Genomic DNA, 72089 nt, shown 5'->3' with positions numbered 1-72089 from the left:
GCTGTGTAGTTTGCTTCTCTAAGGATGTGTTTACAGCTGAAAGTTTGGAATTGGTTGATGATGTTGTTTAAATTGTCCAGCAGCTCTTTTATTGACCAAGGAGGTTTTGCTTCTTGTTGTAACCACCTGATTAGGAGTTGAGAATCTACCTCTAACTCTACCTGTAAATAACCAAGATGAATACACCAAGATAGACCAAAGATAGCAGCCCTGATTTCTGCTTGGTTGTTAGTTCCTTCCCCCAATGGAACTGCATAGGCAAAGATAAGGTCACTATGAGTATTTCTAAGTATTCCTCCTCCACCATTGTTGTCTGGGTTGTTAAGGGCACTACCATCTATATTTAGCTTTACCATGTGATCAGCTGGTTTGATCCAGTATACAGGGGTAATTTTGGTGTCATGGTAGCATTGTTCCACTGAAATGACTAGGTCCTTCCAGTTATTTGGCCATTCAATATAAGGAAAAGCTGTGATGAGCAGGTTAGAGATGCCTTTGTAGATAGAAAATTTGACTCTTGAAAGGTTAGATTTCTTCCCACCATATTTGGAAGCACATCTATTCTTCCATAAGTTCCAATAAATGAAGATAGGGATTGCTTGTAACAGGAGTTTATGTGCTGCATTCTTGTATTTAGATGTCCACCATCTCATAAGCATATTTCTAAGAGGTGTGTAATCCTTTTTTATGCCCAAAGAATCAGCAAACACCCTCCAAGTATTCTTGGCAAAGGTTCCTGCAACAAAGGTGTGATCAATGGTGTCTTGGCCAGGTCTATCACAACAATGGCACTGAGAGGGGGCTTTGCCAAAGTTGGTTATTTTCTCATTGGTAGGTAATTTCCTTCTAAGAGCTCTCCAAACAAGAAATGAGCATTTGAAAGGTATTAGCTGGTGCCAAGTACATGCATTCAGCATAGTATTTGTCCTCTTGTCTCTAATGAGCTCCCAGGCAGAAGAACAACTGAACTCCCCATTGGTATTAGGAATCCAGCATGGATGGTCCTGTTTGAGGGGATGGTAGCTGAATTGAGTTGCTAAAATGTTAGGAACAAACTGAGGAGGGGCTTTTTGGATAATGAGATCAACATTCCATTGGCCATTAGTTAGAAAAGCTGAAACTTGGGTGTGGTTAAACCTACAACTGTTAGCAGAAAAATGAGCTAAAGGGTCAACACCTAGCCAGTTATCCCACCAAAAAAGGCAAGAGCCAGACTTAATTTGCCACTGAATGTGAGGCTCAATATTGTGTTTGTTGTTCATGAGGTGCTTCCAAATTAAGGACTGACTAGTGTCCCACTTTTTTGTAATAATATTGGCCCTCTGACAGTATTTGGATTTAAGGAATTCTCCCCACAAGGTGTTCTTGGTTCTAAGGGTCCACCACTGCTTGTATTGAAAAGATTTGACCACATCAGTGATTTGTCTAAACCCTATGCCCCCTTCATCATAAGGATAGCTAAGGTTCTTCCATGAGGACCAGTGGTACTTTCTCTTGTCATTTTTCCATCCCCAGAAGAAGTTAGCAGTGATGCTCTGAATCTGCTTAATGATGGTTGAGGGAGGGATGCTGGCTGAAAGCAAATGTATTGGCATGGCTTGAATAACATGCTTCACAAGAATAACTCTACCCCCATAGCTCAGGATTTTAGCATGCCAACCAGTTATCCTGCTTACAACTTTTGCAATAAGATCAGAGTAGTAAATAACTCTTTGCCTACCAATATAAATAGGACATCCCAAGTATGTTATAGGACTACTCTTTTGGTTGAAACCAGTGATACTCTTGATTCTCAGTACAGTAGACTTGAAAGCATTGGAGGGAACCATGAAATGACTTTTTTGCTTGTTAATCAATTGTCCAGAAACTCTTTCATAGGTAGTTAATGTTCCCATAATGAGAGCTAAGGTGTGCCTTCTTCCAAAAGTAAAGATGATGATATCATCTGCAAAACTCAGATGATTGATCTGAGGTCTCTTTTTTGCCATAAAGAAACCATGGAATTGGGGATGCTGATGAAGATTATTCAGTAGTCTGGACAGCACTTCAGCACCTAGGACAAATAAAGCAGGGGAGAGAGTATCACCTTGTTTGAGACCCCTTGTGGAGTGAAAGAAACCATGTCTTGAACCATTGACTATAACAGAGTACCAGTTATCAGCCATGATTCTCCAAACCATGTCAATGAAAGTTTCTTTAAACTCCATTCTTCTCATCACAAGACAAGTGTAATTCCAAGAGACCCTATCATAAGCCTTGGTCATGTCAAGTTTTATCACAACATTGCCTCCAATATTTGGTTTTTTGATCTGGTGGATTATTTCCTGGGTAAGCATTATATTTTCAGAGATGTTTCTATTCTTGACAAAGCCAGATTAGTTCAAGGAAATGAGGTTGGGGAGAATAGGAGCAAGTCTTAGGTAGAGGAGTTTGGAAATGATTTTGTTAGTGAAGTTGCTAAGGCTTATGGGTCTGAACTCAGAGATTTTTGTAGGATGGTTTACTTTTGGGAGTAGAACCAAACAAGTATGGGTGAAATATTTAGGCATAGTTTGTCCACAAAAGAAGGATGTGATCACTTTAAGGAGGTCTTCTTTGATGATGTCCCAGCACACCTGAAAGAAAGTTCCATTCATCCCATCAGGGCCAGCAGCAGAGTGAGGATTCATAGTAAAAACAGCAGTTTTCACTTCTTCCATAGTAGGCATGGCTTGTAGATCATCATTGTCTTTGTCAGTCACCATTGTAGGGATGCAATTGAGTGTCTGCTGTTGGATGTGCTCCTCTTTTCCAGTAAAAATTTGTTGGAAATATTCACAAGCAGCATCAGCTATCTCTTTATCACCTTGCACCCAAGAGCCTTCTTCATTTTGGATTCTGTGGATGTAAAGCTTTCTTCTACTGCCTCTGATGAGAGCATGAAAGTAGCTAGAGTTCCTGTCACCTTCTTTGAACTAGTGAAGTTAAGACTTTTGTCTGAGGATAGAATCCTCCATCTTCATGTATCTAATGTACTCAGCATTGATAGCATGCAGTTGAGACCTATTTTCATTGGTGTTTATACTGATCAGATTCTTTTAAGCTTGTCTAGCCTTCTCCTCATATTCTTTGACTTTAGCATAGATGTCTCCAAATTGATTTCTTGACCAGCTGCTAAGAGTAGCAGTAAGTCTTTTTATTTTCTAATGAAAACTCCACATTGGATTTCCATTAGAAGGTCTGCTCCAGCAATTCTTGACAGTATCCATGAAAGAAGGTTGCTCATGCTAGCAGTTCAGAAATTTGAAATACTTGATGGGGTCGTGTTGTTGGTCAATCATTTCTAAGAGCAAGAGGCAGTGATCAGAACCCACAGAAGGAAGATGAGTAATGCTGGTATGGGGCATGGTTTCTAGCCAGTTATCATTAACCATCCCTCTATCAAGTCTCTTTCAAATTCTAAAGTTGATACCCCTCAGGTTGGACCAGGTGTATTTCTGACCTGAGAAACCAAGGTCTTGAAGACCTGAAGCCTCAATAATGCTAATGAACTCAAAACTCTTTCTCATATTATAGGGGACACCCCCTAATTTTTCTTCAGGGTCTATAATAACATTAAAGTCTCCTATAGTGCACCATGGATTGGATGTAGTAGACTGCTGTAGAAGGCTATCCCATAAAGGTCTTTTGAGATGATCTTTACATTTAGCATAGACAAAGGTAGTGATGAATTGATTTGGGATCAAGGCATGATTGAGTTCACAAGTGATTAGTTGCTCATCATTCTCCAAAATCTTGCAATTCACATCTTTGGTCCAGAAAATCCAAATCTTACCATTGGGATTGTGGATGGCATGGTCCATATTGAGCTGGTTTCTGAAGTATTATAACTGAGAGTTATCAGAAAAAGGTTCTATTAGAGCTATAAGAGAAATTTGATGGATATTTTTGAGAAGTTTTATTCTATCCATGGCTCCTTGGGTATTTATACCCCTTACATTCCAGCTAAGGGTACTAATCATTGAGAAATTCTTAAAGTATGGGACCTGGTACTTGGTCTGCCTATGGGGGCAGTTTTTGTAGAAATTTTTGCCTTGTTGCTAAATCTGGTCCTATGTATCCCTCTAGGAGATAGACCCTGTGAACTAGCCACCTGTTGGATATCTTCCTCATATATATTCTCAGAAGAGGGGTTGATGTTTTTGATTAAATGCTCACTTATAATATCATCTTCCTCCTGATCATGCAAGGGCTGATAATTATTATCTTCTTCATTTTCTGAATCACATACAACATACTCATCAATAGGGTCCTGTATATTGGTGTTAAAGGTGAAGTGATCTGTAGCTACCTCTGGAGTTTGAAAAAGGGTGATATCTATACCCACCTGGTCATCATCAAGTACAAATTATTGATATCCCTGTTCACTTTGCTGCATTGCAACACTGTCAGTTAAAGGAGTTTGGTATTTCTCAGAAAGGTTTGTTTTCTTTTTGATGGCCTCTCTCCTTTTCTTGCTTAACTTGTTCTTTTTAGCATTAGAGTCTTTGCCACTACTGCTTGCAAAGGATCCCAAATCCTTGGCCATAGAGCCTAAGATGTTTTGCATGGTAGAATCATCAGTAGGGGGATCTCTTCTGATGGATTCAGTATTTGGTATGTCATTTTGAGCCTTGTGTGCAGGGGTAGCAAGGGTTGTAAGGGCACTCCTAAGGTCAGTGATATTCTCATGCAAAACATGAGACAAAATCCCTCCCCTTTTGGGTGCCCCATCCTGCAGATTAGTGGGGTTCTCCATTACTCCTCCAACCCTTCCTCCATCAACTACACAGCCAACAGCAGCAGAGATATGATGTGGGGGTGTAAGGGGTATGGGGAGTAATAAGTCAATACCTTCATTCCTTGGTACATTGCTCCCTTGAGTAGTACCTTGTTGTTGAATTATGGTGTTTTCCTGCATTTTTGCTGAATTCTTCAAAGTGGAATTCCTTTGGTTACTTGGTTCTCCTGCATCTTGGTTATTGGTTTGATCCTGGGTAACAAGATCAATATAATTATTGGAAGTATAAATAGGATTAGAGGACTTACCTGGACCTATGATGTTTTGCTGAGGTTTATCAACTCCCCTGTTCTGCTGTGGCTGAATAGAGCTGATCACATTTGTTTGTTGGGGCTTGTTTTGTCCCTTAGATTGTTTCTTTCTCTGAACTTGCCACAACAGTTCTTTTGCATTGTCAAGTGTTTGTTGTGGCTGAGCAGGAGAATCTTTTACAGATGTATTGATATTTGTGTCATCATGATCCTTGGTTAGCATGCCCTCCTTGTTTTTGTTCATTTTTGCTGTTTCTTCTTCTTTTTTTTTTTTTGTTCTTCATCCCTTCTTTGAATATTACAAACATGTATCAAGTGACCCTGATATTTGCAGTACATGCAGTAATCAGGTACATTTTCATATAAAATAGCTTGCCACCTCCCTAGAGTTTTATCAGTTTTGTCATATCCCAGCCAAACATGGGGAGGTCTTTTATTGGTGAGGTTCACTTGAAGTCTCACCTTGGCTATGCTTCCCCTTGTTTTTTGTATGGAAGCAGTGTCTAGATAAAGTACCTTCCCTACAGAGGCTAGCAGGGCAGTGGTGAACTTCATGTTATAGCAATGCCAAGATAGTTCTTGTAAGGCTACCCAGATTGGCACTATTGGGGTTTCTTCATCCAGTTTAAAAGTAGGTGTCCATGTCTGAATCCTCATGAGTTGTCCCTCTATTGTCATTCTCTGTTTGGTACAGACAGTATTGTAATCCAACTCATTGTCCAAGTCAATGTAGACATGTCTAGCATTGAAATGAGCAATTTTTACACCTCTTGAGAGCTGAGTTTGAATGATAAAGCTCCTTCTTATCAACTCTATCTTTGGCATAGTGTGGGTAAATTTGCCAACCAAGGTGTATTTGCATCTTTGAGCTAGTTTGTGCATAAAGTCTTCTTTTTCAAAAAACACAGCAGACAGGCCCTGTTATGGAGTCTATTCATGTGGTTAAGGAGTTTGTTGATATATTTACTACTGATCTTTCTGGTGTTCCTCCGGATAGGGATATTGACTTTGCTATTGGGTTGGAGCTGGGCATTAAGCCCATTTTTATTCATCCATATCACATGACTCCGGCCGAGTTAAAGGAGTAAAAAGAACAATTGCAAGATTTTTGAGTAAGGGGTTTATTCACCCTAGTGTGTCACCTTGGGGTACACCAGTTCTATTTGTAAAGAAGAAAGATGGGTCCATGAGGATGTGCAGTTGAATAAGGTTACTATCAAGAACAAGTATCCTCTTCCTCGCATTGATGATTTATTTGATCAGCTTTAAAGAGAGCCTTTTTTCTCTAAGATCAATTTGAGGTCTGTTATCATCATCTGAGGATTAGGGCTTCGGATATTCTTAAGACAGCTTTTGGACCCATTATGCCATTATGAGTTCTTGGTTATGCCATTTGGGCAGACTAACGCCCCAACAACCTTCATAGAGTTGATAAATGGGGTGTTTTGCCCATATTTGGGATCCTTTGTTATTGTTCTCATTAATGATGTCTTGGTGTATTCCAAGACTGAGGAGGATCAGTCTTGTCATTTGAGGTCGGTGCTTCAGAAATTAAGAGACAAAAAGTTATATGCAAAGTTCTCAAGTGTGAGTTTTGGCTCGATTCTGTGGTATTTCTAGGACACATGGTATCTAAGGAGGGTATTCGAGTGGATCCAACCAAGATTGAGGTAGTTAGAGGCCTTACTAGGCCTACTTCCTCTACCGAGATTTAGAGTTTTATAGGGTTGGCTGGTTATTCTAGATGCTTCATTCAGAGATTCTCCATTATTACGGCTTCTTTGACTAGACTGACTCAGAAAGTAGTAGATTTTCATTGGTCTTATGAGTGTGAGTCGAGCTTTCAAAAGCTCAAGCCTTTATTGACTTCATCTCCTATTTTGACTTTACCCAAGAGGGTTTAGACTTCACCATGTATTGTGATCTTTCAAAGTTGGTTTAGGTAGAGTGTTGATGCAGAAAGGGAAGGTGGTTGCTTATGCTTCTAGACAGTTGAAGGCTGATGAGAAAATGACCTACTCACAATTTGGAGTTAGCAGCGGTGGTGTTTGTGTTGAAGCTATGGCATCATTACTTGTATGGTATGTATTGTGAGATATTCACCAATTATCGGAGTCTTCTGTACATTTTCAATTAGAGAAATCGAAACTTGAGACAATGTAAATGGCTTGAGTTACTTAAGGACTATGACAGGACTATTTTATATCATTTGGGGAAGGCCAATGTGGTCGCTGATGCTTTGAGTAGGAAGGCTTCTAGTATGGGGACTCTCGCCGCGATTAGTGTTGACAAGAGGCCTCTAGCTAGGGATGTTCAGAGGTTAGCCAACAGCTTCATCTGTTTGCAGGTTTCTAAGGAAAGTAGAGGTTTTATTGCTTTCATTGAGGCTTGCTCTTCCTTAGTTGAGCAGATTCGGGAGTGACAATTTGATGATGAGAAAGTATGTCTCATTTGAGACAGGGTGTTGAGGGGTGAAGCCAAAGAGGCTAGACTTGATTCAGATGGTGTTTTGAGGATCCAGGGAAAGATTTGCGTGCCCAAGGTGGGTGACTTGATTAGACTGATTCTAGAGGAGGCTCATTGTTCTCGATATTCTATTCACCTAGGTCGTAATACCCCAAAGATATACAAAGCTAAAATCCGAGCCATTATTCATATATATAGGCCCAAACCTGATAATTTTAATTGTATATATATGTTAGGATCATTTCCTAAGCATTTAAATTATATTAGATGTGGTTTAGGGTCATAAAGGATCTCTAACACCAAGCCTAGTCAAAAGAATTTCTATCGACTAAGTTTTCACATGAGTTCATATAAGGTTCAGCTTCAAATAACCATATCTCTCAATATATAAAAAGTTAGTGGCTTATAACCTAACAAATTAAATTTCTACAAGTCTTCTTTCTAACTCTACCAAGATTGCATCAATTGGAGTTCAGAGTAAAAAGTTATGACTATTTTACTAGAGACGCTCCAACCTGGCAGAGGTCTGCGATGGCTCCGTGACGCGGAGAGTATATAGACTTCACTGCCTAAGCTGAACATCATCGTTTTTATTTTTTGAGGGTATTTTTGTCCTATAAACCTTTGGGGAGTTATTTTAATATCCCTAAGTATGTAGAAAATATAATTTTTCATGATTAAAAATCCTCTTGTTCACTCTCCTAAAATTGAACGCTCAAAGATTTCCAAGAACACATCAAGTTTGGGTTCTCTTTCAAGATTCTTCATTAAGGTAAGCTATTCTTCATAGATTTTAAGCTTCCCAACAAAAATTTCTTCGTCTATTTATGAGTCTCTAAGAGAAATCTTAAATCTTTACCGTAGCGTTTATAAGAAAAGGAATCCAAAAATTTCAAGAAAGGGTCTCTTGATTATTCTTCTTCAAGTTAGGATTCTTCATCAAAGATTTGTGGATATTTTAAGGTATGTAAAGCTAATTATAGTGATGGATTGAGTTCATCCTCACACCTTTACATCTATCTATACTCAGTAAAAGAGTAATATAGGGCTTTGTCCTTAGTTTTGAGTATTCTTGGGATGAGTAGTGTCATCGAGTTCTAAATTTCTATCCCTAATTATTGAGTTGCTATGTATCGTGCATTTGAGATTCTTAAGTTGATTGTTCATGTCTATTTGCAGTATGAACCCTGTTATTTGAGTATTCATTGAGTTTTTATCGAGAAATCTTTTTTCAAGCAAATGTTGTCTTTGAATTGATTTATGAGGAGAGAAAAATATGAGTTTGAGAAAGAGTTTTTAAATATGAATTGAGCAAGAGTATAAGGGAACAAAGTATTCCCAAATGTGTCACTTTTTACATTGAGAAAATAAAAACTTTGATTTATAAATAGTTTATGAGTTTAAAGATACTTCAGAGCTAAACCTCTTTTAAGAGGATCTTCTGAGTAATTACCTCAATTGAGAAAGAGAATGTTTTTATACAATAAGCATAAGTATATACTTATTGGGAGTAGTATTGAACACCGATATAAGGATGAGTTTAGATAACTCATAGTCCTTAAAAATCATGTAGCCAACATGGGTAAAGGATTCATACTTTTTAGATGATTTCCTTAGTGCCTTAGGGAAAAGCTTAGTGGATCCACTTAGTTGAGAGGCCTTATACCCTATCAAGGTATAAGACGGTTTTGACAGCGTGGGCAAGATCATGTATCATAACGTAGCTCATAGTGATGGTGTTAGGTTAGAGAATCTCCCAAATAGAGTTAAAGAATATTTTTACTATATTACTTTATATTGTTGAGTTCAAAGATGAGTAAGTATTTTGTAAATATAAATGATTTTATTTTTTTATTTTCTTACATTCAGTTGAGTATATTCTATACATTGTAGTCTTTTCTTTCGGTTATTTTTGCTTCGGCTATATTACATGCCCGTACATTTCATGTACTGATATCATTCGACACTGCATCATTTTATGATGTAGGTTCAGGCACTCTTGATCTCAGACACTTTAGTAAGATCTCTTTCCATCAGTAGTTGGTGAGACCTCCTTGCTTTCAGAGGGCTCCAATATAGTTAGTTTAGTTTTATTTAATTTATAGTGAAGTAGCCATGTGCCTTGTCTTGGAACCTATGTTCAGTTAGTAGAGGATTCATAGACAGTCAAAGTTAGTGAGTTAGATCAATTTATTTATTCAGATGTTTTAAACATTATCATATTTATATTAAGAGCTATTTTCAAACATTACATAAATTGAGATAGAGTTATTTTGTGTTTTGACTTAAATATTTTTATTAAAGGTTGACTTTTTAAAGATTTTGCATGTATGATTAATCTTCATTTCAGTAGTCAACCAGGCCAAGGGTTCACCTTGGGACCATCAATAGTTTCCAAGTGTCAACCACGCCTAAGGTGTAGACTCGAGGCTTGACATAAGTGCGATGAAGATGTATCGTGATTTGAGCTAGAACTACTGGTGGTGTAGGATGAAGAGGGACATCGCAGAGTTTGTGTCCAAGTGTTTGACCTGTCAATAGTTCAACTATGAGCATTAGCAGCCTAGGGGTATGACTTAGAGGATGCTCATTCCTACTTGGAAATGAGAGCGGATCATCATGGACTTTGTTGTGGCTTTACCTACCACTGTGGGTTCTTATGACTCTATTTTGGTAGTTGTTGACAAATTGATCAAGTCTGCTCATTTTATCCCAGTTTGGGTGTAGTATACGATAGAGAATCTAGCCAGCTGTTCATCAGCCAGATCGTTCGACTTCATGGGGTACCTATATCTATTGTTTTCAATTGTGGTTCATTGTTTATGTCGCACTTTTGGAGGGCATTACAACAGGGTTTGGGTACTAGGCTTGATATAAGTACAAGTTTTACCCAAAGATCGATGGCTAGTCCTAGCGGGCAATTCAGGTGTTGGAGGATATGCTTCGAGCCTGTGTAATTGATTTTGGTGCTAGGTGGGATTAATATTTTCCCTTAGCAGAGTTTTCATACAACAACAGTTATCAATCCAATATCTAGATGGCCCCATTCAAGTCATTGTATGGCAGGTGATGTCGATCTCCAATTGAGTGGTTTGATTCAGCTGAGATGAACTCCTTAGACATGGACTTACTTAGAGATGTTGTGGAACAGGTTCGTATGATTCAAGGTAGACTCTTGACAGCCTAGAGTAGGCGGAAGAGTTATGCAGAACAAAGAGTTCGACCTTTGGATTTCATGGAGGGTGATCATGTTTGGCTTTGAGTGTCGCCCATGAAGGGCGTAATGCGGTTCAGAAAAAAGTACAAGCTTAGCCCTCGGTTCATTAGCCCAGTTGAGATTTTGGGCTGAGTGGGGGAGGTGGATTATAGATTGGCCTTGCCACCTAGCTTATCAGCGATACATCATGTTTTCTATGTTTCCATACTCTGGAAGTATGTTCTGGATGAGTCCCATGTGATCTTCCTTGATTTGGTAGAGTTGGGTCCAGATTTGACATTTGAGAAGGAGCCTATAATCATTCTGGATAGACAGGTCCGTAGGCTTAGGATCAAGGAGATAGATTCAGTGAAGGTGCATTGGAGATACCGTTCAGTCAGAGTGGCGACTTGGGAGTTGGAGCATGACATGCATGCTCGATATCACTAGCTTTTCAAAGATTCAGGTACTTTCTTTTACTTTATGTTTGAGAACGAACATGGTTTTTAGTGGTGGATGATGTAATGATCCTAAAGGCCATTTTTGGTAATTTTCATAAAGTAACTATTTTATCCCTCTCGATAGTTGGCCCGAGTCATGTTTGATCAGTATTCGAAGTTAGTTTTGTGAAATCCCTTGAAAGTTAAGGTTTTTGGAATGTTTTAAGTTTTGAAGGCTTATGTTGTCAGATTGTGGTATTCTGTGCCATCCAGAGTTTTGAGTCTTAGAATGAAATTTTTGTCGATTTCATTAGCTCTTAAATATTAAATTTGGTCTAGGAAAGTTGACAGAATTAGATTCAGAGTAATATCGTGGATTTGAGGTCCTAAGTTGAAAATTATTGAGTTTTTTATTCTAGAATTGACTTTGATCAACATTCGGAATTCAAATGTCCGGAATAGAATTTCGATGATTCAATTAGATTCGGGAGATGATTTTAGGCGTATAGAGAGTTCCTATGTATATTTTGGATGCTCCGAGGGGAATTTTGATCTTTTTGAGTCCTAAACTAGCTTAGTTACGACTAAATGAATTTTGGGTAAAAGAGACCTCAAATTCGAATTTTGATAGTACCATTGAGTCCAAAGCATCGAATTTAGTATGGTAGCATATAAGGTTTGTGTGCACGGGATTCCGAACGAATTTCTATGTTCAATTCGGAAACTTTGTAACTTATGTATATTTGCTGGCTTTGCTATGTCTGGTGCCTTCGCTTTTGTGAAAGGGATGTCGCTTTCGTGACCTTTGCTTTAGATAAAGGAGTAACTTTTGTGGACTTCATAAAAGCGATACTTGAGAGGGATTTCGCCGGAATTTTGTTTCATTTCTCCATTTTTGGAACTTGAGAGTTCGGTTAGGCGAATGTTGAAGTAATTGTTTTTAGGTTAATTGATTGGGTAAGTGTTCCTAATCTATAATCTTTATTATCCATCATTTATATCATGATTTTAACTCCGAATTAAGGACTTTTGACTTCAAATTTTGGGAATTTCTTCGAACTCCAAGTTTCTTAAAATGGTGATTACAGATTATTTTGGACTCCATTTTTGAAATGGTTTTCATTAATGAGTTCCAAATGCCTTGGGATCATTTTCATCCAAAATTTCCATATTTTGAGTCTTTTTGAAATCGATTTCTGAGCCGTGTTGACCCCTTTTCTCAAATTTAGTGATTTTGGTGTCGATAGTTCCTGAATTTGATTGTGAATCATTATTTGAATAGATTGTGGTATTTCAGACTCTATTCGAAAAGGGAAAGCTCAAGTTATTGATTGACCGTGATGTGATTAAGGCAAGTGAACTTCTAAAACCCCATAAATCTTTGTAGAATACTTGAATTTTCTATCGTATGTGTGCTGGGGAGTAATGGAACAAGGTTTGGAGCTTTAATTGCGTGAATTGTGATTAATGAAAAAATGGGGTTACTAAAAGGCAATGTGTGGTATAATTGTGATCGGAAACGTGAATTTCTTGATTTGAAATTGATGTTAGATTGATGAAATGCAATGATAACCCCAATGTGATTGTGAACTTGATGAAATGGTCTTTTGCTCGTTGTTGAACATGGTAATTAACTTTAAGTACTTGTTCACCGATTGATTCTAACTAGTGAAAAAAGAATAATGAAATGGAGACTTGATGACTTATAATGATGTAAATGTTGATGTTGATATATTGTTGATAGTGTGGCATAAATTTCATTGATATGAATTATGTTGTGACAGTGAACACTATCATTTTGTCATTATTTGTGTGAATATGCTTATTTGCATTGTTTCTGGAACACCGTGATGAGATCCGATTGATACTTATGCCGATGAAAAATTGTTCTGGCGATTGATACTTATGTCGATGGAAAATGGTTCTGGCGATTAATACTTATGCCGATGGGAAATGGTTCCAGTCATTGATGATTATGTCGGTGTAAAATGATTTCAGCGGATACATAGACCATGTGCGTCTCACTGGGTTTCGTCTGATAGACAACAAATGTGTATTATTAGCACAGACATGCATAACTTTACGTAACATCGTATTACATTGAATTACATCTTATTTGTCATCGTAGAGTTGTATATATACCCCTTGTGTCTCTGTGATTGATATATTTGATATTGATGTGACTTATTCGGTGGTGCTGATGAGCTATTATTGATCTATATGCTATATGAGCTGTGTAGTCTAGATTGGGCTGATTTCTATGCAGGTTGTAGTTGAGGAGGTTCAGTTGAGATGAAAGACATTCTAGTGTTTTATTAGATTAATTTCGTTTTGTTAGTTGGCTTGCTGAGTACCGTATTGTTTGGTACTCACTCCTTGCTATTTATACTTGTGCAGGTTCCTAGTCGGGACCGTGATTCAGTTTTTTCTTTCCTATTCCGAGGCTTTCAAAGAGACTTGAAAGGTAACTGATCGATGCTGATGATCTCTCTTGTCCCTTTGATTATGCTTTGTTCTATTTGAGAAACAAAGACATCGAAACTTGTACTTATCTTCTATTTCTGTTTATCTAGAGGCTTGTATATGTGACAACCAGTTTTTGGGGTTATTGTAGTTGATTAAGACTTCTGCTTATATTTATGTGTGTGTGTGTCTATTTTATTTAAATTGCTTCTGCATTACTTTCCATAGTTGATTAGGTTTAGGATGACTTGTTTCTGTGGGAGTGGATAAGTGCTATCACATTAGAATTCGGATTGTGTCAAATACAAAGTAGAGCTACTATAAAAAAGAAGGGTAAAAAATAAAATAGAATTATTAAATAACAAGTAAAGACAAAATGAGAAAAAAATATTAAAATAATGACACCATCAAACTAAATTGATTGTTACACAAAATGATACTTTTTATTGTTACCTAATGATGAATTAAATGATATAATATAATAAAATTTAAATAACAATTAAAATAAATATGATATTTAAACTAATAATAGAATATACAACCCTCCAAACAACTGTTATTCAATCTGCCAAATGACCCTAAATTCTTACTCCCTATTTCATAACATTGTATGTAGGGAAGCTATATTTAGGAGATCTCTACTTTCCCAGCAAAGATGGAAGCTATATATTTTCTCTCTTTTTCATCCGCCTTTTGTTCTCTTCCTCTTCCTTTTATTCCCCCTAACCCTGGAGCCAGGAGAAGAAAACGTGTAAAACTGAAAAACGCCGTCGTGCCGAAAGTGCCATAATCACCAATTTCAAGCAAAATCTGTTATAAAACACACACAAAACTACCCATTTGACAGTTGCATAGTAATGGACAAAGGAGAAGGGAGTTTGAATTTTGATTTTGAGGGTGACTTAGACACTGGGCCAACACACCCCACTGCATCCGTTCCAGTAATACAATCTTCCGATCACACTGCCGTCGCCGCTCCAAGTGCTAATATTAACCCGCCTACTGTCCCTGCACCTGTCGGTGGCCAAGGCGATGTAGGATTTGTTGGAAATCGTCGGAGTTTCAGGCAGACTGTTTGCCGCCACTGGCTGCGGTCACTGTGTATGAAGGGTGATGCCTGCGGCTTCCTTCACCAATATGATAAATCCCGAATGCCCATTTGTCGCTTCTTTCGACTCTATGGTGAGTGCCGTGAACAGGACTGTGTTTATAAGCACACAATTGAGGATATCAAGGAATGCAACATGTAAGACTTTTTGCCGGTTTGCTGATTTTTAGTTTCTGTTTATGCTCATCTATTGCCGACTAAACTGTCGCTTAATTATTTAAAACACAAACTATCTAAATCAACTTGAAAAAAAAATTATACTAGTAATATGTTACAGTTGCCTGTCAGGTTACCTGCTTAAATCATGTTACCTCTGTCCAAGAGATGGATGTAAGGTTACCTACTGGGATGTATCCAAAATTTAATCTCTTAGGGATTGGTAGGGTTATAAGAATAGTACTGAATAAAGTGTATTAAGAATGCATTTTTAATGAAGTAGTTAGATCGTATTTGTTGTATGGTGTAGAGTGTTGGCCAGTCAATAACTCTCAAATTCAAAAGATGAAAGTTGTGGAAACAAGGATATTGAGATGGATGTATAGGCTTAGTAGGAGAGTTATGGTAAATTATGAAGATATTTGGGGGCCAAGGTAGAAGTGGCCTCTGTAGTGGATAGGATGCGGATAAGATGCAGGATGTTAGATTGAGATGGTTCGGGCATGTCAATAGGAGATGCACACACCCCAGTGGTGTGAGAGGTTGACACTGGAGAGCCTGGAGGGAGGTAGAGTTAGGCAGAAGAAGTATTGTGATATGATAGGTAGAACATGATAAACCTTCAGCTTACTAAGGACAAGACCCCTTGATAGGAGGGTGTGGAGGTTGAGGATTCGGGTCAAAGACTTGTAGTAGTAAATAGTTTCGCATCTGGTCTTTTCGGCTAGTATTAGTATTATTTTTGGTATTTTTATTATTTTACTATTTTGGTATTTCTCCCTCTTAACTTGTGTTTGAACATGCAATATGAAGTCATGATTTCAAATTAGCACTTGCACATGCGATCTGGGATCATGATTTAATCCCAAATTCTCCAAAAAATATGATCTGGGATTCCAAATCATAATCTCAAATCTTTTAAAATATAAAACTTGACCCATAAGTTTATATTTTGTGAAAACATTATTCATCATTTTAAATTTTACAAAAAGACTCTTGCTCGGCGTGAAGAGATTGTCCATATCATGTGAAAGTATTATTTTAAAGAATAGCTAGTTACTGATATTTTGACTAGTGGATCTTTATAAAATTATGTATATTTTAGTTTGTACTTGAAAACATTTATTCATTAAAGGAACATGGATATATGTGATTTATCAATGTGGTGCTTTAGGATATTTCATTATCTTGTTTATGAATTATGGTTTTCTCATTTGTTAAGATTGTATAAGAATTGGAGAAATTTTGATAGCTTTCAACTTGTGTGATTTTCATGTTTGTGAGAAAAAATACAACTTAAAAAATCCAAATTGCACGTTCAAGAAAAACTTTCGACTTCAAATAAATCTGATTTTGAAGCATACTTTCATATCGCATGTCCAGACAAGCCCTTAGTTTTCTACTACTACTTGTCTCGTATGCCTCTATTTTCTTACTTTCCTGCTATTGTTACTGCTTATGTCTTCATAAATGTTATGTTTTGGCTTTTTTTGAGCCAAGGGTCTATCAAAAACAATCTCTCTACCTAACAAGTTAGGGATAAGGTCTACGTACACTCTACCTTTTTAGACCCTACTTCTGGGACTATACTGGGTATGTTGTTGTTTAGTTATGCTGAGATTATTTCTTATGCACTATTTGATTTAGTGTATTAAAAATAACATGCATTTCATGATTTTTTTAAAATTATTTATTTACAAAAATACCATCCACAAATACAGTGACATGAATATGGAAAAGTTTTTGAGAGACAATTGTATCTTTAACCATGCTAATGCATGCATTAAAATCCTTGCATTGCTAATACCATGGTTTGCCATGTATTAGTTATACATAGGATAATACCAAATAAAGTGTACCGAACAAGGTATTAGTAATATACAAAGCTAATGCATGCATCCTACCAAATGACCCATTAGTGTTGCAGGGTTGGGAATCTAACCCACAATTTTGCTGCATGTTTGTACATTACTTTGCTCTTTAGGTTGTATATGATCATTTTTTAAAAATATTTATCATGGACCTCTCACGATGATAGTTCTTTATATACATAGATGCACATACATGCATATATCAACATCATTTATCAGTACAATACAAGAATAACATAACCATTGTAATCCCACAGGTGGGTTCTATGAAGGGTGGTGTGTACGTAGCCTTACCCCTACATTTTGAAGGTAGAGAGGCTATTTCCAATTGACCCTTGTGTCATGACCCGTCACTTCATCCTACCACTTAGGTACACAATTGTCCATATAAGAATCATAAGTATGCTAGCCTTAATGGGAAAATTCTGGAGTTATGGAGAAGTTTTTGAAAAGACTCTAGAATATCCAAAAAGAGTTCTTGGAAGACCTTAGAATACTCTAGGCTTGTAGAGAATTCTAGAAGGAGGGCCTATTTGTAGATATATAGGGACTTGTGTAGCAATTTTCATTTGCATCTTAGCCCCTAAATGTGTAGTATAAATCGAGGGGCATCCATTTGTAACTCAACCAAGCAAAAGCATGCAATCTTCCTAGTAATATAAAAGCCTTCTTAGAAACTCTCTTGTGTCTTTCTTTATTCTCTCTGTCAAATTTGAAAAGGCTTACTTGAGCTTATAAGATCGTTAAAGATTCGTGAGTAAGTTGTCGAGTACTGCACGGAGTGCTTAGTTGAAGACTAAGTCCGTGACAATGTGGTATTAGAGCAAAGGTTGACACTAGGGGAATGAAAAACGAGGGAGACATCAACGTTGCTAATGTCGCCAACGTCAGACAGGATGGTGGAAAGAAGCACCGAAAGGTCTAATTCGTATGTATCTCATAATTATTTTTTCTTATAAATAATTGTGGCTTGATAATTTTTCCTTTTTTGCAATTAGATATCGGTAGAAAAGCTCTTCGGAAATACACTAATTACTTAATTAATAATGATGATATCGTACCTCCTAAGAATCCTAAAATGACGTTGGTCAAAGAAATTCTTCCACACAACATGTGGAAGAACTTATTTATCGAGGTAATATAGCTTTCTGCAGTGTTGAATTTATTATAAAAAAATTTCAATTGGATAAATTCATATTTGTTTAATCATATATAACTAGCACAGGTTCAATAATTATGAGATACACGAATTTGGACCTTTCGGTGCTTCTTTCCACCATCCTGCCTGATGTTGGGGGCATTAGCAGTGTTGATGTCTCTCTCGTTTTCCATTCCCCTAGTGTCAACCTTTGCCCTAATACCACATTGTCAAGGACTTAGTCTTCAACTAAGCATTCTGTGCAATACTCGACAACTTATTCACGAATCTTTCACGATCTTGTAAGCTCAAATAAGCCTTTTCAAATTAGACCGCTAAGAGAATGAAGAAAGACACAAGAGAGTTTCTAAGAAGGCTTTTATATTACTTGAAAGATTGCTTGGTTGAGTTACAACTGAATGCCCCTCTATTTATACTACATATTTAGGGGATATGATGCAAATAAAAATTGCTATACAAGTCCCTACATATTTACAAATAGGCCTTCCTTTTAGAATTCCCTGCAAGCCTAGAGTATTCTAAGGCCTTCCAAGAAATCTTCTTGGATATTCTAGAGTCTTCTCAAAAACCTCTCCATAACTCTAGAATCTTCCCACTAAGGCTAGCATACTTATGCTTCTTATATGGACAATTTTATGCCGAAGTGGTACGATGAAGTAGTGGGTCATGATAAAAGGCTTTGAGGAGCAACTTGACACTACTAAGTTCTACTTGGACAAGGCAACAAAGAAGATGAAGAAATTTGCTGACCGCAAGTGTTGTCCCACATTAATCTAATAGGTGGGGCTTATAAGATCATAGCTAAACTTTTGGCAGAAAGGCTGAAGAAGGTGCTACACAGACTTGTAGACAGATAGCAAATGACATTCATAATAGGTAGACAAATTATGGATGCAGTCCTGATAGCAAATGAATTGTGTAGAATCCAGACAAAGAAGTCAATGCCCTGGAATTATGCAAGCTTGATATTCAGAAGGCCTATGACCACTTAAACTGGAATTTCTTACTACTTATGATGCAAAGGATGAGCTTTGGAGGCAAGTGGATTAGATGGGTGAAATTCTGCATAAGCACAGTCAAGTTCTCTGTTTTAGCCAACAGAACTCCCAGTGGCTTCTTTCCATCTCAGAGGGGACTGAGACAGGGTGACCCCCTATCACCCTTCTTATTCATTCTAGCCATGGAAGGATTGAGTAATCTGATTAAGACAGCAAAGGTGAAGGGTTGGGTAAGGGGCTTCCAGGTGGACAACACTACACAAATGACTTGGAGATCACTCATCTACAATATGCAGATGATACTCTTATTTTTTGTGAAGCAGTGAGAGAGCAAATGGTGATTCTAAGAGTAATATTCATCATCTTTGAAGCAGTTTCTGGATTACACATCAACGGGGGAAAGAGCTTCATTTACCCCATTAATGAAGTGGATAGTTTGGCAGACATCTTGGGTGGTAGAGTAGGGGAGCTACCAACTGTATACCTAGGTATGCCATTGGGGGCAAAGAGCAAATCAAAGGGGATCTGGAATGGGGTGATAGAAAAGTGTGAGAAGAAGTTGACCAATTGGAAGAGCCAATATTTGACTAGGGGAGGTAGACTCACTATGGTTAATAGTGTGCTTGATGCATTACCAGTTTACATGATGTCTGTGTTCCCAGCTCCAGGCAATGTCATAAAGAGGATAGATGCTTTGAGAAGAAACTTCTTATGGCAGGGAAATGAAGATAAAAAGAAGTTCTATTTAGTCAAGTGGGAAGAGGTCATAAAAAACAAGAAAGAAGGGGAATGAGGATCAGGAACATGAAAAGGCAAAACAAAAGCCTTATGTATGACAGAAGAGAATATGCTATGGAAAGATGTGGTCAAGGTAAAATATGAGATGGAGAATAGGTGGATGACAAAGATGGTGACTACACCATATGGATGTGGTATCTGGAGATCAGTAAGAAATCTCTGGCGTTTGCTTCTATCTAGAATCAGATTCCAGGTGGGTAATGGCATGAAGGTGTTATTTTGGGAGGACAAATGGATAACCCAAAGACCCTTGAAACAATTATTTCCAGACTTGTACACACTAAGCCTCCAGCAAAATGCAACAGTCTCTGGAATGTGGACAGGGGTGGAACTTGCATCTTAGGAGGAACTTAAATGACTGGGAGATGGGAAACATAGAGGGGCTTTTCAAGACACAATGGCACAATTTAGCAATCTGGCTAATGGGGAAGATAAGGTTGTCTTGGAAGATTGACACAAAGGGGCTTTCAGTGTCAATTCAGCTTACAAAACCTCAATCTTTCAAACGACAGGATGGAGCACTGGCTATGGCAGATGATCCGGAGAACTAAAATTCCATTCAAGGTAAATTGCTTCACATGTTGCTAGCCAAGGAAGCAGACACAAGAAAATTTGTGGAAGAGAAAGTTCCAACTATGTTCAAGGTGCTACTTATGTGAAGAACAGCCAGAGACAGATAACCATCTCTTTTTGCATTGTAAATGGACAGATCAACTATGGAGAATATTTAGCTGTCTTAGAAAGATCACTCAGGTGAAACCAAGAAACATAGCACAACTTCTAAGTTGCTGGATAAACGTGGGCAACACTACAGTAAAGGAAGAGATATGGAAGATTGTCCCAGATTGCATGTGGTGGACAGTGTGGAAATAAAGGAATCAAAGGTGTTTTGAGAGCAAGAAGAACAAATTACAGGCTTTAAGATGAATTGTTTAGCTCTTTATTATTTTTGGTGTAAACAAGAAGTAATAGTACAGGCAGAAGATCTTTTTGACGTTTTTAGACTGTGACAAAAAGCACAAATAGAGTCTGTTAGGTTGTAATATGTTTTGAAAGGAGGACTACATTTGTCACGTCCCAAAATACCCCCTAGACGTGACTTACACCCGCTATCACTACCTGTCGGGCGAATGAAATATCCATACACTTAACTAAATTATGTAAGCACTGAGATAAAATATGTGCAACTCCAAAACTCATCAATACTCCTCAAAATGAAATAGTTATCAAACCAAAATCGTATATCGATTTATGAATAGGATGGACACTTAAATAATGTATATCTAGCCCAAATTCCACAGTAAAACCATGGAGCATCTAATAGAATTACATGAGTCCAACTGTCGGGCATGCAAACCCCAAGAAAAGAAGATGTAAGCTATAAATAACTAGAGCTGAAACAGTAGCCTCCTCGATCAATACGAAGGCTTACCTCAGCGATAGAATCCACTCAAATGAACTAGTTGGCCACTAGTCTCACCCTCTGCTACAGTATCTGCATAGACATGCAAGTAAGGAGTGAGCTATATATAAATATAACCAGTAAGATCCTCGACTTGCTACTCTAATACCACTGGAACAAGAGTTAGAAAATACATCTATACCATAAACACATAATGATATGCACAAGAATGTATTTCATAATATAAAGCTCAATAAGTCTAACCAAATGTTCCAAAAAGGGTACTATATGTTTCTACTCAATCCACACTCTAAGCTTGTCATAAATGGCAGTGAAGGAGATCAACCCATCACCCTGACAAGTCCACGACAACATATATAATGCCCCAAAGTATACTACGGCAGCATGTACAAAGCTCCTAACATATTACGGCAGCTATGTATGGCCCTAGTAACTATATCACGCTAATGAAGAAAGATATCCAATATCACACCACATATAACTTATAAAAATATTTGATATTCTTCACAAAATAGCCTATCTATGGCTGATCCAAAACTACCAATTCTGCCAAGCACACGCTTGTCCCAACACATGGACTAGGTAGAGAAAATGCATTTTTCAAAGCAAGTATGAAAAGCAAGCACTAAAGCTTAAAGTTTCACTTACCTCGCTAATGACAAATTCCACAACCTTGCACGCGTAGAACACCCACCAAAACAGCCCTCAAATGCCTCAATCTATGCAAAATATTGATTAATAACATCAATTATACTAGTCGGGTAAAGTGTCAATATCCCTAACTTTTAAGCTTAGAGCTAAACCTTAATATTTTACCCTTAAACCATGAATTAAATATATATAAAAAAATTGCAGCAAGCCATAGCAACAACAGTTTTGCTTGCTGCCAAAAAAAAATGGCTTAAATTTCCAATCTCCTTAAAATTCTTAGAACCATAGTTGCCTAAGGATTTTCAATTCATAATAACTATCACAACATTACCTGAAGCGTTGATTTATAATCATTGCTTCAATTATTTTTAAGAGCTATGGTAAAAGTAGAAAGGGTACAGAACTCCAAAGAATCTCCTCTCTGAGTTGTTTGTTTTCTTCTAAAAATAAAGAAACAAATTCTGTCTTAGAATTCTACTCTATAGGACTGTGAGGAGAAAGGAATCTGCAAGGGTAGCCACTCCTTTTAACTGAAAAGGACAGCCACTCCTTTTGGTTCTTTAAATAATAAAAGTTATTGGTTAAATTACCTATTGACACTTCATTTAAATCTGCAGCCCACTTAATTAACCCTTCATTAAATGAAAGGGTTATTACAACATTGATGTAGTATACCTGTGGTTATATAGAGGAAAAAGTTGCCATTATAAAAAAAATAGTGTCGTCCCACAGATTACAAGGTTGGAGACATGATCTTGGTAAAGTTTACTCCAAGGCAGTTCAAGGCACTGCGGCGTACACCCGAATTTGGTACGAAAGTATGAAGGCCCGTTCAGGATCATTGCCAAGGTGGGAAGATCTCATACAAGTTAGAGTTACCACCTTATCTCAAGGTCCACCCCGTCTTTCATGCCAGTGTCCTCAAGCCATACCATGAAGATGTGGATGATCCTAGCTGGAATCAATCAATTCGGGCACCGATTACCATCACTCCCTCACAAAATCGAGAAATTGAGGCTATTATTGACTATCAAGCCAAGCGGAAACAAGGGCAACAAGCCACCACCATGTTTCTTATCCATTGAAGGGACAGTCTCCGGAGGAAGCCACATGGGAACGATATGAAGTCTTGTGGCAATTTAAAGACCAAATTTGGGAGTTCATGTAGTAGCAATGCGCCGGGGTTGTCGGAGCATCAGGTAGGGGAGAGTGTCATGACCCGCCACTTCATACCACTTAGGCATAAAAATTGTCCATATAAGACGCATAAGTATGCTAGCCAGTGGGAAGTTTCTAGAGTTATGGAGAGGTTTTTCAGAAGACTCTAGAATATCCAAGAAGAGTTCTTGGAAGGCTTTAGGATACTCTAGGCTTGTAGAGAATTCTAGAAGGAGGGCCTATTTGTAAATGTATAGGGACTTTTGTAGCAATTTTTATTTGCATCTTAGCCCCTAAATGTGTAGTATAAATAGAGGGACATTCATTTGTTACTCAACCAAGCAAAAACAATCTTCATTTGTTACTCAACCAAGCAAAAACAATCTTCCAAGTAATATAAAAGCCTTTTTAGAAACTCTCTTGTGTCTTTCTTCATTCTCTTAGCAGTCTAATTTGTAAAGGCTTACTTGAGCTTACAAGATCGTGAAAGATTCGTGAGTAAGTTGTCGAGTAAGTCCGTGACACTTGGCTCAAGTAAAACATATCAAAATCAAGTATGGAAAAGAAAGGAGTGAAGACACGATGCTAAAAGACATCTTTTATAAGTCTAGCATTTTATTCACGAAGGAGCACAGGGTGACTGTTGTGTTTCTTTACACTAAACATCTCTAGTAATAATATTGAGGGTGTATTTTGTCACAAGCTACTGTCAACAAATCAAAATCACTTTTAAAGGAGCTCTGGCATTCAAAACGTCCTTCATTAGACACAGCTTAGCATTCAAATCTAGAGAAGCTAGCATATAATAACAATATTTGTGCGTCAATGTGCCACTCCCTGACCCTCCATCGAAGTGTGTCAGATTCCGAGCTTAATTCTCAGAGCCATAAACAGATGGTAACTAATTAGTTCTTTCAATTACCCGATCATTAAAATCCTGTTTATACTTAAAACAGCTATACTCATGGCTTAAGCATGCTGTATTCTGGGCCATAACTTATCCTGATATGAAGCAATTATAGCTCTATTTATTTGCTTTCTATGTTCATTGACTTATTTTGCTGCTAAGTGACAGCTGATAAGGCTATAAGTGCTTTAGATGTTTATGGTAATGGCTGTTAGTTTTGTTGCTTTTAAACTGAGTAATTTGTACTTTTGATAAGCAAAAAATGACTAGTGGTTCCTCAGACAAATATATGGATAGATTAATGACATTTGTTGCTGGTCAAGTTATGACCTTTTTTCTGATGGTTTTCATAATACAGGTACAAATTGGGGTTTTGTCCAAATGGTCCTGATTGTCGATATAGACATGCAAAGATGCCCGGGCCTCCACCTCCAGTGGAAGAAGTCCTTCAGAAAATTCAGCATCTGGCATCCTACAACTATGGTTTCTCAAACAGGTTTAACCAAAATCGAAATGCTAATTATTCAACACTGACAGACAAATCTCAGGCTTCACAAGCACAGAATGGAATGAGTCTTGCTGTGAAATCTACAGCAACTGAGACACCCATTATTCAACAGCACCAGCCGCATCAACAACAAGTTCAGCAACCTCAATTACAGGGTGGCCCAACTCAAGCACAAATTCATCCCAATGGCCAGCAAAATCAAACTGATAGAACTGCAGTAGTCCTGCCTCAAGGAACTTCTAGGTGTGTAGAGTTTCAATGCCTTTAATTAGGTTATGTAATCAGTTCATGTACGTAGATGATTGATAATAATATAAGAGTCCCCTATGTCAGCTGTAATGAGTTCATCCAGAGCCTTGGTATCGTCATAACTGGTTCTACTAATTTCCTGATTGTTGTTTTTCTTATCCACTTGTATACTGGTTTTCCTTTTGTTCAATTTTCTGTTCCTCTTATGCATAGTTTGCGTGTCTGAGGAATTGTTATTGATTATTGTGATCTTAATACATCAGAGTTCTGCAATAAAAGATACATACTTTGATGGGTAATTTGTGTGCCCTGATGCACGGGCAATATTAGGGATCACCACCCTCCAAGAGAGGACAAGGGAATCACATTGGAGGATATGTGGCTACCTGCTTTCTTTGTTCCTTTTTTCTTAGTTGCTCCAGTGGTTTACATATCTATAGCTGCTAGAAGTTTAGGCCTTTGCTTACAGATGCTGAAGTTTATACAACTGTCTCTTTGAAAGGAAAGAGCTTGTTTTTTCTCACCATTACTTCAGTTAGCTGTTATGGTCACTGGGATTTGGTCTTCTAGTTGATTTAACTTTGTCAGAGTGATGTAAACTCCAAATAATAAGTTCAGATTGAAGTCATGGGATAATTTTCATTGTGGGAGGGGTGGGTGAGGTGATGCACCCATTGTAACTTCCTCCAAACTTGTGAAGTGAAGCAGTACTATACCTTGATTCTTAAAATGTCCTTCGAATTGTTCTCTTCTTTCTTTGGCATTCCAGGTGAGGTGATGCACCCATTGTAACTTCCTCCAAACTTGTGAAGTGAAGCAATACTATACCTTGATTCTAAAAATGTTCTTTGAATTGTTCTCTTCTTTCTTTGGCATTTCCTTTAATAGTTATGAGTTTGCTATGCAGCCTGTCAGATATTAGTAAGACCATCTTAGACCTAGTGAGCTCTAAGAGTATCCTCTTACTCTTCATAAATCAAAGGCAAAGGAGCCTATGGTTCCATATGTCAGACAAACCATGTTCTGTGTAATAGTCATGCTTTAGCGACCAGAGGTGGTTACTTTTCTCCTTAGAATTCAAGGAAATGGTGTCTTGGGCCTGTGTGAGATCCTATCATATTTAGTTATTCCTATAGAGACAAGGTGTTCAATAGAGCAGTTGTAGGGAAGTTGATATGAAGATTTGGGGTAGAGGAAAATGCTTTTGGAGGGGGGTGGTTGGGAAAAGTATGGTACTAAAGCAGGGGGATGGAGGACTAGGAATATTATAACTCTGTATGAGAGTGGTTTGTGGAGGAGTATTAGGAAGGGGTGGAAAGATTTGCGAACATATTTCCTTTAATGTAACGAGATGAGGGAAGGCTTCCGTAATATATATTTTGTGTATCCTACCAAAGAGAAGAGAGATGACAATTCAACAAATTCATGGGTCTCACGAGGGGGTTATTCACTGGGACTTAAGATTCAGAATGCATATGCAGGATTGGAAGATGGAAAGAATTTCACAATCTAATTGAGTTTTTTATGGGTTAGCCACTCCTAACAATTTCTTGGATGTATAGAGCTGGAGAGAGAGTGGAGAGTGATTATTCACTGTTAGCTCTTACTATAAAAGGTTACTAGTGAGAGAGGAAGGTACTTTCCCCGTTGACTCTATTTGGATCCCTAGAGCTCTGAGGAAGGCGTGTTTTTTTGTATGTATGGCGGCAAGGGGTGCAATCTTAACAATGGAAAATATGAGGAAGAGGAGGATCACCTATGTTCGTTGGTGCTTTATGTGTTGTGCAAGTGAAATGTAGACATCTCCTATTGCACCGCAAGGTGGCTAATCGGTTATGGATGGTGATCCTCAATTTTCTTAGGATGCAGTGGGCGATTTTGGGCACTGTGAAGGAAGCTTTGCAAAGCTGGACTCTTAGGAGGGGGAAGAGAAGCCCAAGGGCATAGAGTGTTGCCCATTTAGCAATCATGTGGGTCATTTGGAAAGAGAGAAGTAGGAGGACATTTGAAGGGTTGGAATGATTTTGTAAAGTCGCTGAGTCGTGTTTTGTCTCTGGTCTTTTTTGGTGTACTTGTGAGGTCCCTATTTGCATAGAGAATTGGATTTCTGTTGTTGAGAACCACATTTTGATGTAGGTTTCTCTTCCTATGGTAATGGGTTGTACGCGTTTCTTTTGCCCCATTTGTTAATAATTAGAAAAGGGATTTCGTTTGACTAATAACAGATGGGCAGTCTTTTCTAATTTCAGTGCGACAGATGTACTAGAGTATGTATTTAGTCTCGCATATTTTTGCTAAATTTCTGGTGCAAGTTGGGAAATATTTAACTTTTGTCGAATTCTTTTGTGTTTTCGATAATCTGATAAAATTTCTTTCCTTGCTGGAGTAGCGGTCAGAGAAATAGTTCTCCAATAGTCTCTCTCTACAGCTCCATGATACAAACTATATTGTACAGAGAAATAGTTCTCCAAATAGGTTTTCCCTCTTTCGTACCTCTAAAGCTCCATGATTACAAACTATATTGTACAGAGAAATAGTTCTCCAAATAGGTTTGCCCTCTTTAGTACCTCTAAAGCTCCATGATACAAACTATATAGTACACAGTTACAGAAAGAACTCATGGTCTCATTATATAGGTAGAGTTAATACTTACTCCTATTCTCAAAAAAAAGTAAATGCTTCTAAAAAAATAAGTTGATGTGTTTGGTATGATGGAGTTCAATTTTTAGGATAATGTTCCTCTTAAGGAAGTAATATTTTGGTGTTTATTTACTGGAAAATGTTTTTAAAGGAAAACATTTTCAATCAAACAGGGAAAATGATTTTTCACTTACGAGGGAAGTTATTTTCTTTATAACTTCATATTACTTGTGTCAAAACACAGAAATTATTATTAATATTTAGTACTCAAAAATTCATCAAAGCACTCCCTGCTTTGCTAGTATTGTTAATCTTTTGACATGTTTTTTCTGTAAAATATTTTCCTCAGACTTTACCAACCAAACACTGGAAAGCTTATTCTGGAAAAATATTTTCCATGAAAATAACTTCCGTCATACCAAACACACTAACACATGATTTGTAATTTTCATTGTAAGTTGTGAATGACCTTTCAGGTTATGGTATTAGTAATTTGCTTATTGGTAGTAATACTCTTGCTGTTGTTGTTGTTGTTGTAGTAATGATCTTGTGGCAGGATCATCTTCATGTAGTGAAAGTGTTAGTTGTGTGGTTGATAGTGAGATATCTTTTATTGATGTTGAACTTCTTGTTAAAGATCATGTTGCGAATTTGAATATGCTGTAGCTTGAAGATAGATTTTAATGCGTTGACTTTGTTTCCTGAAATTGTAGCAATTTTGAGGATAGTGATCCTCGGGAAGTAATGTTCAGGGCCTATAATGGGAAATTGCTGTGTAATCTGTTTGAAAAATAAAAGGAAATCTTTATTTAGAACTGCAAATAGGAACATTTGATTCTTTTTGATTGTTGCATATATGAACCTTTTTTTTTCATGAGAAACTTTATCTGTCAATTGATCCTTTCACTGGCTTTCGAGTTCAATGTTGTGTTTTAGTTTGTATTATTTGGTTATTTTACTTGGTTTGTGACTCCTTGGATGATGAACTGCACATATGTTGCTATTTATTCATAACTATTGATCCTTGTTAAGGAGTTTTATGTTTGCTTGGACATAGGTGCATGGTGTTTACTTTTGTGGTATGGGATGTGAATAGAGTTTTGGACACAGGTATGAGAAAAAATCTAACAAGGTTATATGTATTGGGATACTTGAATGTCTGTAACATTTTCTTGATCTAATGAAGGAATTATTGTTAAGACTTTTCCAAAAAAAGAAAGATAGATTGTAAGATTTTAGAATTGAGGGTATAATGTTTCACTTAGTCAGCTGAGAGTATGCAACATCTCCAAATAAACAGGGGAGGAGGCTGTTGGGGTGACACATCTTAGAATTTCAACAAATCCTATCAAGGGAATGGCTTTAGAGACTTGGTATTAAGGAGCACTCTCTCTGGAGGGAGGTGGTGGTGGATAAATACTTGTTGAAGCAAAGTGGAGGACTAATTGTATCACATGTAGACTTTAGAGGGATATTATGAAAGGATGGGAAGATTTCATTGGTAACAAAATCTCCAGGTTAGGGGATGGAATATAATTAGCTTTGGGAGTTATAAGTAGGGTGAAAGAGACGTTGAGACGCACATTCATAAACAAATATAGTATCTCGAGAGTTGAGTCAGAGGGAAATGACAGTATGAGGATTCTGGAGACTACAATGGAGGGGTTCATTGGAACATAGGTGTTAGACAGGATCTTCAGGATGCGAAGTTACTGAATTCCAAGCCTGGTTGAAATGCTATACAAGCAAAATACTTCAGACACTAGTCAGGACTCATGGAGGTGGGGTGGAGAGAGGTGAATTGTTTCCAGTACAATCATATTATCATAACCCTTGGTAAGGGAGGAGGCGAATTTTTGACTCTTATAGGTTGGGATCCCTATAGCACGAAAACATGTGCTTTTTTACTCAGCGACGGAAGGAGTAATCTTGAAAGCTTGGAAATTTGAGCAAAAGGCAGATTACATGTCAACCGGTAATTTATGTGCAAATTTTCAGATGAAGATGTGGACTACCACTTATTTTTTCAGGTGGCAACTCGCTTGTGTTGTGAGATGGTGAGATGGTTCAAATTGCAATGTCGATGCCGAGCACACTGAAGGAGGCTCTCTCCAGTTGGACATGTTGAAGAAAGAAGAGAAGTGAGGAGTGTGGGATGTTGCTCAATTAGCACTCATGTAGGTCCTGTTGAAGGGAGGAATATGATGGCTTTTGTAAGGATAGAGAATCATATGACTTTGTAGATTCTCTTTTTGTTGCTGTTTGTATAATGGGGATTTTTCCATTGTAATTTAAGGATTCATTTGTGATTGTTTTATCAGTTTATACGGAAATTTAGAAGTTCTCTTCTTCATGGAACTAAAACTTCTTGGCTGCTATGAGTATAACTGAAGCCAAAAGTATATAAATCGGTTTGACTAGATATCTTACATAATCGCTACTAATTCGCCTGTCTTGTCGTGATGAAGCAGTTATGCCAAGAAAAAGGAAGAGCCATGATGATTGTTTAATTGACTAGTTTCACAAGGAGTAGTTTGCTGTAGATGCAATTTCATTATTCTCTCATAGCAGTCTGTCACATATTTGCTTGCAAGTTTGCCTACAAAAGTATGAGTAAGCTTTATGGATGAAAACTGTCCAGGACTAAACACTACAGGTTTGCTGGTCAGAACTGGTATTCTGTCTTTGAACATTGTGTGTTATTTAAAGACACAAGGTGGTGATTCATTTTGTGCGATGTTGTTTTACTTGCAATATCTTTCATTTGTTACCGGTGAGGTGATGAATTTCCTTTAATTTTTGAATTTCTTATTTTGACACCTGGCACAGCAGTGACTTCCATTTGTTCAATTTATTGATCTTTGTTCATATAGTACTAATGTCCTTCTTCTCTATCCATGTCCCCCTTTATTGTGTTACTGGATAAGATAGGACAGTTGCAGTTCATATCTCTGTTTATGCTAGCACACTTATCCAATTTCTTGCATGGAATTAGGTACTTTATTGTTAAAAGCTGCAACCGTGAGAATCTTGAATTGTCAGTACAACAAGGAGTTTGGGCTACTCAAAGAAGCAACGAGGCTAAACTAAATGAAGCTTTTGACTCTGTGGAAAATGTCATTCTGATATTTTCTGTCAACCGGACTAGACATTTTCAGGTAGGCTGTTATTATCTATCCTTAATGTGCTACAGATGTAAAATTTGTCTATTACTTAATAGCTGAGGAATGTGTTTAGTATTACTTGTATATCATTATTGTAAGTGTGTATAACTTGATTTTGACTTGTCATAGAAGTAATGTGTGAGTTAAGGCTAGTTGATGGTTGTAAAACAAAGCTTTCTTTGGTTGATGCATTTTCACGATGTGGAATTTGTTTACTATTTGTTAGGGTTGTGGAAAGATGACATCTAGAATTGGTGGCGCTGCTAAAGGAGGAAATTGGAAGCATGAACATGGAACTGCTCATTATGGACGTAATTTTTCAGTGAAATGGTTAAAGGTCATTTGTATTTTCTTTCTTCCCCCCACCTGTAATCTTGGTTCCTGTGTATTTGCTTATGCACCTTATCCAGTTGGATGGCCTTGATGTATATCTGTGTATGTAGTACCTTACTAACTTCTATCCCGGGGCTTGGGGGCAAACACAGTGTGGCTTGAAATCGTCTTTCCATTTCTTTTTGGGATATTAGTATTCTTTTCTTCAAGGGAGTGGGAAAAAGTGAGATGAAATTATCAGCAAACCCAAAGGGGATCATCATTTTTGGTTTAGAAGATAATGGAGTATTAGTTTTATCTTTTAAATGTTTTTATATTTATGTAGGAACTTAAATTGGTAATAGTAAGGGCATGTCGAATTTATGACCAGTTATGATGGCAGGCGAGGTTTCTGTAACATTTTTTGACAAAGGTAATGTTGTATTCCCTCAGCATTAAGGCTATGCTGGCAACCTCCAAAAAATGTGCCCAGAATTTACATGGAAGGGTAAAAACACAAGAAGAAAAAAAACTGAATACTTACAAAGCACCTATAAAATCTACGAACTGATCAGCTACTACTACACCTACTTCTTTACACCAAAAGTATAATGTATTGATACAGTTTTCTTTGACTGCCTGAATAGGATTAGTAATATCCTCATGACGTCTATTGTTTCTTTCCTTCCAAATTGACCACCATATACATGATGGTATTATCTTCCACCCTTCCTCCTCTTCTTGTCCAACAGCTTACCAAATCTGCCGTGTGCTCTGGCATTATCCACCTGGTCTATAATTTTGGATTCCAAAATGGAGATGTGTGGGTAATCGAACCTTACCAGATTAAAGTTCAATTCTCTCTTCACCAAAAGTGTCATACTAAAAAATTCCTATTCCTTTTATGGCCCTTCCTATTTCTCTTTAGGACTATGATCATTTTTAACATGTAGTTGATATAACTTAGTGGCTGAGATTTTCTTTCTTTTTGTTTTTTGCATCTCTCTTCTTTTTACCTCCCTTTTAAGTAATTGTTGCATAATTGCTTGCACATCTGAACTAACTCTAAGGTTTAAAATGCAGCTATGTGAACTGTCCTTCCAGAAAACTCACCATTTGAGGAATCCATACAATGAGAATTTACCAGTGAAGGTATAAGCCTAAGTCTTTATCCCTTGATCCTTTTGATCAATTTCAACTAGTTTAATATTTATTGTAACTGCTCTAAGAATGTTGATGTCCAATGATTGATTTAGACTGCATTTACTAACAGGCAAGAATTTGTGTTTGTGTTGAAGATTGCTGTAATTCCCCGAATGTCTTTTCTCATGGATGCCATAATAAACATCCCTAAGATCCTGACTGGCCTTGCAGACCATTGGCTAGTTTCATTTCCCATCCACTCTATCCCCACACCTTTCTTTTTAAGAAACAACCTTGTTTTTGCATTTCAATAAGACCATCTAGTTCCACCGGAAATTCTTTGACTGCTTCTGGTAAGAACCAATAACCTTTCGTCCACAGCAAAGCTTTGAGGATCTTGAGTTTCTCAAAAACAAGATTTGAGTAGCTTGAGTTACTCAAAAAAAAAAAAGATTGGAGTATCTTGAGTTTTGGGTCATCTGAATAAAAGAGATTATTCTCGCTCTCTCCCAAAGCTGATACTCTTTAGTGGGAAAACTTGTATAGTTTGTTTTGGAAAACCGAAATATAATGAAAAGAATTTTTTTAGAGTGAGGGAGTTAACTTAGCCATATTGTCTTGACTTGATAATCAAAAGACCAGTTCCTTCGAATTTCACATCTAATTATGATGTTCGGTAAAGCTTAAAGAAATCACCAAAAAAATTTGGTTATTTAAGCAGTCAGCATTTTCGCTGAACTATATATATAACAGCATATTCTGCAATGCTCACATTGCCAAGGTAGCAAGGTTTTTACCTTTAAGGCAAGGATTTTGGTTCAAGTTACTGCTAAAGTGCATTCCAACATTACCCAAAAAGTGAACAATGGTCACAAGTGAGATAACAGATCTTAGTTTGACCTTAATCACAACCTTCTTTTGAGTTTTTGAAGATAGCAAGCCGTAATTCATGAAATAAACTGTTCTTCTATTTAAAAAATTCCCCACTAAAAGTAGATGAATTAGTAGATTTCTTAGGTGCTTTGTAAAGCTTAGAGTCTAACCTTACTACCTTGTAATGGTTTTGGAGGTGGCCAGCATTCCTTAATACTGAAGAATACAACTGTACTAATTATGAAAATAAATAAATAATCTCCACTAAATTGTGATGTTCTCCTCAACTTGCAATCCGTTTGGATTAAGGTTTGACCAACAGTTAAGACATTGAGGCTGGTTAGCTAAATGGTTTAAATGTTGAGGGTTTCCTTTTTTTTTTGTCACTAAAATATTCTTTGTGTTTGTTGGCAATCAGTGTTGTCAAAGGCTTGCGAGACACAAAACATGTTGAGCGCTTCACTTAGCAGTCGCTTCAGTCTCGCCATCAAGGTTCTAAGACATTCTTTTTCTTGCCAAAGAGTAATTCTGAAGAGGCGACACTAAATAATTGATATTTCGTTTTATCGTAATTATTTTTCACTTCTTTGTCCATATATTTGTTATTCATGCTTATAATTATTAGTCTAGGATGAACATGCAGATTTTTATTTTTTTCCTCCATTTGCGCCTTTCTTCATTAAAGCCTACACTTTATTTGCGATTTGCGTTTAAAGCCCCTACGGACCTTAGAATTGTTTTGCTCTTTTCGCCTTTGATAACACTGTTGGTGAATCAGTACCAATGAAAGTGTACCACAAACTTCCCTTTTGTTACATGCTTTTGTTACTTCCAGTCACCGTTTCAATGTTGTATTTTGCTACTGTTTCAGATAAGCAGAGATTGTCAAGAATTAGAGCCCTCTGTTGGTGAGCAGTTGGCTTCTTTGCTTTATCTTGAACCAGATAGCGAACTTATGGTACTACTTTTACTAAAACTGAATGTTGTCCTCAATAAAGTTTTCATTCTCTAGATAGTAATGTTTCCATTCCTGGAGCTTTCGGAGTGCTTCCGCATGTTACTGGTCTCGGTATAATATGTGCTTAGAACAAATGACTAGTAAAGTTATGACGGTGTTTTTTGCAAGAAAAGATTGCATTAGATATCAATATTGACAATATGCATAAATAGTGGTGGAGCCAGAATTTTGATTTAGGGGATTCAAAATTTGAAGAAGTAGACACATGAACTTGCCGAATGGGTTTCAACATCTACTATGTCTACATAAAAAAATATTTTTACCATGTATAAATACTATAATTTTCCGCTCCGCCACTGTGCATAAAACCGCTGCTGATATATACAATGGAACACTTGTTACTGCTTTCGTGGCTATCTTCTGTGAAAGCACTATTTCTGGAGGTGCATGGTATAGTTTCTGCTTTTGGTTGAAGCTATTAGAAAAATTTCTGGTTTTGGTTGGAAGAGTTTTTGATCCCATATTTTGTGCATTCAATTAGTCAATGCTGATTGACAATATTGAGCCTTGTGATAGTTATATACAAGTATTTTGAAATTTCCCTGTGATAGGTATTATCCAAATACTTTTAATGGGGATTGAAAATTATTGCTCTGGTGTGTTGTCAGTCCTAACTGGCTATCTGCTCATTTAGTTAAAAATTCTTAGATCGTCTCATGTAGGTGTTCAGTGAAGTCGGAATGGTTTGATTAGATAGTTTCTAGTTTTAATGTCTTGAAATTTTAGCATTATTCATTTGGATGATAAACGAGAATAGTTTGGCCTTGGAAGGATTAATTCCTCTCAATTTATAAGGTGTGGTTTCACCTCCTCATCAAATCCATCAAATCGTATCCCCATTTGGGCCCAGCTTTATCATATTCATTTAAACCACACAGAGACCAGGTCCAGTGCTGCAGTTGATTTTCTTTGGTGTATGCACCAACAATGATAACATCATGTTCATTGCAGTTTATTGACTGACAAGGTTGATTGCCGATCATTGATTGTGTCGATACCTCCTACATACTCACAGCTTGTTCGGACGAAACTTGTACTGGAATTTGTTTGGTTTTTGTCTCACTACTAAAGCACTCACCATCCTCACATGGGTTGTCCAAGATTTCATTGGTCATCGTATAGGATGAGCATATGTAATACACCTGTTTCTTCTTTTCTCCCCCAAATTTAAGACAAAGCTCCATTGCTACCAGGTTAAATTTTATTTAGATCATGACATGGCCCAGTTTGGACATGTTTTAACACAGTTTCTATTCTTTCTTTGATTTGTAACGGTGGTGAGTTGTCTACTCTTATTTTTATTGGTTTGGTAATGATTCAGTTCCATCCAATAGATGCCTCAACTTCAGTCCAATGTGTCTGCATCCTCAAACTCAAAATTTTGCTGCAATCCTTCTCTTTCCTTGTAATGTGCTGTTTGTCATTAAGCATCTAATGCTTGAATTATCCTCAACGAGAAAAGGGCATGGTGGTTATAGTAACTCTACAAACTATACCTGTTGCAGTTGGATTTGAGTAGACTGTATACTAATGGGATAAATAACTGCATTTCAGGCAATCTCACATGCAGCAGAATCCAAGTGGCAGGAAGAAAAGGTGAAGGGAGTGAACCCTGACAATGGGAATGATAACCCAGATATTGTACCATTTGAAGACAATGAAGAAGAGGAAGATGAAGAAAGTGAGGACGAGGATGAAAGCTTTGATCAAGGTTTTGGACCAACTGCGCTTGGCAGAGGAAGGGGCAGGGGAATTGTATGACCTCCAATAATGCCTTTCGGACATGGGCCCAGGCCTCCTCCTGGAATGCGGGGCTTCCCTCCGGGCATGATGGGTGATGGGTTTTCTTATGGAGCTATGACACCTGATGGTTTTCCAATGCCTGATCATTTTGGGATGGGTCCCCGACCTTTTGGTCCATATGGTCCACGATTTTCAAGTGATTTGATGTTTCATGTCTGCCCTCCAGCTGGTGGATTTGGGATGATGATGGGTCCCGGAAGGCCCCCTTTCATGGGCGGAATGGGTCTGGGAGCGACAGGCCCACCCAGAGCTGACCGAGCAGTTGGAATGCATCTATCATTTCTTCCACCCTCATCTCAGCCTTCTCAAAATCTTTGTAGGGCTAAAAGAGAACAGAGGGCTCCAGTTAGTGACAGGAATGATAGATTTAGCTCTGGCTCAGATCAAGGTAAAGGTCAGGAAATGGTGGGTTCAGTTGGTGGACCAGATGGAGTACATTATCTGCAAATAGGGAAATCTGAACACGATAATCAGTTTGGTGCTGGAAACAGCTTCAAAAATGATGAAAGCGAAAGTGAGGATGAAGCCCCAAGAAGATCAAGACATGGGGATGGAAAGAGGAAGAGGCGGGATATTGATGAAGATGCTGCAGCTGGCTCGGAAAAATAGGTGTCATTCTAAACCAAATATAGATGTCATCTTGTCTTTACAGCTGTTCGTGACATTCTTCTACGGGGGTAAATGCAACTAGTTTTAATGTAGAAACCCATCCAACATCCTGTTTTTACAGAATTAGAAAGAAAAATTCAACTTACATTCCGGCTGGAAGATATACTCTTATGTCACCATCCTGAGAGTATCCGCCCGACCGAGAAATTAACAAGAGGTTTATAATATATGTCCTGGTGTATACTTTGTGGAACAATTAAATTTTACAGCCTTCTATTAGATAAATTTTGAGGAATATTCCTGTTGGATCAAGTTTTCTTTTGTCATGCTGGCGCATATTCCCTACTTAGTGAAGCATGAAATATTGGTTGAAGCCTTGAAGGTCGTATCATGATGCATTAAAAGTTGATGGACTTACTTTGTGTCTGAATTATTTTAGCTGCTGATATATGGAAAACATGTTTAGCAGGTTTGTACTTTTCCTTCTCAGCCCACTTCCATTCAAGTTACCATGGATTTAGAAGGTGAAAATGATGGAAATGGTTCCTCAAGTTTGTCATTTACTATATTGCTATGCATGACCTACAGATATTTAGCTTATCTAACACAATTTTTGCCGTATTTGATGGCTTAAAAGTTATAATACGTGATTAGTCAGTTATTATGGAGTTGTCTCACCACCACTAAAACATGGAGAGGTTTTGGAGTTAGGAGTTTGAAAGCACAGAATGAAAGCCTTGTCATGAAATGACATTGGAGATTCAACACTCTAGTACTGTCTTCGGAGGAAGATATAATGGTTCTCGAATAGGAAAACACATCTATTAAATGTTGAATTGTTTCTTTCCTTTAGTTCATTTTCAACTTGGAAACGGGATATTAATTACTAATTACATTTGGGGAAGATACATGGAAAGGTTACTTGCCCCACCTCAAAGACCAATGCATATGTCATCGCCAGAAAGAAAAGAGCGACATTTGCATAGGTAAGATCCAAAGTTGGGTTGGATTTCGATTCAGAAGAAACTGCAGTAATTGAGAGTGATAGGGCGGGTTTGTCACATGTTATTAACTTTGACAATGTTACCTTCATTGGTGACATTATTTTGGAAGGGCCATCCAAAATGAATTTTGTAAAGTAAAATCTTGTTTTGCATCCTTCGCATAGTTATTTGCTCCATAGGCCTCAGAAGAGTATTTGGGGAAAAAAACCTCTTAACGTAGAATCTTCATTTGTTTGGTTGTTTTACTAACTCAAATCTTCGGAAAAAGGAAAATCTCTGCAGTAGGTGTTCATTGCGTGAATAACATTTGGAAGCTGCTTTAGAGAAACGTATTAATTGTGGTCCTCCTTCTTGAGAAAACTAATTAATTAATTGTGGTCCAAAATCATAAATGTTCTTGACGCACATGGAAGCTGCTTTTTCAATGATATCGAAGCATTTTTGGGATAAATTATTATACATACAGCAGTAGTTTCAGTACAATAATATAGACAACTAGCATATTTACATGGTTAATAATATGACGATGGCCTTCCGAAATCTCTAATCATCTATCCACATTGACCTCACAACTATATCGTTGAGTGGGGATGTGATTATCCAACATGGATGTATATAGCTATCTTCCCATTTCGTAACCAAGTAGGGCCTTCTAGGTACATTCCTTTCCTAGAAACAAATCAATTCTTTATATTACTAAAGTAGAGATCTTACTACCTATATACTTCGTTCTATCTCAGTGATCCATCTTCCGAGTTCATAAATAGATTATCCATGATGGTAGCTAAGCATTCAAATAGTAAATATGTAATGACCTCCAAGGTCATTTTTTGTGCTTTTGCGTGATTTTTATCGTTTTGCTCCTTTTCGTAGCTTCGTTATAGCCTTTGTGTTTTGTGTGATGTTGGGATGGGTGGCACGCTCCTCGAGGTGGTTGGGTGAGCTTGGTGCAAGTTTTTCCCTTTTAAGAGGTTTAAAGTGAAAAGAGTTGACTTTAGTTAACACCCGGAGATTAGGTCGTCATATGGAAATTTTGACGGTTCCATCAGCTCCGGAAGTCCATTTTGGTTTAGAAGGAAGGTTGGCTCGGGTTTTGGAGTCTTCGTTTTGAGGTTTTGCGATTTGCCGTTTTAACTTTAAAGTTTTGGACAAGTTTGACTTCGGTCAACATTTTGAGTAAATGCGCTCGGATGAAAATTTTATTAGCGCGGTTAGCTCCGGAATGCCTAGTTTGGTCTAGAATGACTTTTGGTTCGGTGCACGAGGTACTCGGAATGAGCTTTTTGGCCATTTGGGAGTTTTATGTGTTTTCCTTTGGTCAACATTTCGATGAGACGACATCTATTGGTCATTTCGTCGATTCCGTTGAGTCCGGAATGCTGTTTTCAGTTGAGTAGCATAATTCGTTTGCGTTGATGGGGTTTCAAATGAATTTTGGACCCCCTGTCGGGGGAAATTTCAAATCTTCAAAGTTCAGCACCAGCTGAACTGCTTGTGCAACAAACTTTGTTCTTCATGTTTGCGAGCCATGGTCCGCGATCACGAAGGACAAGGTCTGTGGCATCGCGATCGCGAGGATGCGCACCGCAATTGTGAAAGGTAATTTGGTCAGTGTTTGCAATCACTGATCTGGACACCGCGATCGCGAAGAGTATTTTTTCCTGGCATCAGTGACCTTTAAGACCCATTTTTGGCTAACTTTTTCTTATTTCCAACATATAGAAACTCAAAATTAGAGAGCAATTCTTGATTATTTTCAATAATTCTTATGCATTGTGTTGGAAATTCTTGCGGAAACGTTCCAAAACCCTTTCTCATCCTAGAAATCTTGTAAGTCGTGCGTAATTTAGTTGAATTCTTCATTTTTGACCATCTTAGGGCTTGAGTATGGTGGGACTAATTTGAGCCCTTTCAGTGCTCGAAATGTGCTCATTTCTGGGGCACAAGTTCATTGAACTATTTGGGACCTTGTGATAGAGTTTTTTTAATTTCGTGTGCGGGTTGCAATATCAAATTTTAACTTGATTTTGATTCCGTTTTTAATTGTGGTAATATGGGTATAGTTGACTTTGTTTTGATGTGTTCTATGATAATTTGGTGGAGTGGCATCGTTTGGAGGTGGCTCGAAAAGAAAAAGCTCCGATTTAGCGATTCTTGTACAGTTTTGGCCTTGAGGTAGGCTATGGTTTCTTCCTTTTAGATTTGACTCAGTTAGAATTGGTATGTTATGAGTAGTATTGCATGATTAGGTTGGTTCTATGTGTTGGTTGTCCTTTTGAGCGAATTAGGAGTTTATGGCCATCGTTAGTAACTAGTTTGGATTTTTAGCCATTGGAGCCTTAGTTTAGGTGCTCTCTTGTCTTGTTGCACCGCTTAGTATTCTTAGAAATTGTTCTTAGGTGACTTGAAATGTAGTTTGCTGCTTGTTTAATTTGGTTGGTTGTATTTGCCCCTTTGTGGTATGATTTTAGATTATTCTTATGCTTGCTTGCTTGTGTCATCGAAATGTTGGGTCTGAGACCGCGCTTTTGGTAAATCGGAATCTCAGATTAGTGAATATATGCTTGTGGTAGGGTTTTCCCCCGGCTTTGAGTGATACATAATTTTTACATGCTACTTGCCTTGGTTGCCACACCAATGATTAAAAATCATTTTGATGGAAAGATAAATGATGGGACTAAGATTTTGGTTAATGAATAAGTACAAGGATTTGGAAAATACTGGTGTTAGCATTGTTTATGGCATTTCATGATTTTGATGAGATCGAGGTATGATTCCTGGCGACCCCTTTTATTAAATTTGGGCTACACTGTATTATTTACTGTTGATAAGCCCGATGTGTGAATTTTGAGCGGCCCATCGATACATATTTCAGGCTATTACCTTGATATTGATGAGCTCGAAGGTTATTCCGAGCGCTCTATAATATTTTTGGGATTATTGTTACATCTTTGCTGTGTTATATATATATATATATACTTGTACTTAATAGCTCCTGCATAGGTGACATCAGGTTTGGGTATTGGTCTAGCGTCAGTTTGTCATGTTTGGTCACTTTCGAGCCTTTTTGTATATTTTGTATCATATTTACATATCTATACCATGGCTCGAACACTTTTGTTATATTATTCCTTCTTCCACATTCTATGCTGTTTTTCATCACTTAAATTGATGTTTGACTTCCGCTTTTGAGTTAGGGTTGGCTTGCCTACTCGGGTGTTATAGTAGGCGCCATCATGGCCCCGATTCGGATCGTGACACAGTTAATATTGATAAATAAATTTCATCAATTCAAACGTCTGTTAAATAATCAAGCTTTGGTCATAACCCTTGAACAAAGGCGATTAGCCGCTCATGCTCTGATTAAAACTAAAAAATAATATATTCTTCATAGAAAATATTGTTAATAAAATTAAGTAAAAGAGAAACCTAATGATGGAATATCCCTCCGCCTAATGCTTGCTCAAAAGTGATCAACAACTCTTGAAAAACGTTTAAAGATTATATTTATAGTAGTGGAAAATAACCTCCAATCCTTGTTGAGTTTGGACTTGGACTTTGCAAAAAAATTCCCTTCAGATAGCTTGTGGCGTGACGCACCTCCCATAGCCTTAGTCAGGCTACTCTGGTGTGCCAAGTAATGCGTCAACAAAGTAGATTTTGTTTCTCTGAAGTTTGGTATTTAGTGCAACATGCCAAACATATCTCTCCACTTTGTTTTTACCTAAAATGCATCTAATCACATATTTTAAGCTAATTATAAAGAATATTAGGAATATACATAAAACACAAGGTTATCAAACAATTATTGTCCTCAAAACAAAGTAAAACATGGGTAAAAAGTGGCAAAATGAATATACAAATTTAGCCCAAATCAAAACCCCTCAAATTATATTACCTTTTGCTTCCTGATCTCCGTAGGCAGGAAATGATCAAGAAAAACCTCTACAAATTCATACTATGTAGCTGGGGGTATATAACCCCTTGGGAATCTACCCATAGATCATTACACATAGTAGAATACTCATTTAGTTGATAAGAAGCAAACTCAACGACATCACTTTCAAATGCATATATAGCTCGGAGAATGATTTGAAGCTCTTTAATGAAATTCCTAGGGTACTCTTTGAAGTTGGATCCCGTGAAGACCGGGGGACCTACGTGGAGAAACTCCCTTACTTGAGAACCTGTTGACCTTCTCTAGGTCGAAAACTTAGAGATACATCATTTTGACATTGATATTGAGCAATTTCTCACTGGGGAGTAATTGAATAACTTCCCTAATACCCGGGTCGGAAGAACACGATGGACTGGATGCTGAAGAGACTTTTGTAGGCCTCTTTATCCTATGTAATTGCAGGACTTTGGGTGCTAAAATAGATGGAGTATTGTCCTAGACTAACCCTCTTTCGTAAGTGATAAGGGTCCATTCCTGAAATTATACTAGTCTTTTGGTTTGCTTGAGTCATTTGTTATAGAGGAATAATATGGATTGAATGGAACAATGCATGAGTTAGGATAATTCTTTGAAATATGGTTAAGTCGCATGATCTTAGAATATAAAAGAAGACCAATTGCCTAAAATGTATGTGCAGCCTTCCAATAATAAGCGTGTATCATAACCCATCCATAAGTAAGACTCTACTAAACAAGCTTTTATAGAATTCCTAGGTGATTTGAACTTGTTTCTCTGATAACATGTTTGTCATGTTTCTAACCTAGACCTTGATGGACTGACACTCAGTGTCTTAACCTGACCTAACAAAACCTTTCATATAAACTTGAACATATAGCATTTGCATAACATCAAATTTGAAGCTAAATAGAAGTCATGATTTATATAAGAGCAACTCTCTATCATGTAGTAGAAACATTGAAATAAAGGTAACTCAAAGCCTTCTTTTCATGAAACAACATAAAAAATCTTTTGAACATATACAAAGATGTAAATCCCATATTTAAGATGAATTGAGTTTCATTTCAAAACATATGCATGACTTATAAGCCTCTAATATATGACATTAGAATGAAACATATCAGGACAAGTCCTTGACGTACCCTAGAAGGTAAAAATAGATTAATTACATAAACTGACCCTAAAAAAGAAGTGGGGTTCACCAAATCTAACAAATATGGAATGATAGGACTATCAAAGAAACCTACTTTCCTAAACACCTGAACCCGCATCGTGAGATGCAGTTCCCCCAAACATAACAAAAAGTGAAATAAGTACAAATGGAGTAGTACCCATATGCAGAAAAGACTAGATAACATAAGGCACAATCATACTATAAAGAGATCCGAAGAAAGTTATATGATAGAATTAGCCTTATCATGACTTAATAAAGTAAATATGGGATAAAATATATATGGTATTTGACATGAAATAATCCTTAAGTAAAGAATAATGAAATTGATATCAAAATCAAAAAAGATTTTGAATAAATATACTACTCTTAGCTTGATCATATCTTTAATCTTGAAGTAAAACACAATGAGATATGATGTCAATAATTGTAATATCTTTAAATAATAACATACTTTTAGATTTAACATACATATAATCTTTTTGTGAGAGATCCTAGTTACTAACAATCATAAAATACATAATAGTCACCATGTTTACGACATGTAATTTGATCAATGCCCGATCGACTAAGTTGTCTTTATTTCGATTGTCGTGTGGATTAATGATGTTCTGTATAGTATCTATGAGTCTCTTGTTTTGATCAAATGGGACAATAGATTGAGTACCTTTTCCCTAGTTAAGTTGGGGATCAACTATCTAGTCGTGGACCCATTCAAGTGGGGGCTTAACTATCTAGTCATCGGGCCTTTTGTGGCTGTCATAATCCTATATCGACAATGTGTAGCTTCAGGGATTGAATCCTTTTTCCAATACCTTCTCAATTTCTAAGAGATATCCTAAAACACGAAAACATAAAATTTGGACTCCCTTTTGACCCTTTTAAGTAAATCATTATCTCTGGCTCATAGTCCTTTCTTTAATCCTTGGATCATTAACCCTTAACTTATAGTTCTTGGCTCATAAGACCTTTTCAAAACCTTTTGTGAACTACACTATTAAGTAAAATATGTGGCTTAGTAGCTTGTGATATTTCGGATATACTATTTATGGTTCAAAGGCCATTAGTAAAATCTTGAACATCATTGTAAATCTCAATTGAAATCAAAAGAATCACGAAAAGCATAAAGTAAATACTAAGGTTTAGACATGTAATGAATGGTGAAACATCATGAAAATATCTATTGAGCTTTTATAAATAATAACATTCAAACTATAAATATATATGCACATACTACAGATGATGCATTACTGTGGGAGTGAGTATCATGAGGACCTTGGTCTTGGAGTTTCATGGCAAACGATGACACTTGGGGTTCTTCTTTTCTATAGTACATATAAATGATGACCACATTCATGAATTATTCATGGTTGTGGGGCATGTTATTAGTAAAGCAATCACTGTTATCTGATGGAAACATGTGTTTATAGGGGCTTACGTAGGTCAGTGTAACTATCTTGTTAAATATATATGACATTTATCTTAAAACGATATCTTGTGGGGGACTAATGTCATGGAGTGACACACCTTTTGTGAATTTACTAAGTAGGGAGAATGTAGGCACTTAGACGTTCTTAGTCTATAAATCTTGGAGACGTACAGTTCATTCTATTAGATTCAACTTGATGTTTGAGGTATATTTTAGAAAGCTCATACAAGTTTAAGGTGAATAATTTACCATTTTAAAGACTATATGATGCCTTGAGAAAATCTAGCATACTTGTCGTAAAAGCACATGAGCTCTATCATAGAAAGATTCACAGAGATTTCTAGAGATTAGAGAATTTGACACATTGATAAGCTAGCACCTCGTATAGAGGAACACATTAATTTAATAAGAACAACACATCGGATAAGAAAACATATAGGATTTTTAAGCTAGAGGGGTTTAGCCTTACATATCTCGATTCCCAACCTTAATCATATAAAAATTACCAACTACTCCATTACGATTGTAATAGACAAGAATAACGATAGTAGAAGTTAGATATTGGCTATACGATTCATGACTACGCCACTTAGAAATTTATCACACAAGGTGAGATCGAACTCCAAATATCCTTTATCAATGGTGTAATGATGTCACGATCCAAGACTATCCTGTGGATGTGAAATGGTGAATAGAATCCTAAAAGACTCTAAACGAACCACATTATATAGTATGAATCTAAGATAACAATATAACTGAAATAAAAAGATAAGTGAAATCTAAGATAACAACATAATTAAAATAAAGAGATAAGCAGAATATAAATCTCAAACCAACAATCTCAAAATGAAACCAAAATTAGAGTACAAGACAATAATGCGAAAATCTATGTCTAATATAAGCTCTACTACACAGGTGTGGCTAGGACAAACCCTAATTCAAAAAATAATCTGAAAACTGGAAAGTAAGTCTGAATGGCATAAAACATAAAGTGGTCTTGTCCTCAACTATGAGGACTTATCAAGTCTGGACAAGCGGATCAGAAGTCTATGCTAACCACAAGCTAGATGTGGAGTGTCAGAATCTATATTATATAACAAAATAAGCACAAAAAATATACGCGGTCAGTACTCGGAATGTACTGAGTAAGGGGAAAGATACATAAGTATAACATGAAAACATGATAAGTTTGTAAACATGATAATGTATGACCAAGTAAAAAATGACATAATCTGATAAGCTGAGTTCATAAAATATAATACAAGGTCAATGCAATATTTTAAAAATCATAAATTATTGTGAGAGATACCGTTAACCGATATAAACCATGTGAGCTAAACACTTAGTTTAGTTTACTGCTCCCACACAGAAAAGAGAGCGTCCTACTTGCCAAGGTAAGGACCATAGTCTTAAGTTTAGGTGGATCCACTAGCTTAATGTCCATTCAGGACAATCCTATGGAGGTATGTATTTCTGGGACCAGAATAATCTCCACTAGTCCAACTCGGTGCTAAGTAAAATTCCAACGGAAAAGATACCTAATCATATCATATTCATATTCATAGTTTTTGAAATGGTGAGAATCTAGTAATTCTAAATCATTCATGAAGATTCATTATCATAAGAATAGCTCCTTTAAAATAACATAATCCATTCATAAGAGACATTTAATCGAAAACATGTAAATCATGATGATCTTTAATAATGAGAATACTTTAATCGGAAGCAACCTAATTTCATAAAATCATGTTAACTCTTTATTCGAAAGTATTCTTGAATCATAACCTCTTTAATTTATAATGCACGCATATCATCTGTCATGACCCGATTTCTCAAGTAATGATGACACTTACAATCAACCCATCAGTAGGTAAGCACCCCACAGTCCGGAATCATAGGCAACAGACCATCAAATGAGAAAGGAAAGAAGCGAATGATAATAATAACAATAATCAAAGAATAATAATACCAATACAATAATATAACCCCAAAGACCTAGTATCAGTCGGTAGTCGAGCTACTAATATAAATAACGGAGTACAAGGTTTATATAGATACCATAATAGTAATAGTAATACAGACTGTCTCCAAATACAAATAAAGACTAGTCCAAATACAAAATAGAAGGGGATAGGCAACTCTGAACACCAAGAGCTCATCCAAGTCTCCAAAATTCAAGAGATGATACGCACGATATCCAAATCAGTAATGCAAACCCATACTATGATCTCTAGGGTGCAGAAGTGTAGTATGAGTACCAATAAGTGACACTCAGTAGGCATCGATCGACTGAGCTCCAAAGATAAAGAAAGTATAAAGAACATGTAAGCAGGGAGTATATACAAGTAACTAACAAGAATAATATGGAAGCCTGCAATAAGAAGCATCAAATATAGAAAGAGAAATATAGGAAACAAGAAAGGAAACCAAGGACATACTTGGTGGCACCAGCCCAAGACCTAAACACGATGACACACTACGAAAGGGGGAACCACTAAGTGACAATCTACTAACTGAAGTAAATACAGATATCACATAAAGGCCCAAAAGACCGTATCAACTAAATCCCTGCATAAAAAGTTAGATAAATAAGAACAAGGGCAGTAACTACCTTCAAACAAGAGACCACCCTTTATGACGCCACAAGTTCGCAAATAGTAAGACAATACTTCCTGAGCCCCTGTGTGCCCAGGAAGTTCACTCACAAAAAGGTAAACCCGCATGACATCCCATACTACCAACATGTACATACAACTATGCTGGTGATAGGCAATACATATATGAATGAAAGTCATGCAATAAAACCAGTAATACCATCTGTGCTAAGTGCCTCATACCAAGATATATACACCTACTTCCAGTCCCAGGCAGGAAGTAGGACCCATGAGCCTCTCTAGGATCGCCATAGAGGCTCGAGAACCCCTCTATATACCTGTCTGGTCCCGATCTAGGTCTTACATCAATATAGATATCAATCTGTATATTCGATCATCAAATCTGCTTCATCATGGTGACTGGAGATAAAAAGTCAAATCAGTATAGAAAGGGTCAAAAATCTCTATGATCGGGCCAGTATCATAAAATTAGTGCATTCTAGATGCCTCGAATTAATATAATAAAAGAGCGCATCCTCGATGCCTCAAATCAATATCATAAAATGAGCGCATCCTCAATGCCTCCAGGATATTGAAAATAGTAGTAGTAAAGGTAATACAACCCTTATTCAAATATTAGTATAAAATAGTTTGAGTTACAACCTAGCTTTTGCAAATTAATGCCAAGAACCAATGCATGCACCGGGGTCTACTACATCCATGATAAAACAATGATCTAATGCAATTCATACCATCACCATCACACAAACAACGTGTACAATCACATACAATAATGACACCACAAGCACCTTACCCTCTAAAGCATAAAAACTGGGCTAACAAATGCAACCGACCTGTAATCAAGGCCTAAAACTCAACTCTACTCCTCTAACTCAATCGTAAGTCCAAAAGGGAACTCGACCCAAACTGGGTAACAAGGAGGAGGAAATGGGGAAACAGTTGCTCAACTAGTCAATCAATACCTCCAGACTCAACTGGGAATATAACCTCGAGATTTCAACCACAACTAGCACCGTCATATAACAAAAGGAAGCACAAGGGATTCTAGCTCTAAATCTAGAAATGGGATCCAACCTTAGATCACAAGCCTAACTAGGTGGAAATCACTACACCAAGGCTTCAAAATATATGTTACAACAGGAAAGGATACTAAGTCTCAGAAATTCCTTCCAACCACGGCTACCTCAACTACAGATCAATTCCAACCCAATTCTAAGGCATAAATCCGCCAACCACCATAAACATCAATCAAGTCACCTAAAATGGGATAATCAAGGCCAAACTAAGGCATAATCAATAATCTTACCCACTACACTGGAGGTCTTATAAAGGCAACCTAGCCTAAGGCTCACACCAGGACAAAGAACCAAGAATTTAGGAATCAAACCTAACCCGCAACATACAATCCAAACCACAAGTAATTTATACTAAACAATACCTCATGAAGCTCAATGATAAGAAAGGATACTGAGCCTACCTCGAAGCCGAACACGCGCGCTCTAAGTCTATTTTTCGATAGCTTTTTACTGAAAAAATGACTCTAAATTTCTCCACACTATCAAAATATTGATCACCTCATGAATACGAACGTTTTGACACTAAAATCATATTTTTCGGAGATGGACCCAAAATTGGATCAAAAATGGTATTGTGGGACCAGTAATGGGAATCCCAAAAATAACTCAGTGAAAAGGTTCTAAACGTATTATTGAGATTGTACCACAAAATGAGACACAAATTGATGCTCAAAACTACCTAAATCAGCCCAAAATTTAAAAATACCATTAAAGCATAAACCAAGCTAGGGCAACCCCTTTGGGGAAGAATTTACCTTAAATGATGCCTTGCACACTTCCCCAAACCTATCAACACTTAACCACGATCAATACCAACCCATCGAACTTGGAATCACCAAAAATTCAGCTACCTAGCTCCCAAAATCGAAGAAAGAAAATTGGGGTTGGGGCTGGTTTGCATTTGGTCTTAAAATAAAAGAGCAGACAAGACAATGCATCGGGATCGTGAAGGTCACTGAGATAGTACATCATTATCGCGACCACAAGCCTCGCGAATATGAAGGTCTAGGCAAAATGGCTTCGTGATCGCGAAGCCTATGGATCACGAACACGGTGAGCAATGGTGCTTGCACCATCAGTTGCTATACCAGCTCAAACTTGGTCTTTGAAAAGCTCCGACGGGATGTTCGAGATTCATTCAAAATCTCATGCGTGAAAATGGACTATGCTAAATTCGACGTTCTGCACTCAATGGTGCAGTCAAAATTTCTATCTGAGGTTGTCTTGACAAAATATGGGTCCCATACCCAAGCATAATATTTGCCATTTCCACAAGGAGGCTCGAAGTGAAACTTGAAGCCTTGGGACATGAACCAAAGGTCGTCCTAGAACAACTCGACATTTTGAAGCTACCCGCACTGACATAATTTTCATCCAAGGGCATTTACCAAGAGTGTTTACCAAGTTACTAGCCTAATTTGACCATTCTAGAGCTGATAGAACCATCAAAATTCAATTTCGAGGTCGTTTCACTGGATTTTTGACCAAATTCAACCATTCAAACTCCAAAATCTCCAAAACAGGAAAACAGGTATAAATCCCAAAAAACGACCATGCGACCGAACTGTCAGTGCCAATAAGTTATAAATGGCTTGGTGTTGCTATAGGAAAGCTCTAGATACTGAAAGATTGAAAAGGACGAAAATTACCTGGATGATAATTACAACATCCACTACTAAAAGGACTTTCATCCTTAAAAGTCAAAGGATAGAAAGAAACCCAAGGGCACTAAAAGATTAGGAAGCTAGGCCCACCAGCTTCATTAGAGCGACATGTACCTTCTCGGGTTGGGCAATGCCAACCAAGAACTCAAGCTAAGAGAAAACTCCCAAATTCACTTTTCTTCTTCATAACTCAACCCACGTTCCAATTCTTCTCTTCTGATACTGATTTCCACTCAACAAGAACAAACCCAACTGAACCCAATAGACTAACCCGAGATAAACCAAAGCCACACAGATACCTCAAAATTAGGCAACCAATAGATAAGAGAAGATGTTAAATAACTCCCAAGTTGAATCCTTTGCTTTATACTCCATACTTAAGTCTCTTTAGTCATCATGAGTATCTTATCCATCCTAAACCATAGTAATAATTCCCCGTACCATATGATTACTTCCCAAATAACTACAAAGGAAATGCAAGCACCACTTAAGCATCCAAGAACGGCAAGAACTCAAAATAAGCAACTCAACCCCAGGGCACAAACACAAAGTTCTAACCAATGACTCCCAACACCAATAGCTTTAGTTTGAAATCTATCCTTCAAAACTGAAAACTCCAAGGGAAAACCAAATCCATGGGTGGAAAGAAAAGCTGTACTTAGGCCAATTCTAATGTCATTTTGCTATCAACGGGACTCCTAGAAAACTAAACCAATATGAAAATCTAAAATCAAAAACAATAACAATTGATGCCATGAGTCCATGCACCACTCTATGAGTGCAAATCTAAGTAAACCACCAAGCCAGGAGTAGGACTGACCCCATAAGCAGTTATTAGCATATTAAACTTTCCAAAAGTGACCCAATAGAACCGAACCATCGCAAAAAATTCCAGCTAACCACATTGACACATAAAACCTCGCACTCTGAACAAGAAACCAACAGATGATCCCACAAATTACTTTGACTCCATCCTAAGGCTGTGCTTTCTAAGAGAAATTCCATTTGCCTGTGAAAGCCAAAGCCTGAATTAGTCGAAGGACACCACCATAGAAGACCCAATTCAACAATCTGACTCTTTTGAACTATCAACGCACCTGCTGCAGTTTACCGATAGAACCAAGGCACATTGGTTGTAAGGTAAAATAAGCCTGTGACTGAAATTTTTGAGATGTATTGACTAACCACCTAAAAGTCCATAAGTCACAAGATCACAACAAGGCAATTTTGATAAATTAAGACTCATTAATATGAACACTCTTGCTCCACAATCATCCCTTCCTACTACTTGTTGGTCGGTCACAAGCATAAGAAGACCACTATTTCCATGAATCTGATAGAACCCTTTTTACATGATGCTTCAAGCTAAAACATCACCATACCTAGAATGAATAAGAAAAAAATTCCATTTTCAGCCTTCCCAACTCAGACATAGCCATCTAACACCGCATTACATACCCAGCCAAAATGGTAATTTAACCATCAAACTTACCATGAAGAAACAACCCAGCCAAATAAAAGGAGTAGACATTAAATTCACCACCCTAGGAACTAACAATGGGAAAATCGATCAAAGAAAGACTGACACACCCTTCTCTCGATAGTAACCTCACATCAGCTAAGAACACTAGGGGGCAAACTAGGAAGGGGAAAAAACCAACCCAAGGAAACTCTAGAATGGCTAAACGGAAATCCACCAGAGCAATCAACTAAGCTCAACATCCACAAGGGATACTCTATCACTAGTGCCACATTACAGAAAAAATAATATGATCCACTACTAAAAGAAATCACCTAAGGGAGATAAATACATACACGTAGTTTCAAGTAAAGCTATCATAGAAAATAGTAGGAAAGTAATCAAGTCAAGTAAGCACGCCTACATAAGTCCAAGTTTGTAAATTACTAGAATCTCAAGCTGAATCTAACATGTCAGGTAATCAACGATGGGTACAAAGACCCCAACACCCAAGTTCTATAAGCAAGAAAGGTTCTAGAAATAAAATTTACGCAAATCTGATTGATACCTAGCATCTCGTTCTCTATCTGTCCTACAGGAGTATGGGATCGAATAAGCCTAGCCCCAAACTGAACACCTATACTACTAACTGCAACACTTAGGGTGCCACCTCTAACTGCTTGTCCCTGTGCCCTATGAACCCGATCCTATCGAGCCTGTCACCTACGATGTGTGACTGTAGGACAATCACTATCCAAATGTCCCAACTCATCGCATGTATAACACCTCCTACCAACTGCAACCCATTGAGACAGACCAACTGAATTAGCATGAGCCCCAAAACCTGAATGCTCAAGTAACAAACCTTGAGATATCTATCATGAACTCTGTATCTGGTTGGTACCATAACCTACCACAGGACCTCCTAGAACCTGAGGTGCTCCCACCATGGTTCTTGTAGGTCTAGAGGGAGGTTAACCCTCACTAGGATGATGCCTACCTCAGGGCGAGATGTTACCTCTGCTGCACTAACGATGGGATCTCTTATTTCCACCGCTTTAAGTCTCCATACATGCATGCTCCATAGACCTAACATAATGACCACTTAGGGAAAAGTAGACCCAACTACTATCAAGTGTTGTGATACTAAATAGAGAGGCAAGCTCAATCCATCAATAAACCCCTTAATCAACTCTTGCTCAGTAGGAAACAAGGGGGGAGTCTATCCGGCCCACTTAAAAAACTCAATCATATACTCTAAAACCGGCGAAGAACCTTGTTGAGGATGAACAAATCTAACTCTATGATGAGAACTGCTTGATGCAGCCAAAATAACACCTACCTATGGTGTATACTCTTCGAGATGCTGAATCTCAAATGATAGATCCAAAGGAGTCGAAATGGTCATAGATACTGTCAAAGACTGGGTAGTATGAATTCCAAGAATGTATTTAGAGGTTGATCAAATAAATTTCACCCAATCAGGAATCAAGAATGGAGTTTTCCTAAAATGCCTTATAGCCTCCCAAAGATAGGATACAGAGTCTCCGCATCGATCTGCAGGACTTTACTGGGCGCTTGTTCTTATAATAATGATACTAGTGAACCTAAGCTCTGATACTAATATCTCACGATCCGATTTCTCAATTTATAATGGCACCTACTATCAACCCACCAGTAGGTAAGCCTAACCTGACAATCCAGAACCATAAACAACAGACCATTACAAGCGGAAGAAAAGAAGCAAATGTTATTATTAATAATAATAATTAAAGAAGGAAAATACCAATGCACAAGATAACCCCAATGACCTGGTATCGGTTGGTAGCCGAGCTATTTATCTAAATAATGGAGTACAAGGTTTATACAGATACGATAATAGTAATAGTAATAAAGACTGTCTCCAAATACAAATAAAGACTAGTCCAAGTCCTAAAATAGAAGGAGATAGGAAACTCTGAACACTTAGAGCTCACCCAAGTCTCCAAAATCCAAGAGCTACTCCGCACGATATCTAAATCAGTAACGCAAACCCGTACTATGATCTGCAAGGTGCAGAAGTGTAGTATGAGTACCATTAAGTGGCACTCAATAGGCATCGGCTGACTGAGCTCCAAAGATAAAGAAAGTATAAAGAACATGTAAGAAAGGAGTATATACAAGTAACTAACAAGAATAATATGGAATCCTGCAATAAGATGCATCAAATATAGAAAGAGAGAGATGGGAAACAAGCAAGGAAACCAAGGACGTACCTAGTATCGCCAGCCCAAGACCTAAACACGATGACAACTTACGAAAGGGGGAACCACTAAGTGAAAACCTACTAACCGAAGTAAACATAGATATCACATAAAGGCCCAAAGGACTGTATCAACTAAATCCCTACACAAAAAGTTAGATAAATAAGAATAAGGGCAGTAACTACCTTCAAACAAAAGACCACCCTTTATACCGCCACAAGTTTGCAAATAGTAAGATAATAATCTCGAGCCCTTGTATGCCCAGGAAGTTCATTTACAAACAGGTAAACCTGCATGGCATCCCATACTACCGACAGGTACAAACAACTATACTGGTGATAGGCAATACATATATGAATAAAAGTCATGCAATAAAATCAGTAATATCATCTGTGCAAAGTGCCTCATACAAAGATATATACGCTTACATCCAGTCTTGGCTAGGAAATAGGACCCATGCGCTTTTTTGGAATTGCTATGGAGGCTCGGGAACGCCCCTATATACCTTCCTAGTACCAATCCAAGTCTTACATCAATTTATATATCAATCTGGATATTTGATCATCAAAGTCCACTTCATCATGGTGACCAGAGATGAAAAGTCAAATCAACATAGAAAGGGTCAAAAATTTCTACGATCAGGCCAGTATCATAAAATGAGTGCATCCTTGATGCCTCGAATTAATATAATAAAATAAGTGCATCATCGATGCCTTGAATCAATATCATAAAATGAGCGCATTCTCGATACCTCCAGTACACTGAAAATAGTAGTAATAAAGGTAATACGACCCCTATTTGAAAATCAATATAAAATAGTTTGGGTTATAACCCATCTTTCTCAAATCAATGCCAAGAACCAATGCATGCACCGGGATCGACTACATTCATGAGAAAAAAATGATCCAATGTAATACATGCTATCACCAACATCAAATAACACGCACAATCACATACAATAATGATGCCATAAGAACCTTACCTTTTAAAGGAGGAAAACTGGGCTAACAAATGGAATCGACATCCAATTAAGGCCAAAAATTCAACTCTACTCCTCTAACTCAATCATATGGTCCAAAAGGGAACTCGACCTTAACTAGGTAACAAAGAGGAGGAAATAGGGAAACAGTTGCCCATCTAGTCAATCAATACCTCGAGTCCCAATTAGGAATACAACCTCGAGATTTCAACCACAGCTAGCCCCACCAAATGGCAAAAAAAAAGCACAGGGGATTCTAGCTCCAAATCCGGTATTGGTATCCAACAATAGATCACAAGCCTAACTAGGTGGAAATCACTACACCAAGACTTCAAAATAGATGTTACAACAAGGAAGGTTACTATGTCTCAGAAATTCCTGCCAACCATGGCTACCTCAACTAAGGATCAACTCAAACCCAATTCTAAGACATAAATCTGCCAACTACCACCAACATCAATCAAGTCACCTAAAATAGGTTAATCAAGGCTAAACTAAGGCATAATCAATAATCTTACCCACTAGACTAGAAGTCTTATAAAGGCAACCTAGCCTAAGGCTCACACCAGGACAACGAGCCAATAATTTAGGAATCAAACCTAACCCGCCACATACAATCCAAACCATAAGTAATTTATACTAAACAATACCTCATGAAGCTCAATCATAAGAAAGGAGACCGTAGCCTACCTCGAAGCCGAACACGCGTGCTCCAAGTTCACTTTCTGATAGCTTTTTGCTCCAAAAATGACTCCAAATGCCTTACACTATCAAAATATTGATCACCTCTTCAATACAAAAGATTTGACACTAAAATTGTATTTTTCGGAGATGTACCCAAAATTGAGTTAAAAATGGGATTATGGGACCCGCAATGGGAATCCCAAAAATGACTTTGTGAAAAGGTTCTAAACATATTAATAAGCTTGTAATTTAAAATGGGGCACAAATTGATGTTCAAAATAACTTAAACCAGCCCAATATTTTAAAATACCATTAAAGCTTAAACAAGCTAGGACAACCTCTTTGTGGTGGCATTTACCTCAAAATGTCGCCATGCACGCTTTCCTGAACCTACCAATATATACCCACAATTAATATCAACCCACCAGACTTGGAATCACCAAAAATGGAGCTCTCTAGCTCCCAAAATCGAAGAAATAAAATGGGGGTCGGGGCTGGTTCGCATCTGGTCTTAAAATAAAAGACCCGATGAGACAATTCATGGCAATCGCGGCCTTCACCTCGCGATCTGGAATGTCACAGAGCCATACATTGCGATCGTGGCCACCAGCCTCACAAATGAGAAGGTCTAGGTATTAGGGCTTCACGATCACGACGCTTATGGATCTCGAACGCGATGAGCAATGGTGTTTGTACCAGCAGGTGCTGCACTAGCTCAAACTTAGGCTTTGAAAAGCTCTGACAAGGTGTTCGGAATTCGTTTGGAATATGGTGCACCCAAATGGACTATACTACCCAACCAAATTTGATGTTCCATACTCAAAGTCACAGTCAAAATTTCCATCCAAGGTCGTCTCGATAAAATATAGGTCCCAAATCCAAGCATAATTTTTTCCATTTTCACAAGGAGGCTCGAAATAAGACCAAAAGCCTCAGGACACGAACAAAAGGTCATCCTAGATCAACTCGACATTTTAGAGCTACCCACACTGATAAAATTTTCATCTGAGCATGTTTACCAAGAATGTTGACCAAGGTCAACCTTAGGCCAAATTTTAAAAACTAAATACCAAGTGCCCCCAAACTCGCACCAATTTCTCCGATGCTCGTGCCGACCATGCTACTAGCCTAATTTGGCCATTCTGAAGTTGATAAAACCATCAAAATTCCATTATGATATCATTTTGTTGGAGTTATGACCGAAGTCAACCATTCAAACTCTAAGAGCTCCAAAATAAGTAAACAAGCATAAAACCCAAACGAATGATCAAACGACCAAACTGCCAGTGCCAACAAGTCATAAATGGCTTGAGGTTACTACAGAAAAGCTCTAAATGCTGAAAAGATAAATAAGGATAAAAATGACCTAGAGGATCATTACATCATCAAAGCTTGATTTCATATCAAAATCACTTATGTAGTATGGGGTCATGTAAATATTATTGAAAACATTTAATTTTTTATCAAATCATGCATAATAAGATCAATAACGATGAAAAATCTTAATACCAATTGAACCCATGATAAAATGATGAAACCCTAGAATTTGGGTTAAAATCATAAAAGAGAATTTGACATTTCTTTGGGACTCAATGGGTGACGAGGAATCACTGATGGATTTCCAACATACCTTGATGGAATCCTAGCTTGAAATCTTGAAAGGAGACATGGAGCTTGAAGAACCATGGAATCACCTTGAGAGAAAACTCGTTGAAGAATACTTGAGGTTTTGAGAGAATGGGGATGGGTTGAGTCTTAAAGTCAGTTATAGGTCCTTTAAATAGGATAGAAACAGCATAGTGTAGAATTGAAAGAGTGGAAAAAGACTCAAAAACCCCTGAAAATAACTGCCGATCGCCTAGTACTTCTCTCTGAGTTTGATTGCTCCGAGCCGATAACCGATAGGTCACAATTTGAATTTCAGAATGAAAAGAGGAAAGTAATAAGTTCAACTATGGGCCGTATAAAATTTTATGGCTCGTAGAAGGCCATTTGTAGAAAGTGACTTAAAAACATGAGTTTCTAAACTTTGGACCATGACCTCTTCTACGATCCGTAAAACTCGTCCATAAAACCCAACTTACTAAAAATCCTAAATTTCTGAAGATTAACTCTACAGACTCTTCTACGGTCTTTAATTCCTTATGCAACCCATACAAGTGTCAGTGAAAGTCAAAGGGGTCCAAGATTTTAAAAATTAGGGCTTTGGTGTATAAGCCTATCCATAACCTTCCATGATCCGTAGTTCCATTTCTACTGATCAAGTCAAATTGTTCAACTTTTGAACTTTTAATCTACGATAGGGTCTACAATCCATAGAACTCTTTACGGACCATAAAAATCCTTGTACACTTGGTTCTAAAAGTTCCACTTCTAAAGGAAGTAACCAAAACTGGTTCTCATGACACATACAACCATCTATGATCTGTACATGGGCCGTGGAACTAGTGCACCAACAACTTTTTACAACTTTTCATTTTCAAGTATTACTTTTTCATTTTCGAGGTATTATAATATCTCCCCCTTGTGAACATTCATCCTTGAATGAGATTCAACTAATCATGAATACAGTTAGGAAAGATCTTACAGCCCAACATGAATGCAATACACATCAAAATGCATAGAACTGAGGAGTAATCTACTCCAAGCTAAAATATGAACTTAAAACTAATTTCATGAATATGCATACATATGGAAACTTGAGAATAACTGAAATGCATGAACCCAAAAGAGTACATAAGAGGAACTCCTACCTCAAGCTGAAACAGAAGTAGAAGGAAAAAGGTGGGTGTACTTGGACATCATATTGTCTTCGGCCTTCCAAGTAGCACCCTCAACTAAATGGTTCCTCGAAAGGACTTTAACGGAAGCAAGTTCTTTATTTCTCAACTTTCAAACTGATAATCCAGAATCTCAACTAGACCCTCTTTGCAAGAGAGACTTTCTTTTAAACCAACACTCTCCAATGGCATAAATGAAGTAGGATCACTAGAACAGTTTTTCAACAAAGAAACATGAATGCACCGATGCAAAATCTGAAGGTAAATACAACTCATAGGTTACCTTACTGAAACACCTCAAAATTTAATATGGGCCAACATATCTAGGACCGAGCTTCCTTTTATTCCCGAACCTCCCCACGCCCTTCATTGGTGAGATTTTTAAATAAACCCAATCATCAACTTCAAATTCAAGCTCTTTTCATCTCATATAGACGTAGGATTTTTGTCTGCTCTAAGAAGTTCAACCTCTCTCTAATGAGTCAAAATTTTTCATAGCCTCATGGGTTGACTTGGGACTTATCGAAGCCACTTCAGTAACCTCAAACCACCCAATAGGAGAGCTACAACTCCTACCATAGAGAGCCTCAAATGGAGTCATCTAAATACTAGAATGATAGCTATTATAATAAGCAAACTTAATCAAAGGAAAATGATCATACCAATTTCCTTTAAAGTTGATCACACAAGCTCTCAACATATCATCCAAAGTCTAAATGGTCCTTTTGGTCGGGCCATCGGTCTGTGGATGAAAAGTTGTACTAAGCTTAACCTGAGTACCAAGTCTCTTCTGGAATGATCTCTAAAAGTGAGATGTGAACTCAGTAGCTCAGTCAAAAATAATAGATAATGAAAACTATATAATTTCACCATCTATGAAATGTAAAAATGATCATAGTCTTCGGTTTAATAGAAAGTCTTAACCAGAAGGAAATATGATGACTTAGTCATCCGATCTACAATCACGCATATAGAATCAAACTATTGGCACATATGAGGAATACCTGTGATGAATTTCACATTCAAATGTTCCCACTTTCAAGTAGGAATATCAATGTTTAGACCCATACCGCCTGGTTTATGATGCTCAACCTTAACTTGTATGCAATTTAGACACTTAGCCACAAATTTCAAAATACCCTTCCCCATGCCATTCCACCAATGGACTTCCTAAAAATCATGGTAAATCTTAGTGGATCATGGGTGAATAGAATATCAAGAAAAGTGTGATTCTGCTATAATCTGGTGCCTCAAACCATCGACATTTGGAAACACAACCAACACTGATATCGAATCACACCATCTCCCCCTTGGGAGAAAACCTTAATGGTATTTTTTAGAAATGCTTTGTTTAATTCAATCAAGATTGGATCCTCATTTTGTTTTGCCTTAATGTCACTCACAAGAGAAGATTCTGAACCATTTTGAATAGTAATTCCACCATCTTTTGAATTGACCAAATGAACTCCCAAATTGGGAAGTGTATGAACATCACGAACCAACTCTATTTTCTCATCTTCAACATGTGAAACACAACCCATGGATAATCTATTAAGAGTATCTGCCACAACATTAGTTTTACCTGGATGGTACAATCATTCATATCACAATCCTTTAACAATTCAAGCCAACTCCTTTGGTGAAGATTTAAATCTTTTTGATAAACACATATTGAAACTCTTATGATTGGTGAATAATTCCACATGAACACCATAAAGGTATTTCCTCCAAATCTTCAAGGCAAAAACCACCACCGCTATCTCAAGATCATGAGTCGGGTAATGCTTCTCATGAATCTTAAGTTGCTTAGAAGAAAAAAGAAATTACCTTTCTATGTTGAATCAACATACAACCAAGACCAATTTCTTAAAGCATCACAATACATAATGATACTATCTGAACCATCAGATAAAGTCAAAACTGGGGATTTTGTAAGTTGAGTCTTCAACTCTTGAAAACTCTTCTCACAAGCATCTAACCACTTAAACTTAACTATCTTCTAATTCAAATATATCAAAGGAGAGGAAATAGAGGAAATTCCTCCCACAAATTGTCTGTAGTAACCAGCTAAACCCAAGAAACTCCTGATATCTGCGACAGAAAGAGGTCTAGGTCAGTTCTTGGCCCCTTTGGTCTTTTGAGGATCAACCTATTTTCCCTCTATGGAAATAATATATCCAAGGAATGCTACCGACCTCAACCAAAATGCACACTTGCTAAACATAACAAATAATTGACGGTCCTTCAAAATTTGCTAGACAATTCTCAAATGGTATGCATGCTCATACTCACCCGAGAATAAGTCAACATGTCATATATGAAGACTTTGACGAACATATCCAAATACTATTTGAACACCCTGTTCATCAAGTCCATAAAAGCTTTAGAAGCATTTGTTAGTCAGAAAGATAACCAAAAATTTATAGTGACCATACCGAGTCCTGAAGGTTGTTTTCAAAATGTGACACTCTCTAATTCTGAGCTTGTGATAGCCTGATCTGAGGTCTATTTTTGAGAAGAAACTAGCACCCTGAATTTGATCGAACAAGTCATCAATCCAAGGAATAAGATACTTATTCTTGATTGTGAACTTGTTCAAATTTCAATAATCATTGCACATTTTGAGAGAACCATTTTTCTTACGAACAAAGTGAATTGGAGAACCCCATGGAGAAAAGTTGGGCCTAATGAAACCTTTATCTAGAAGGTCTTTCAACTGATCGTTTAACTTCTTAAGCTCAGATAGAGCCATTCGGTACTGAGGGATAGAGATAGGCTAAGTATTTGGAAGAAGGTCTATACCAAAGTCAATTTCTCTTTCAAGAGGAACTTTGGGAATATCTTGGAGAAATACTTCTTGGAATTCATTCACAACAGGATCTGAATAAAGTGTTAAGACTTTGGAACTAGCATCCCGAACTAGAACTAGATGATAGATACAACCTTTGGTTGCCTTAAGGTACGAAACAAGTTGACCTACAGGCTATGAGGTACTAGTTTTCCATTCAATGATTGGCTCATTAGGAAATTGAAACTTTACGACTCTGGTTTTATAATCAATAAAAGCATAACAAGCATGTATCCAATCCATGCCAAGAATGATGTCCAAACCAAGTATATCTAACTCTACTAGATCGACTGAGGTGAATTTTAGAAATACTAAGATCGGAAAATTTCTATATATCCATTTGACTTACATTGAATCACCAATAGAAGTAAAGATGGGGAAAGGCCCTACTAGGATTTAGGGGTTGACATTGAATTTCATAGCAAAATATGGAGTCATAAAGGAAAGATTCACTCTTGGATCTAACAAGGAATAAATATCAAACTAAAAGACTCACAAATATTTCAGTGACCACATCTGGGGAAGTCTCCTGATCCCGTCGAGTCTAAAGAGTATAAAACTTGTTATGACGCTGACTACCCAAACTAGATGGAGAACCCTGCTGTGTTGGGTGACCTAAAAAAGCTCTAAGCTAGGTTGATGAACATCTTCATGCTTCCTATACTGTTAAAGATAATCCCTCAGTTTATGTCCAGTCTTACCAACACCAAAACATACACCCGAACTGGCAAGCAGTCTCCCAGATAGTTCTTCCCATACCTTCGACATGCGGGGAAAGTCTTACCACTAGGAACACTTCCTTAAGGCTTAGGAATAGACACTCTATCTTTTTTGAACTTTTAAAACTGAGCACTAGATGAAGTCGGGATGAAGAATTTCTATCTAAATTGAGAACTACCACCTCCATCGAACCTCGAATAAGAGTAGTCACCACTATCTGTCAGTGTCCTCTTAGTCTCTCTAGCACTCTCTTTGAGATTTTCCTCCTTAATTGTTTGAGCAAGAGTCATCAACCTCGAGACATCCATCTTCTTCATTGATATGGAGGTTCTGCATTCTTTGACCACTGTTTCCAAAACATCTGAAATGAATTTGGTCATCTGAGCTCTAGAATTGGCTACCATTATCGGAGCATACTTTGACAATTGAGTGAACTTCAAAGATTATTCTTTCACACTCATATTAACTTGACTTAGGTTTATGAACTCTTGAACTTTAGTCTGCCTCATCTTAAGGGGAAAGAAACGATCAAGGAACGCTCTTTTGAACTATTCCTAATCCAAGGGACTCACATCCAATGCCTATGCTTCCTTTCATTGATTAAACCACACTTGACAAAACCCTTTGAATTGGTAAGTATCCGAATTTGCCTTTTCAAACAGAGTCACCCACATTATGACCACAATCTTTTGAATCTCCTCAACAAACTCTTGTGGATCTTTATCCACTTTCAAACTATGGAATTCTAGAGGATTCATTCTTGTAAAGTATAGGACCCTTGTTGTCGGCGTACCCTCATTTGGGTTCAGAGGAGCTACAACCTCTCTATTAGCTTGTATCATCATAGCTTAGACCAACACTTTGAAAAAAGCCCTAAATTCTGCATGTGAGACTTTCTCGACCAAAGGATCAACTAGAGCTTGTTGATCTTGTTTCTCCTCATCCACATTAATATTTCTTATAAACGGATTTCTTCTTGGAGGCATGATTCTAAAACATATAATACATGAGTTAGAAGGAAACCTTATAAAATTCAACTCTATCGCACAATAGAGAGTATAAAAGAAGGGAATTCTTTCTTAAAAGCCTCGTAGCCTCTAATTCATATATGTGGCGTGTTTTACACTTATGAATAAGACTCTACTTAACGTGGATTGTCACACACCTTAATACTCTTAAACTTGATGCTCTAAAATCAAATTTGTCAAATCCTGAAAGACTCTAATTGAACCACTTGACATAGCATGAATTTAAGATAACAACATAACTTAAATAAAGAGATAAGAGAAATATAAATCTCAAACTGAAAAATCTCTATATGAAACCAAAATCAGAGTATAAGGCCATAATGTGAAAATCTATGTCTGACACAAGTCTCAATTATATAGGTGTGGCTAGGACAAACCTTAGCTCACAAAATAATTTGAAAACTAGAAAGTAAGTCTGAATGACATAACGCAGAAAATGTCCTTGTCCTCAAATTATGAGAATTAACCAAGTCTGGAAAAGCAGATCAGAAGCTTGTGCTAACCACAAGCTGGATATGAGCGCCAAAACCTATATTATAAAATAATATGGGCATAAGAAATGTATGTGGTCAGTATTGAGTAAGGGGAAAGATGCATCAATATAACATGGAAACATGTTTAATCCAAAAACATGATAATGCATGACCAAGTAAAAACATGACATAATCTGATAAGCTGAGTTCATAAAACATAATACAAGGTGAATGCAATATTCTGAAAATCATAAATTATTATAGGAAATACTGTTAATCGACATAAACCATGTGAGATATAACATGGAGTACAGTTTACCGCTCCCTCACCGAAAAGAGAGTGTCCTATTTGCCAAGGTATGGACGATAGTCTTAAGGTTAGGTGGATCCACTAGCTAATGTCCATTTGGGACAATTCTACGGGGGTACATAGTTATAGGATTTGGATAATCGCCAGTAGTACAACTCGGTGCTAAGTAAACTCCCAACGGAAAAGATGCATAATCATATCATATTCATATTCTTAGTCTTTGAAATAATTAGAATTTAGTAATACCAAATTATTTATGAAGACACATTATCATAAGAATAACTACTTTAAAATATCATAATTTCATAACATAATTAATTCATAAAAGACACTTAATCAAAAGCATTTAAATCATGATGATCTTTCACAATGAGAATACTTTAATCGGGAGCAACTTAATTTCATAAAATCATGTTGACAATTTATTCAAAAGTATCCTTGAATCATAATCTCTTCAATTTATAATTACATGCATATCATCAAAGCTAGATTTCATATCAAAATCACTTATATAGTATGGGGTCATGTAAATATTATTGAAAATATTTAATTTTTATCAAATCATGCATAATAAGATCAATAACGATGAAAAATCTTAATACCAATTGAACCCATAACAAAATTATGAAACCCTAAGATTTGGGTAAGAATCATGAGGTTTTTTTGGACTCAATAGCTGAAGAGGAACCCATGGATGAATTTACGACATACCTTGATGGAATCCTAGCTTGAAATCTTGAAAGGAGACTTGGAGCTTGAAGAGCCCTAGAATCCTCTTGAGAGAACTTCTGCTTTTGAGAGAATGAGGGTGAATGTGGAGGGTTTGAATCTTTAAGTCAGTTATAGGTCCTCAAAATAGGGTAGAAATGATGTAGTATAGGAACTAAAAGAGTGAAAAAAGACCCAATTACCCCAATAAAATAACTGTCGATAGCTTCTATAGGAGGCTTCCACAGACCGTATAAACTTCTATGGCTCGTAGAAGGTCATTTGTAGAAGGTGACTTGAAAAATTGAGTTTTTTGAAATTTGGGCCACGACCCCTCTATGATCCGTAGAAAGTTGTATGATCCATACAACTCATTCGTAAAACCCAACTTACTAAAAATCCCAGATTTTTGAATATCAACTTATGGACACTTCTACAGTCCATAATTTCGTTTACGACCCTTACAAGTGTCCATGAAAGTCATTTGGATCCAAGTTTATGAAGTTTTAGGGATTTGGTCTACAAGCCATTCCATGACCCGTAACTATTTTCACGATCTATAATTCCATCCATACTAATGAAGTCAAATTTTCCAACTTCGAAACTTTTAATCTACATTTGGGTCTAAGGTCTGCAGAACTTTTATAGGCCGTAAAAATTCTTTTACACTTAGTCCTTAAAGTTCCATTTTTGAAGGAAGTAACCTTGAATGGTTCTCACGGCCTGTACAACCTACGATCCGTACATGGATTTTTGGAACTAGTGCACCAACAACTTTCTGTTACTTCTATTTGTTAGATAGTTTGAGAGAATATTGAATATTGCTTAGGTTAAACTCTATCCATATATTGACCAATTTGGATTTGATTTCTTATATGCCTATTAAGTTGAAACCCCATCGCATTGCACACACCGCTAGTAATTTCCTCCCTTGTTGAATACTCGTTTGTGTTAACTTTCCGTAATTGATACTCGTGAACGATAAATTTGGTGTTTCTTAATTTTCCTCAATTTTATATACTTGTTTGAGAATATATCGCTAGTTTGTATTAAGTTTATAAATTAATTTGTGTAATTCTTTCTGTCGGTCCTTGTGGTTCGATCCCGACCTTATACGTTAGGTATTGTTTTTCATATAACCACGTATGCCTTAAATATGAGGCATAGTGGAGTGATATCATTTCCCCTGTTATCGATATTGAAAACAACTTCAATTTGGTTGTTTCTCGAGAGATATTACGGATATTATAAACTAGACACACCCCAAAAAAAAGTTTCAGCTGCAGCTGCTTGATAATCAGTAATGTCCGTAGAAATGTTATGTCTCAAGTGCCTCAAAGTGATTTCTATTTCAAGATCAAGCGAAACCAAGTAATTTCCTTGACTCTGACTATTGGGAATATGCTGAAGATATACCTGAAATAGACAAAAATACAAACCAAAGTAATATGGAAAATAATTATCACTTGATGAAGTTTTACTAAATAGTAATTTCTAAACCGCACTCCCGGATAACAGTGCCAAAATTTGATGTCATCTAAATTAGAAATTTTAAGTTAGCACAAAGAAGTCACTATCAAATATAGAATCCAACAAAGTTGGGTTTGAATCCAACAAAGAGCGTGGTGAGGAATTATAATTTATGCAATAATTTAATCTTATGATTGTTATTTTGATCTGGGTTTATTGGGAATATTCATGAACTATTTATAATCTACGATTATGATTACTTTGTTTTCAATAATTAAAGAAGAATTAGAGTTGTGGTTCCTTATATATTGGAATTCAAACAAATAATTCACTACTCAACTCATTTGTATGTGTTTACTATGCAAAGTTGATCAATCTCTATGTCTCCTAAAGCCTTTCAACCCAGTTAGAAGAATTTCATCTGATGTCCTTTCGACACTTGGATGTGTATTATGTAAACATCATCACAGGTTTAAGTTTAGCTGTCCTATACTAGCTCAAGCTATTTTATAGGGGTTTATTGCCTTGAATCCCCGTTACTAGTTGTTTTTTCTAATCTTAACTTCTTTTGTAAAGCAAGTTTAGAATTCAGGCAAGTTTCAATGTACGCAATCATTAAAAAGTAATCTTTACGAAAGAACCATTAATTCCCAATGCCCATTTCCTTCATGCGAAAAGGTAGTGTTGAAAACCCATTATCATTATTCATATTCTAGGTTCTGCAGCCCTAGTTATGATGTTTAGCTACTCATAACTATGTGTAAAAATTAAAAAGAATTGTAATACTAAAGAACATTAAGATGAATAGAAATGATATTAACCTTGAATTATAACTTTGTACTAGCAATGTTAGAGTACAAAATTAATTCCAATCACAATTCTGGAGAGAATTGCGAAAGAATAGCAAGATTCTAAAATATAATGTTGATAATAACTCCTAAGATGGTTGATGTCCATGTTCAATGATAGAATGATAATTAGAACCCTAGAAACAATCTACATATAGACCTAAATTCGAAACCAAAATATTTGAAAAATGCCACTGTGTCACCCTAATACGTGGAACTGCCTCCATTGCACAACCCTCAATGTGACATATTGGGGTTGGAGCGTGCCCTCCAATGTGCCCTTAGTGTCTGTAGTACGCCAACCTTGGCGCAACCTACCTAGATTTTCATCCCCCGAAGTTTGGTCAAAATCTTGTCATGGGACTTATCTCGGAGTTCCTTCGCTGCATCACCCTTTTATTTTCACTGTCAAATCATGTCTTTTTGTCTATAATGCTCGATTTTTGTTTCCTTTGCTATTTTTGGTCCATTCTTATTGCATTTGTAACCTGAAATATGTCTAATCACATATATTAGCTTATCCACAACAATTTTTTTCTCAAAAAACATAAATATACATGAATTATTTTTCTGAAATTAGCTAAAACATGGGTAAAATGCAATATGTGCATGGGTTTATTAAAATTGAATGACTCTTGAAAATTTATTTGTGCCACATAAATTGGGATGGAGCGAATAACATATATAATTTAAAAAATGACTATAAATTACAATAATTAACAACGTAAAATATTTTTAAACAATATTTTCTCTAGCAATTTTCAAAATACTTTTCAAGAACAAATATTTCCATCTTGCTGTTTGAGAGAAATTCGACGGTGTAGTTTGACTAGCTTCCAATTTGTATAATAGTGTATGAAATAGTATATTATTATATATGAGTATATGCGTATCTCTTAGAATTGTGTATGATATTGTATATTGGGTATATAATATTGTATATCAACTTTTTACATATTTTTATGAAAAAAATAATGAAAGTGTTTTATATTACTTTATATCAGATGTATATTATTGTATAGCGAATTGTGTTTTGGGATAAAGATTTGTAATGTAAGTTTTGAACTATATTTTTCAATGTAAGTTAGGTAATTGTACTTTTATAAATCTTTTCAAAAATTTGATTCACTCTCGAAACTTCATTTCTACCACATAAATTGGGACAGCTGGAGTAACACATATTATTTAAAAATTATGTAAAAAGTATTATTAGTCCTAATAATTAATAATTTAAAAATCATATAAAATCAGAAAATGGCCTAAAATACCTTTGAATTACTGAAAATGGTATAAAACTACCCCCTGTCGACTATTAGCCCCTTAATACCGCCGATGTCTACCTTTAGGTCCCATATTGCCCTTATTTTCTATGCCCCCCAATTAAACCTATTTAATAAATTCATTAATGATGTGGCAATCATCTGTTGATCACCTTTTAAATAGCCTAAACTAATTAAAAATAAGGAAAAACTACACAAATTGGACCTATTAGGTAAAATATTTACTCAAATTAGACCCAACCCAAACTATTTACCCGAGTTGGACCACGGCCCAAACAATTTACCCGCTTGCCTCTTTGTTCTATTCACTGAACTACTGATTCTTCATCTTTGATATGATCGGAGAGTACATATACTCTGATTATATTTATACATATACACTGATGATATCTATATATTCTGATAATATCTATATACTTTGATGATATCAAACAGTAATTGAGTAGTATTTTCACTAAAACACTGTCTATTATACATATACACACACACACTCTAATGGTATCAAGGAGTATCTGAGAAGTGTTATCTACTTCCCTTTGATACCATCAGAGTATATATATATATATATATATATATATATATATATATATATATATATATATATACTTCGATGATTTCAAGTAGTAAATGTGAATTAATAGTTAAACATAGGGGGGGTATGAAAGTAAGGAAGTAGCTGATTGTAAATAGTTTTTAATTTTGAGGTACAAGTGTTATTCTCCCTAAAAACAACACCCATTCTAAATAAGACCCACCCCAAATTAATTTAACCCATCAATCCAAAATATAGAGTTTTATGTCCAACTCAATTTACCCATTCACTATATATTAGTATTTCTAAAAAAAGTACTTTTTTCTATTTCTTCCTTGGCAAAAAAAATAAAACAATAGTCATCCTATATAATTAAATGGAGAGGATCATACCCATGAATCATTTTATACCAAGTGACAATATGTTTTTACATTTTATCAATTACCAACTGTGAATCTTTAGTTTACCCACAAAAAGCATACATTCCAAGCAGAGCAGTCTCAATAAATGGGTCAAATTCAAACCCAAGCTTATAAACCAACCCATGAATCTCCACCCCTTTACGCAACACCAAATTCCTCAACACAACTTTCAGCAATAGCGGAAAGGTAAATTTGTCATCCTCTAATATATTTCTTCTACCATTCTCCCCCAAAAATAACACATTATGGGGTTCCTTAGAATGTGAAAGTTCATAAAATAACTTGTTGATGAGATTGATTTTGTATTAGGATGATGTGTTAAATGAATTTGGGGCGATCTAATTTGAGAATGAGTGGGTTTTTAAATTGGCATAATACATAAACATGACCCTTAACTAGGCTTCAACTAGCAACTATGACCTTAAACTTTGTCAGTGCTCAAGTAGGCACTTTAACTATTCAAAAATTTAATAAATAAATGGTAAAAATAAGCGAGATACAAAAACTCCTACGTAGTTGCCAACTAATTAAAATAAATACACGTGGATTTTCAAATTAAAAGAAAATAAAAATAAATTAAATATAATAAAGTGAAAGTGAAAAGAATAAATTCACTTAGAAAACAGTTGTGCTTCTGCTCAAAAGAACCCTAACCCTAAGTCCCTAAAATTCATCCCACATTATCTTTGAATCAAAGGGAAAATTGTTCAAGATTTATGCTGAAATGTTATGTACTTGGATGCTTACCTATCTTTCTTTCTCAATTTAGTTGAGGTATGTTTAATTTTTCCCTTTTAAAATTTTGTTTTTGATAATTTTATATAAAAATTATGATTTTTTTCACAATGACTGTAAATTTTCTTTTTCTCACAGTTTTGATCATATGGATCATATTATAACTATTTTTCACCATGGAGGTCTCTTTTATAAATGTCAATATGTGTCAAAATTGAACAATTATAGCATAGACAAGGACCACTTCTCTTTGACCGAACTGAAATCTTATACAAAAGACATTGGGTGTGATGAAATTGAAGCTTTTTATATTGAAGACCCTACTACCCATAAATTTGTCAAGTTAGAAAGTGACAATCAACTATACAATTGTGTTAAATAATTGTGGAGTGTGTCCTCTTTTAAGTTGTAATTGAAACATGTGTTTGTTAAGAAAGAGGAACCCACTGCTAACATGGTTTTTGCACCATTTTCTGATTAAATAAGTAATCAAAATTAGGGAATTGCTCTAGAGCTTCATATCTTGAGGAGGGTATAAATGACACCTTAGCTAAGGTAGCTGGTGATGATAGTGAGGAAAAAAATAGAGATTTTCTTGACTTTGAAAAGGATGACTTAGATGTTGTTCTGGATGAGGATGATAGTGAAATTGATGAAGAATTGAGAGGTTTAGAGAACATCTAAGACAATAAAAGAGGAATGAAGCTGCAAATCTAAAAAGAGAAATAAAAATTCTTCCAAGTATCAAGAGGTTGAGCTTGGAAAAGCTGATATGGATAAAACATTTGAGGATATTTTCAAGAAGAAGGCAACCAAGTATAATGGTATATTGGAAGGTGATGAAGACTTCAATGGTTCATCAGATGAACCAAGTGAAGATAGTGATGAAGAGCTATATATTTTAGCACAACCAAATGTTGATTTACCTTCGAGAAGAAAAAGCAGAAAAACTGAGATATGATGATTCTTTTTTCATTTCTTTCTTTGCTTATGATATGATATTTGAGAGTGCAGTTGAGTTGAGAAAAGCTATCAATGATCATGTTGTTCAACATAAGGTTCAATTAAATGGTAAGCCCAATGAACTCATAGAGTAAGGGTAAGATATGTAGGAAAGTGTAAATGAGAAATCTTTTCTATCTTGGATAAAGATACAGAAAATATTTTTGTGAAAAATTACTATCATGCTCATGGATTCTCACAACCCGACTACTCGAGTCATGATGGCGCATACTATAACCCATCAGTAGGCAAGACAACCCATATCCTAGAACTACAAGTAATGGGATGTAAGATAGAAGACTAACATCAAACTAAAACATTAGAACATACAACAAGAATCAAAGTTAAAGAAGCAGAAGCAAGCCAAAATTATATATACAAATAAAAGATTCCTCCCAGAACCTGGAAGTCACATGTAAGAATCTACTAACAAATGAGTACAAGTCCCAAAAGTGGACCACAGAAATAAAACTGTCTCAAAAAGAAAAAGAAAAGTCAACATATATACAAAAGGAGACACGTAACTCTAAGACATTGTGTACTCACCCTAGCCTCCAAATTTAACTACAGCTGGCTCAATGTCAATGCTGGGAGCTCATGCTCAGACATGCATCATGAAAAAAATTACAGAGTGTAGTATGAATACCAAAATAATAGGTACCTAGTAGGCAACATAGGCCGACTGAGCAAGAAAATCAATCGGATTGCACACGAGTGTACTCACATACAAAAAAAGGAGAACAACTGACTAAATCCGACCTGGATCCCATAAACCTGATGGATACACTCGTGCACAAGTTAAAAATAAAACCCAAGTGAACTCCCATAAAACTGATATGTAAAAGAGAGTTTGAAATGAAATAAAAGAATATGACGAAGTTCCCAAGATTTCCACAACTTTTTGCAGACTTGAACCAAACCTATCCATATGCCTGAAGCTTCATCCTGAACTGATAGGAGTTAAGGACTTGAACCAACATGACGATGAAGGATCAAGGACTTGAACCGAGATTTGGAGTAACTGAGGACTTGGACCAAGGATAAGGAAGATCGTGGAATTGAACCGCGTATAAATATGACCAAAGACTTGAACCCAAGTGAAAGTAGCTATGAACTTAAACCAAGATGAAAGGTGTAGTAAATTGAACCATGACTGCACATGGAGGTGGATATGAACCACATGTATAATCCTAAGGCAAAGACTTGGACCACTCCCGGTGGAGTGAATTGGGGACTTGAACCATGAATAGAGGCGAATCAGCTAGAAAAAAGATCAGCGGCCAATCGAGCATCATGGGGAGTACCCCTAATTCGAGTGCCATCAATAAATCACTCCATCCCAAACCAAATCCAACCAAAATTAATGAGTATCTTCTAAAATAAAGAATTAGGTATGCTAGAACCGATAAAAATATGGGAATTATGGATGTATGGTTACAAATGAGGTGATATTGCCTAGCTAAGGCACAAACTATCAGACTCAATTCTACTACATCAGTCTACAGGGAGTTAAGTCATCTGAGGCTAAGTAGGAGAGATTTCCAGGTCTAACAACTCCAAGAGTACGCAAGTCCATGGCAATCTCTAAGCCTAGAATAAGGCCAAACATACTTCCAACATTATAAACAAGCCACACAAAGGCACACCACAAGGTATGAATGATCCACAGTTATAGTCAGCATGATTCAACCACCTAAAATACCCAAAATATAACCTATGGCATGAGTTCTAGGAATTCAACATGATCAACCATCTAACACCCCCAAATCAAGAAAATTTAACATACAAATACTTAGTCATGCTCAGTCAAAGGAAAGGGAAGCCGTAGCCTACCTGTAGGCCGATCACGCGCTATCAAAAATAGAATCACAACATCAATGCAATCATTTAGACATTAAGATCACATAAAATAGAGACGAATCAATTTTGGAGTCTAAAATAGGAAAGTGGGACCCCCATTGGAAATTCTAGAATTTACTCTGTGAAAAGGTCCTACTTACCTCCCCAAACTTGTCTTCCAAAATGGAACACAATTTGGGGCTCAAAACAACAGGAAAACAAGACGTGCTATAATTCACCATTAAATCACAACTTAAGAGATGGGATAGCAACTATTTACTGAAACATAACTCAAATGAATCCTCCCCGCTAACTCTCGGAAACTCCTATAAGTTCTCCTAGTGAATACCCATAATTCAGGCTTTGAATCACGCAAAATAGACCTCCAAAACTGAAGTTATACAACTTTAAAGTTTTGGGACTTCAACTGATAGCGTCTGGTTTTAAATTAAAAGACCAGAAGAACTTGTTCATAGCAATTATGAGGACAAGTGTCACAATCACAACAACCCTACAAAATGACCATCGCGACCGTGAAGGTTAAGTCTCCTGATAACAAAGACCAGACTATGGTCAACCGCAATCAACGACTCATCATGATCGCGTCCAAAGGCCTCGAGATTGCAATACGTATTCTGAGTGACCTCCATAATTATGGAGGCTTCATCATG

General features: G+C 36.8%; 1 pseudogene across 1 annotated transcript; it reads left to right on the top strand.

Moving 5' to 3' along the window:
- The first annotated feature begins 14202 nt into the window (after positions 1-14202).
- Positions 14203-36478, top strand: LOC129873636 (30-kDa cleavage and polyadenylation specificity factor 30-like; annotated as a pseudogene). Its single transcript, XR_008762732.1, has 7 exons — positions 14203-14881; positions 24223-24615; positions 30257-30419; positions 30652-30762; positions 31821-31889; positions 33625-33711; positions 35326-36478. The product of XR_008762732.1 is annotated as a 30-kDa cleavage and polyadenylation specificity factor 30-like (transcript).
- The last annotated feature ends 35611 nt before the right edge of the window (positions 36479-72089 follow it).

Source organism: Solanum dulcamara, chromosome 11 (assembly GCF_947179165.1).
Source record: "Solanum dulcamara chromosome 11, daSolDulc1.2, whole genome shotgun sequence".
Lineage (NCBI taxonomy): Eukaryota > Viridiplantae > Streptophyta > Magnoliopsida > Solanales > Solanaceae > Solanum > Solanum dulcamara.
This window is presented reverse-complemented; position numbering and strand designations above follow the sequence as displayed.